Source organism: Nelumbo nucifera, chromosome 8 (assembly GCF_055504915.1).
Source record: "Nelumbo nucifera cultivar China Antique chromosome 8, China Antique-T2T, whole genome shotgun sequence".
Taxonomy (NCBI): Eukaryota; Viridiplantae; Streptophyta; class Magnoliopsida; order Proteales; family Nelumbonaceae; genus Nelumbo; species Nelumbo nucifera.
This window is the reverse complement of record NC_142656.1, coordinates 36033503-36099214: the sequence shown is the minus strand read 5'-3', so window position 1 is coordinate 36099214 and position 65712 is coordinate 36033503. Positions and strand designations below refer to the sequence as shown.

Below are 65712 nucleotides of genomic sequence, written 5' to 3'. Positions count from 1 at the left end.
AGCTGTAGGTAGAACGGAACCAGCAGAGTGCGTCATACACACTGGATCATTTGCAAGAATCCTTTGGAAATTCTGAGCACCAAATCTTTTCAGTCCTTTTTGCAAGACTGATGTCAAGAACTGATTTCTTGACTTCTTTCTTCTTCAAAGATCGAATCTTGTCAGAAAGAGAGGCGGCGACTGGAGGAGATCTCCTGAGACGAAGATGGCTGAATTGCTTCTCTTCTCTCTGGAGTGTGTATGAGATCCTATCTCCATTCGTAGGAAGCTTTTTTGCTTGCTCACAACCCTTGGATCGAAAATCTCTTTCCTTTTTTAGGGTTTCTCATTTCTTCTTCTTGATTAAGAAACCTCCTAAATTAGGAGTTATCCCAATCCAAATCAGTATTTGGATAGGGGATTATCTTAATCCTATCTGTAGATTAAGTTAGCTTACTCTTGATCTTATCAGGAGGTTACCAGATTCAAATCTGATTTGAATTTGGTCTCTCAGAGTGGATAAGATTAAAGGCCCAATCATTTTGCTAACATTAATCTCAGATCCGCCCCATAGATGGGTGATCATATCAGCCCAACTTGAAATGGGCTTTTGCCCCATTAAGTGTTCAGTGCTTAATTAGTTTCCAATCTGCTGCGTAGTTGGGCTTCTTTGTATGGCGTGGGACCCGAGCATTGATCTACACACCAACGACATGGATTCGGCCCATCACATGGACCCTATGGGCCCAACACTTACATTAAGTGGTCCCTGGGCCAAGTCATCTTATAAAAACCTAGGGACTGTGGGCAGGTGCAAGATTAACCCATTAGGTACTATCCTAAATGGTCTTACACTTAACCTCTCGGCCCTTAATGATCAAGCTCTGCCCGACAATAGAGGACCTCTCCCTCGGCTACAAGGAACAGTGCCGCACTCTCTGCTCACATGGATCCTGGGAATTAAAACTATTTGCAAACACTTTGAAACCGTATATAATTATATCATATATAAATTTTGCAAAACAAAATTCCAACGATTGAAATCAACTGTCGGTAGTTTGGTTTCCATCAGAGAGAGTGCATTCCCGATCATTACCTTTGTCCGACAAAGGGGCTGATCCTGTCACTATGATCACCCACTTAGATGAATTCTCAGACTGTCCCAATATACCCAGGTTTTGATCCCCGCTAAGGATCTCACTGATTGGCATATCAAAGACAGTTCGATCCGACACCTAGTGAAATGTCATAATCGAGTCTAGGGGTCAGGTGTAACTTTCCAGTTTTGCCCATTTGTTTCCAAGGTCCAGGGCAATACTGGAAATCTGATCCGATTTAAGGATTTGAGTAATCCCATACTACATGTGCCTTGGGTCTTACCTTGGTGGCCGAGACAGGCCATCCCAACCCTTGGTGGCACACCAGTATTAGCCTTGGCAGGATAAATCTCCCCAGACTTATCCAACGGCTGTGAACATTTAAAATTAACACGAGTCTTTATAAGTGTCTAGTTTCAGGGTCTTACACAGAATTATACCAAACAACATGAATCAAACATGCGCTTTATTTATTTACACTAAATATCAAAAGTATATCAAATCAGATTGAAGCTAAGGGCATACAAAACTGTCTAATACAAGCATCTATAAAATTCTAGATAAAGTGCTTTCATTGAGGATCAAAACAGTTCTAGCCTCTATCATTAGTGAAACCTAGGGGGCCTTCATTCAAGAGCGACAATTAACAGATCATATTCTAATTGTGAATGAGTGTGTGGAGGAAATGAAAAGGTCTAGGAAGAGAGGTTTCATTTGGAAATTGGATATTGGAAAAGCATATGACTTGGTGGACTGGGAGTTTTTATTAGAGTTGATGTGAAACTATGGATTTGGGGACAAGTGGTGTAGTTGGATACCTGGGTGTATCAGTACCTGTCACTACTCTATTCTAGTGAATGGTATGGTGAGGGACTTTTTTCCAGCTCGCAGGGGTGTTAGGCAAGGGGATCCACTCTCACCCTTCCTTTTTACATTAGTAGTTGATGTGATTAGTATGATCATTACTAATGCTGACAGTGAATATGCCATTAGGGGTTGGAGAATAGGGAGACGCCAAGTCCAAGTCATCCATCTTTAGTTTGCAGATGGCCTAATGATCTATTGTGAAAGAGGTTTTAGTGAAAAGGTAGCAAACCTAAATGAGCTAATCAAAGGATTTGAAAGTATTTATAATCTGAAAATAAATATGGAAAAGAGTTGCATAGTTGGTATAAATTTGGAGGTAAGAGAGGTCGAGGCTATTGCAGGGTGTTTTGAGTGCTCCATCTCTGCTTGGCTTATGTCATACTTAGGGCTTCCATTAGGAGCTAATCCTAAGGAGAGTAGATTTTGGACCCCAGTTATAGAAAAGTTTGAAAAGAGGTTAGCTTCGTGGAAGAGGAATTATATCTCTTTGGGAAGGAGAATTACCCTAATAAGAGCTACCTTGGCTAACTTACCTACCTAGTTTTTGTTTGTCTTTAAGATACCAGTTAGAGAAGCTAGAAAGTTGAAGAAGTTGATGAGAGATTTCCTATGGGAGCTGGGACAAGAAAAAAAAGGATCATTTGGTTAATTGGGAAATTGTGTGTAGAAGTAAAGAAGAGAGGGGGGGTTTGGGACTTGGGAGGGTGACTAAAAAAAATCAAGATCTATTAGGGAAATGGTTGTGGCGATGGCCATTGGAAAGTGAGAGGTTGTGGCATGAGGTGGTGGGAAGCATTCATGGGAGATCGGGGAATGGATGGGATGCGGGTGTATCAAGGCAGGCTAACCTAGTAGTACCTTGGAAGGCCGTTCACAACACCCTTCCTCAATTCCTCAAATTTATCAGGTATGAAGTTTGTTCTGGCAACACTGTTCACTTTTGGGAGGATATCTGGGTAGAAACACCCTTTTAAAGGACCTTTTTCCTTTGCTATTTTTTGTTTCTTTGTATAAAAAAGAGGTGGTCTCAAAATTTGTCTCATCACTAGGAACACCCTTTGCTCCTAATTGGGATTTTGGGTTTTGTAGAGGACTAAGGGATGATGAAATTGAATATCTCTCTATCTTGCTATGTTGTCTTAATCAGGTTTATTTGGATCCCTCCAAGCCAGATAAAAGGGTGTGAACTCCTAGACCCAATGAAACCTTTACTTGTGTTTTTTCCTTCAAATTCATCTCTTAACATTCTACTCAAAAACCCTTTTCGTCAAAGGAAATTTGGTATAGGCCAGTTCCCCCAAAGATTATGGCATTTTGTTGGGAAGTATTCCATGGGAAAGTAAACACTCTAGATAACCTACAAAAGAGAAGACCTTTCCTTTATATTTCTCGCAATTGATGTATCCTTTGTAGAGCTCACGGTAAGGATTGCTACCACCTACTAATATCTTGTCCCTTTTCTGCAAACCTTTGGACTTGGCTACTTTCGTTGTTGGGGAGTAGTTGGAGTCTACCAGTAGAAGTTCACATGCTCTTCAACCATTCTACTTTCTTTTGGCCTACAAAAAGAGGGAGACTTATGTGGAGATGTGCTCACGTTGCCTTGATTTGGACTCTTTGGGAAGAAAGGAATGCTAGAATTTTTCAAGAAAGGGAAAGGAACAATAAGGAATTGAAAGATTGTGTTAAATAGGGCAATACCTTGGCTGAAGACCTTGGAAATCTTTCATCAATTCTCTTTTAATGATCTTTGGAGAAATTGGTCAGCAGTAGCGAGGTATTCATCCCTAAAGGACAAAGCAATTACAAGCTGGTTTCCTCCATCTGAAGGCTCACTAAAGTTGAACTTTGATGGAAGTAGCATGGGTAGTCCAGGATTATCCGGAAGGGGGGGGGGGTGCTTTGAGAAATGAGAAGGGAGAGATTCCGTTGCTCTACTCAGGTCCCTTAGGAGTTGGGGACTTTATCAGGGCAGAGGTATTATCTGTTGTACAAAGGGTGCAATTTGCAAACCAGCTGGGGGTACAACACCTAATAACCGAAGGGGATTCCAAAGTGGTGGTGTGTTGGTTGAAAAATCCTGAAAAGGCTATATGGCACTACAAGAATGAAATGAAGAAATTCAGTTGGTTGACAAGGAATATGTTGGTCATTGTATAGTGGGTGGGGAGATTAGCAAATACTTTGTCAGATGTGTTAGCTAAGCAGGGGGTAAATAGGGAAGAATTGTTTTGGGCTCAGCTGTGATTCCTGTATTTCTTTCCTAGTTTACTTGTAAGATTCAAGGAGGGGCTGCAACTCGCGCCTCTTCCTCGGATGTCGTATGAATTCACAACTCTAAATTAGCTTTTGAATTACTAAATTTATTATTATTCATGATAAAAAGACGAAAGCATAGGAAGGAGGAAGAAGAAGAAAGGAGAAGAAGAAGATAAGAGAGAGAGGAAGATAGTGTTTGAGGAGGGGTGCCCCCGTTGGTGGTCGGAGAAATCGACTGCCGCTTTACCACTATATGTCAATGGGAGGAATAGAGTGATTGGTGGAATCCCCTAGATTGATAAGTTTAGGTTAAAATTTATATTAGGGCTAATGGGAAATTTTGTAAATTCAAAAAGCTTGAGGGGGATTTTTATAATTTTGGCAAAATTGGGTTAAACTGGGTCCAGGGGCTAAATTAGGGTTCTTTGAGGGATGGTTAGGACTTTTGGGCCAAAAAATTGAGGGTTAAGATGAGTCTAAGTGCAGAGAAGGGTTTTGTGTGTGTGGACTTACGAGATTTGCCAAAATGGAATCTTTTTAGATGGATGGATGAAAGATGATATTTTTGCCTGAAATTTTACAGTGTGGATTTGAGGGCTCTCGGGGTGAAATTCAGGTTTTTTGGGTATTTGGGTGTTTCAAGTAGGTTGGATGGGTTTGATCGTGTGCTTGGGGTAAATTGGGGGTTCAAGCAGCGAACCGAGCAAAAATCAGGTGCTGACAGCTGCCCCTCTTTGTTGTGGGGTAGGAAATTACGAAATAATAAAGACCAAAAGAAGCACACAGAGATTTTTGCGAAGGGTAGGCTTGGAAGAGGGGCGAGACAAGGAAAAATGATATAAGACGAAAAAGAGTTCCCATGTAACATTGTTTCATCATGTTTTGACCATTTTGTTCTTGGCAAAGTGACTTCTCCTAGGTATTGAGAACCTTTAGAATCAAGGTACATTTTTTATAAAAGAAAGACAATAAATAGAAAACAGTGATGAAAGCAACTTATCATGTTTATCATACGGAGCCAGTGAAAACTAGGTATTTTATGAAAAACGACCATTCCTAGGTGAAAACCTTGCAGAGTTGGGGTGGATTTGTGAAACTGGATATTTTTTTTTTATAAACGGCCCTTCCTAGGTGAAAACTTTGCTGATTCAAGGTAGATTTGTGAAAATTGGAAATTTTTGATAAGGCAGGGTAGATTTGTGAAAATTGAAAGTTTTTGATAAATGACCCCTCTTAGGTGAAAACCTTGCGGAGTTGGGGTAGATTTGTGAAAACTGGATACTTTTGAAAAGTGGCCCCTCCTAGGTGAAAACTTTGCGGAGTCGGGGTAGATTTGTGAAAATAGGGTATTTTTGAAAAATGGCCTCTCCTAGGTGAAAACCTTGTAGAGTTGGGGTAGATTTGTGAAAATAGGACATTTTTGAAAAATGACCCCTCCTAAGTCAACACTTTGTGGAGTTAGGGTAGATTTATGAAAATTGGCCCCTCTTAGGTGAACACCTTGTGGAGTCGGGGTAGATTTGTGGAAATTGGATATTTTTGAAAATCGCCTCTTCATAGGTGAACACCTTGGGGAGTCGGGGTAGATTTGTGAAAACTGGATATTTTTGAAAAATGACCCTCGGTCAACACCTTTTGGAGTTGGGGTAAATTTGCAAAAATTGGATACTTTTGAAAAAATGCCCCTTCTAGGTGAAAACCTTGCAGAGTCGGGGTAGATTTGTGAAAATGGGATATTTTTTAAAATGGCCCCTCCTAGGTTAAAACCTTGCAGAGTCGGGGTAGATTTGTGAAAATGGGATATTTTTGAAAAATGACCCCTCCTAGGTGAAAACCTTGCGGAGGTGGGGTATAATTGTGAAAACTGGATATTTTTGAAAAATGGCCCCTCTTATGTGAAAACTTTGCAGAGTCAGGGTAAATCTGTGAAAACTGGATATTTTGAATAATGACCCCTCCTAGGTGAAAACCTTGCGGAGTAGGGGTAAAATTGTGAAACAAGATATTTTTGAAAAGTGACCCTTCCTAAGTCAGCCTTGCAGAGTTGGGGTAAAACTGTAAAAACTGGATATTTTTGAAAAATGGCCCCTCCTAGGTGAAAATCTTGCGGGGTCGGGGTAAATATGTGAAAATTGGATATTTTTGAAGATGACCCCTCTTAAGTGAAAACCTTACGGAGTCCGGGTAAATTTGCGAAAATTGGGTATTTTTGAAAAAAAAAAATGGCCTTCCTAGGTGAAAACCTTGCGGAGTCAGGGTAGAATTGCGTAAAGAAATATTCTTTAGTTTCTTTTGGTTTGTTTGTTTGTGCTCTTTTTTTTTTGTTTTGTTTTAGTTTCTTACGGAGCATGTTGAAGATAAAAGATCAATCATTAAGACTAGACATGACAAAATGTTCAAAATTCTTGCAAAGCACAATCACAAAACACTAACAAATATTCTTTAGTTTCTTTTGGTTTGTTTGTTTGTGCTCTTTTTTTTTTGTATTTTTTTGAGAACATTTTGAAACATAACATATTTCAAGTTCTAATTGATGTCCTGAAGTTGATATACCATAACTACTCTTTGACATAGCACAATGTGTGGAATAATTGTTAAAGAGTTTTAGACATTATTTATCCTTCATTCATTCTCTCTCTCTCTCTCTCCCTCTCTTTTTGTTTATTTTGTTCTTTTTTTCTTTTTCTTTTTATTTCTCCTTTAATTTTTTATTAGCATTGGCTAACAAGACCAACAGAATACATAATTAAGCAAAATGATATGATCTGATGGTAAAAGCCAAGATAGAAGTTGTGCATGCACTAAAAAGGTCAAAACACCTCAAGCTATAGTACAAGGAAGTATTCAATCATCAAGCAATGCACAAGGAACATGAAATATGAGAATGATAAGAAAGAAAGACTTTAAGACTTCAGGGAAAAAGTGCCTTCAACCTTAACTCACGTGAGAGTAATTATGCTCAAATGGGCTATGTTTGATTCGCATTATACGAGAGTGTGTATCTTCTTTTCTGGATCATAACTCAAAACACATTAAATTCAAAAGTATGCACGATGGAATTGTAAGTTGTTGAATAAGGGATTCATTATAAGAAAAGCCCTTATCATAGGGGGTTTGCCCAAATTTTCTTTTTTAACAAAAATGGTGGGCTATGAAGTTGATACTTTAATGGAACAAGTGACAACTATGATCCTTCATCGCCGGCCAAATAGGCCTGTCTAGTGCTGATTTGTCGATTGTCAAAGATCGAGGATGTTCTTGTTCATTAGGATGAAATGTGGTATGGGATAGAGGTTACCAATGATGGGTTAAAGGCTTAAGTAACAATTGATGAGAGGCATTAGATGCACGCATCACCTCTAGGAAATTTGATTAAGGGTTTGCTCTCATCATCATGTTTACATCATCTTTTTCCTCTCTTTTTTTTGATTTTTTTATTAAGGCTCTATTCATAGCCATATGGATGGAGATTGTTCTTCATATTCTTCATCAACATGAATTGTGTCTTATTGATCAGGGATGATTTTATTTTGGGACGAAATGTAAATGGGTAGGGAAAATCAAAACTAGCATGTGGGTGTCATCATAAAAGATCCCGTTATGATAAAATCATCCTAATTGCCCCAGTTTTTTTTGACTGTTTCTTGATTCTTCGTTTGTCAATTCACTTTTGCATTGATCTTCTTTGATAACTGTCTCACTTTACTTGAGTATTTCATTCTCAACAAAGCTACCAAAAGTTTATTCTTTTTTTTTGCTCTTGCTCAAATGCTCTAATCGCACTCTCCTTGTTTTGACACCCACTCGCTGGAAAGTGTTTATTGTGAAGAAAATGCTGACAAGAAGACTCAAAGGGCTAACCAGGGGATTTTATAACATATTATCAGGATTGAATGCATAAGGTCAAACAAGCGACCAAAGATGACTTCCCTTTATTTCAGTATTGATTGCACGTTGCATATTGAAGAAGTATATGTTGAACAAAAGCCCCCTTGGGCATTCTCCTTCTTTATCTCTTTTTTTTTTGTTTTTTTTTTCTTCCCCCTCTTTTTTTTTTTCCTTTTTTCTCTTTTTTAGCTCTTTAATGATCCTTGAGGTGTATCTTGTGGGTTTGGCTAGTTTGCAAAAAAAATGTCTAGTGCATAAGCTCAACTGGTTAATTAGCGACTATCGCGAATTTAAGGGATCATTGAGGAAAGAGGAACGGCCGAGGATGGCATCTAATCCTTTTTTTGATTAATCGATAGAGCACTAGGTTAGGGTGGTGCCTTTATTATGTGCCAATTCAGGCATTATTCAAAGAGAATGTACTATTTTTTGGCAACTACAATTCTGCCCCAGTTTGGACAAAGATGATGGTTTTATTACGGGTTGGGAGATCAAAAGGAAATTCAACTATAGAGCTCCTGATCAACAACTGACTTTCCTCAGGCATGATTTTGGGACTCTGAGAGGGGACAAACACAACCTTCTTTTGTGGGTAGACAACCCTAGATGGACTAATTACTTTCTTATAAGTATCTCAAGCAAGGGAAAGAAGAATGAGAGAAAATAATATTTTATTTATGGAAGTGTCCAGACCCACGAGAAGGGTTGCTCTATGTACCCCTTTGAAAGGGATCAGGGCTGACGTAGTTCAAAAATGGAATTAAGACTGACACCCTTGGCCTTTATTAAGGAGGAAAGCAATCAGATTTATTAGCTAAGAAGTGACTGCAAGATTTTAGAAAGGATTTTGTGCCATGACTCGACAACTGATCTGGTTACTATATGATAAGGAATTGGTCGAGGACTCTCAATGGAGCTTTCTTGTCAACATAACCTAGTTAACAACTGCTTTCTTTATTTTTCTCTCACTCATTCTCAATCTTTGAATTTGTTTATTACTTTTCTGAAAATTTTGAATATTGAATATTAATTTTAATTTTTATTCCTTTATATTTTCCTTCTTTTTTTTTTTAAATTCTCTTTTCTTTCCTTTTATCCCCTTTTTAATTTCCTTTTTAATTTTTCTTCTTCTTGTTTCTCTTTCTTTTCCTTCCTTTATTTATTTTTAATTATTTAATTATTTGGGATTTTTTATTTACGATTTTTTCTCTATTTATTTATCTCTTTCTCTCTTTTTTTTTGGGTTTTTAATTCTTGATTGACTTGATCTAATTTTTTTGATATTGTTTAATTATTATTCTTTGGATTTATGATTTTTTTATTTTTGATCTTCAATGGATTTGATTGATTTATTTTTTTATTTTTTTATTTTTGTTATAATTAGCTTTTACTGACATTTAAATAATTAACCAAAAGAAATATAGTTAACCTTTCCTATTCAAATGATTTGGCTTCCTTTTCTTAAGTTTCCTTCTTTTTAATTTTTTAGATCTTTATTATTATATTTAATATATTTTTATTTGTTAAGAATTTGCATTTTAGTTTTTTCTGAATATTTGATTTTTTTACTTCTTTTATTATTTATTTATTTTTTAGTTTTTCATATATTTATGTTATGATTAATTTTTCTTAATTATTCAAAAGAAATAAGTAGAATTTTTCTTACTTAGGTGATTTTATTATTGTTGTTTTTTATTCATTTTTTCCTTCATTTTCTCATTTTGTGTTAATTTTTATTAATTCCTAATTTTATTAATTTTTAATTTTGTTTTTTCTTATATTATTATTTTCAATCAATTTTTTATTTTGTTTTTTACTTTAATTTATTAATTTTTTAACATTTTAATTTTGGAGTTTTTGAAAATTTCTTATTTTACTCCCTCTTAGCATTTTTTTTATATATTTTCTCATTTCTACTTTTTTCTTTTTTTTACCTTTTTTTTTTAAAAAAACTTGTCCATTACTTTTCCTTTTTTGATTTATTATTATATTTTTTTTGACTCTTTATTTGATTTTGATTTTTTAATGGGATATTGATTCTTTTTTACCTTTTTTTCTTTTTTTCCTCTAATTCAATATTTTGGATTAATTTTTTCTTGATTTTGTTTATTTATTTTTGGATTAAAAAAATATGTCTAATACCCTTAAACTGGACACTTATGAGACTCGTGCTAATTTAGAATCTTCATAATTGATAACTATAAATATATAACTCTAGCAAGTGCACTAGTTATCAAGTAGTATAATAATATCGTTTCCACGGGGATTTAACAAAATAAGTATTAGAATCACAATCTTCCTTAATTATTTGGACAGTCGAAATTTAGATTTAAGGAAACAAGAACTACTGAAAATAAAAACTGGAACAAAGGTGATCACTAACCGAATATGCAATGATGAAATCGCTAGGACTTTTGGTCCACTTAACCAATGTAATGAATATTGATGGGTCCAATTATCCAAGACTAATTGTTATTCCCATAAGTTGAGATTTTCACAAATTTATTGAATATTCTCTCTGGAGATATACTAAACCTACGCCCATCAAGTAACCCTTCAATCTCTCGAGTAGAGCTCTCAAGATGAAAGTTTATTAAGTCCAAAAAAATCATTAAATTCAGATGAATCATGTATATATATCTCTATATACCATTCAATTCACACTATGAATTATTCTGTCAATTATGTGAATTCCTCTCTCAATTCATTCACAGACTAAATAGAAATCACAAAACAAATCAGTTCATAATGGAAAAATTAAAACAAACAAAGGGGAAGAACTCTTGAATTCGCCCATGGTGCTGAGATCTCCTCTTCTTGAAGTTTCTTGAATTCTTGAACCTTTGTTGAATCCTACTTGACTGGTTTCTCCTTGCTCCTTGATTCAAATCAAAAGTTGAATGATTGAATGATTCAGTGATCAAGTGATACCTCAAGCTGGTCCGCCCCCTCTTTCTTATAGATTAAAGGGGAGAGGGTGGTCTTCTACTTTCTCTTGAAGTTGATCTTTACAAGAAATAGAAAGTCCTATCCTAATTCTAATCCTATCTCTTTATCTCTTGAACTCAATCCCTTTTTCACTCTAAGATTACATCAAGAATTTAGATCTAGAAGGATTCTTCTTAGTTTCTTGTTCTTGGATTCGTAATTGACCTCCTCTGCGAATTGGGCTTCAGCCAGGCTTTTCTGCGAGTTGGGCTTCAGTTGTGGATTGGTTCTTCCTACGAAATTGCCCCAACTTCGGGCCCGGATTTGACGTCGATGCAGGCCGAATCTGCAAAATCCAAAACATGAAAGTTGTGGCTTTTTCGCTTATCTTTTCAATGGATCTTGAATCAGCCCATTCGGAGTTCGGAGACGCTAGTTAGGCCCAGATCTCTGAACAATGTCGAAACTGTGAAAAAATCATCCGATTTGTCTTTCTTTGCTCTTGATGCTTTCTTTCATACCCTGGATCAAAATACAAGAGATATGAGTCCAATTAGATGCTAATTTAGTATAAAAGACAGTATAATTGGGGATAAAAATATGATAAATTCTACTCTCATCAATAACCGTTGGATAGATTTGGGGAGATTTATCCTGCCAAAGCTGACACTGATGGTGCCGCCAAGTTAGTTGGGGTGGCTTGTCTCAGCTGTCAGGGTGAGACCTGGGGTGACTTGTCTCAACTGGACCTAAGGACCATTTAATGTAAATGTTGGGCCCATTAAGAGCCCATGGTGGAATCAGGGGTCCACTATGTCCTACAGTGAATTTGGCCAACCCTTGTAACAGAGGCTGGACTGAATCCATGTGGTTGATGTGTAGGTTGATGTTAGGGTCCCACAACATACAAAGAGAGCCAAGTTAGCCAGCAGATTAAGGGTAAGTGAACTATGTGACTTAATGGGCCTAAAGCCCATTTCAAATTGGGCTTAAATTAGTTAATTAGAAAGGGGTGAAATCTAATTTATAACTTGATTAGGATTAGCTGAAGGATAAGATAAGTCTTATCCATTTAAGAGTCCAGATCCAAATATCAGATTTCGATTAAAAAACTCTCTTCTAATTGGATTAGAGGCTGATCCAAAGAAGGCTATAAATAGGGGGTGAATTCTTCAGTTGAAAGACACTCTCACACTTAGCAACCTGTAGAATTCTCCCCAGTTCTTGTCACTCCTACGCAGTTCGATTTCCACCTGTGGAACTGATCAAGAAAGGTTCTTGATATTGCTTCTTGTTAGAAGAAACAATCTGAAGTCGTGCTCACCAGCCCTTGTTCAATTCTTATTGAAGAATTCAGGTTTTTGCTGAAGAAACATCCTGCTGATCCTGTTTCACCACACATTGTGCCATTTTCAGTGAATGCGGGTTTTAGTCTTCTCTTTGGGCGTGAACACCTACATTGGGAGTTACTTTAAAAAATAGACTAAACTAGAGAATTACGGTTTGAGAAATTCTCAGCCAAACCAAATTGTTTTCAAGCTAGACCAGACAAAATTGCCAATTTCAATTTGGTTTGGTGTGGTTTGGTGGTTTGGACCATGTCATGGTTTTGTTTGGAGAAGATATTAGACCAAACTAGTAAAATACGATTTCAGAAATTCTCAGATCTAACAAATTCTTTTATTATAAAAATCAAACTAAAACAAAGCATTTTATTACAGTTTGATTCGGTTTCTAATACGGTTTGGGCCATTGAATTAGGGTGGAATTTAGACAGTTATTATATTATATATTAATGTAGAATATATTATATAATATATATTATGTCTATTAACGTATTAATATATTATTTGGTTTGGTTTATAAAATTCAGAAAACCAAATTGAAACTGTAAACCAAAATTTGAATTATCCCAGACTGAACCAAATTATTTCTAAGTCCAAACCAGATTGCATCATGAATTTCATTCTGGTTTGGTTTGGTTTGATGGCTTTTTGGTAACTAAAATTACTTACATATTAAACCATTAAGTACAACCCTCCCAAAAAAGTTCATCCACATTTATCGCCTCCCAAACCAACACATGGGCAGGCATAACCTTTACATGACTATCAGAAGAAAATTTAAAAGATTTGAGTAGCGAAAAGGATTGTCCACCAAATATTGACCGGATGAGAGATCTATCGTATGGATGCCCAGATCTTGCGGAATAAGGGGGGCGAATTTCAAAAATTTCTCTCCCTTCAGCTAGGAATCACATTCCCTATTTAGAAACATATTTTTCAAGGATCAATCTTGAACCATGAACCAAACCAGATCTGAACCAAAAAGAGTAGGAGGGAGGATGTACCTGATACGGAGAAATAGTATCTCCCAATGAAGGTGTTCACGCCCAAGGAAGGATCCAAAATCTCCTCTCACTGAATATGGCACAGTGCAGGATGGAGCAGAATCAACAATGTTCTTCCAAAAGAACTTGACCCTTCGCAAGAATCAACTAAATGGCTTGTGAGTACAACTCCAATCAATCTTTTCCCAAAAGATTGGTATCAAGATCAGATCTTGATTTCTTCCAAAAACTGGAGATCGAACTGAAGATAATGGAGGCGGCAGTAAGGAGGCGGTAAGAGAGTATTCGCAGGGTGCTGAATTCTCTCTTCTTGTGATTTCAGCACTCAAGAGGATCTCAATCCGTGTCTTATAAAAATTGCCGCCCCCTTTCTTTTGTTAACCTAAAAAGATCAGCTCCTAATCCAATTAGGAGCTGCTTATCCAAATCATATTTGGATCAGCCTTCTCTTTAGGTGATAAGGATAAACCTTTATCTTATCTGCAGATTAGATTAGCTTTCTTGTAAACTCATTATGAGGTTTCTAGATCTGAATCACATTCAGATCTGGACTCTATGAGTGGATAGGGTCAAGACCCTATCCTATCTGCTAATCCATCTCAGAATTCGCCCCATTATTAACTAATAAAATAGCCGAGTTCGAAATGCGCTTTAAGCCCATTAAGCTTATGTGCTCACTTAACCTTCATAACTGCTACCCGGTTGGGCTTCCTTGTATGGCGTGGGACCCAAACATTGATCTACACATCAGCCACATGGGTTCAGGTCAGCCTTTGTTACAAGCCTGGCCGAATACACTGTTATGGACAGTGCACCCCCTGAAACCCATCTTATGGGCTCAATGGGCCCAACACTTACACTAAGTGGTCCCTGGGCCAAGCCACCTTGTAACACCCAGTGACTGTGGGCAGATGCAAGATTAGCCCATCAGGTATTATCGTCAACGGTCTTACACTTAACCTCTCAGCCCAAAATGATCATACACTGCCCGACAAGAGAAGACCTCTCCCTCGGCTGCAAGGAACAGTGTTGCACTCTCTACTTATATGGATCCCGGGAATTAAATCCTTTTTGCAAACATTTTAGAAACCATAATATATATACTTTTATATCTCATATAAAATATATTTTGCAAAAACAAATCTCAACGGTTGAAATCGGCTGCCGGCAGTCTTGGTTTCCATCAGTGAGAGTGCATCCCCGATCATTACCTTTGTCCGACAAAGGGGCTGATTTTGTCACTATGATCACCCACTCAGATGAATTCTCAGACTGTCCCAACATACCCAGGTTTTGACCCCCGCTAAGGATCTTACTGATTGGTACATCAAAGACAGCCCAATCCGACACCTAGTGCAGTATCATAATCGAGTATAGGGGTCAGGTGTAACTTTCCAGTTTTGCCCATCAATCTCCAAGGTCCAGGGCAATACTGGAAATCTGGTCCAGTTCAAAGATTCAATTAATCCTACACTGTATGTGCTTAGGGTCTCACCCTAGCAGCTGAGACAGACCACCCCAACCGACTTGGTGGCACCACAGTGTCAGCCTTGTCAGGATAGGTCTCCACAGACCGACCCACTGGCCGTGAACATTCTAAACTAACACGAGTCTCATTAAGTGTCCAGTTGAAGGGTATTACACAGAAACATACCAAGGGAACATGAATCAAATATGCACTTTTAATCATTTACAATAAACTCATGAAGTACATCGTTCTGATTGAAGCTAAGGGCATACAAAACTATCTAACAAATATAAACAACCCCAAGGAAGATTTAAAGACCCAACGTTCAACGCTTCCACTAAAGCAGACTATCTGACAAAATAACCATCAGAGTAATTTGACGTTTCCTTGCAAACAACGCCCTCCAGGCTGCCATCAACTCCCCCTGCACAGGACCTTCATGAATCAAGCGTTGCCTTGGTGAACAAGCATAAAATTACCATTAGATTCATAACGAAACCATAAACCCTTTTAAACTGATCCAAAATTCCCCCATCACAGATAATTACAAACGAAGGATGCTTAGTATATGATGGTGCGCAATCTGGTCACTCCTAGCTAGAAGTGGCTGCGCTCCTATCTGGCGACGGACGAAAGATACCTATGATGAAGAAGATGAAGGAACCCGGGGGGCTCACCCGGTGGGAATACTCCGATGGTTAAGTTAGTAACCAAATTGAAAGATGGGAGAGAGAGGGAGAGTTTCAGATAAATTAAAGAGCTAGAGTGATGATCACCCAATACCTTCGCCTCGGGGGGTTGGGGTCCTTATATACTAGTATCCTGACATGTCAGGTATAACCGCTTTTGAATCTCTGCTGTGGCGATCTACTTTCAGATAACGGCTTGGAGTGGCTGATCGTTATTTGTTAGAGATGAGTTGGTGGGCGAAGGTGATTGCTGTAGAGTACGGTCCTGCTAGAAAAAATAGCCTCCAGGGTTGGTAGGCACGATGCCGCCAGGCGAGAGATGTGGGCACAGTCTCTAGGGTTGGCAGGTACGGTTGTCAGGCAGGGAACCCCCTACGATACGCCGAGTTGCTCTGTAGCGAGCTACCTTACACCGAGCTGCTGGTGATATGCCGAGGTGCTTCTATCCGAGGCAGGTTCCCGAGGTGGTCTACTTAGGTTCGGACAGGAGCGAGCTTATTCTAGCTAGGGAGCTGACGAGCTTAACCCGAAGTGTCTTCAGTTCGGGATGCTCCCTACTTGGGAGAATCTTAGCTCGGGGTGCTCCCTACTTGGGAGAGTCTTAGCTCGGGGCAATGGAGTATTATCTTGTAGCGAGCTGCCATTTATGGTGAACTGTCAGGCTGGGTTATAACGAGCTCGTTACGCTGAGTTGTGACTTATGTCGAGTCACATCGACGTGTCCCCTCATTATGAGGTCGGACCAAATCACCCTCCATCAATTGCCCCTAACTCCTCGGGCTAGGGGTCCTGACCTAGTGTGGGGAGTTCACAGCGTGACAGGTAGATTTGGCTCGAGGTTCAGGCCGTCCACTAAAACAGTTCGTCGGTCGGACCAGTTCAGCTGCTTGGTCCAACCAAGCATTACCCAAGTCGCATGTGAAGGAATGAGAGATCCATCCTATGGACGCCCAAAAGATTGCGGAATAAGGGGCGAATTTCAAAAATTTTTCTCTCCCTTCAACTGGGAATCGTATTCCCCATTTAGAAAATCATATTTTCAAGGATCAATTCTAAACCATAAACTCAACCAGATCTGAACCAAAAAGGAGTGGGAAGGATTATACCTGATACGGAGAAGTAATATCTCCCAACGAAGGTGTTCACGCCGAAGGAAGGATCCAAAGACTGCTCCCACTGATTATGGCGCAGTGCAGGTGGAGCAGAATCAGCAGTGTTCTTCTCCAAGAACTCTGTCCTTCGCAAGAATCAGCAAGATGGTACGTGAGCACAACTTCCTTTCAATCCTTTCTCAAATGACTGATGTCAAGATCCAATCTTGACTTCTCCCACAAGTGGAGATCGAACTGGCAAACAAGGCGGCAAGAACAGGGAGGCGGCAAGAGAGTATTTGCAGGGAGCAGAATTCTCTCTTCTTGATTTCAGCACTAAAGAAAACCTGATGATCTGTGTGTGTTTTAGGCTGCCGCCCCCTTCTTCTTTTATAATCTTAAAGGGATCAGCTCCTAATCAGATTAGGAGTTGCTAATCCAAATCACATTTGGGTTAGAAGTCCCTTTAAGTGATAAGGGATAATCCTTATCTTATCTGGAGATCAGATCAGCCATCTCCTAATCTGATTAGGAGGTTTCCAGATCTAAATCTTATTTAGATCTTGGACTCTCTAAGTGGATAGGGTCTAAGCCCAATCCTATTAGCTGATGCACTTCAGATTTTGCCCATTTATTAACTAAATAAACAGCCCAGTTCGAAATGGGCTTTAGGCCCATTAAGCTTATGTACTCACTTAACCTTCTTAACTGCTGCCCAGTTGGGCTTCCTTGTATGGCGTGGGACCCAAGCATTGATCTACACATCAGCCACATGGGTTCGGCCCAGCCTTTGTTACAAGGCCTGGCCGAATACACTGTTAAAGACAGTGCACCCCCTGAAACCCATCAAATGGGCTCTACGGGCCCAACACTTACCCTAAGAGGTCCTTGGGCCAAGCCACCTTGTAACACCCAGGGACTATGGGCAGATGCAAGATTAGCCCTTCAGGTATTATCCTCAATGGTCTTACACTTAACCTCTCAGCCCATAATGATCATATACTGCCCGACAAGAGATGACCTCTCCCTCGGCTGCAAGGAACAGTGTTGCACTCTCCACTCATATGGATCCCGGGAATTAAAACCTTCTTGCAAACATTTTAGAAACCATATATATACTTTTATATCTTATATAAAATATATTTTGCAAAACAAATCTCAACGGTTGAAATCGGCTGCCGGCAGTCTTGGTTTCCATCAGTGAGACTGCATCACCGATCATTACCTTTGTCCGACAAAGGGGCTGATCCTGTCACTATGATCACCCACTCAGATGAATTCTCGGACTGTCCCAACATACCCAGGTTTTGACCCCCGCTAAGGATCTCACTGATTGGTACATCAAAGATAGCCCAATCCGACACCTAGTGCGGTATCATAATCGAGTCTAGGGGTCGGGTGTAACTTTCCAGTTTTGCCCATCAATCTCCAAGGTCCAGGGCAATACTGGAAATCTGGTCCAGTTCAAAGATTCAATTAATTCTACACTGTATGTGCCTAGGGTCTCACCCTGGCAGCTGAGACAGGCCACCCCAACCGACTTGGTGGCACTATAGTGTCAGCCTTGTCAGGATAGGTCTCCCCAGACCGACCCACTGGCTGTGAACATTCTTAACTAACACGAGTCTCATTAAGTGTCCAGTTTAAGGGTATTACACAGAAACATACCAAGGGGACATGAATCAAATATGTATCTATATTCATTTACAATAAACTCATAAAGTACATCTTTCTGATTGAAGCTAAGGGCATACAAAACTGTCTAACAGCATGCGGTTTACGCGTGGATGTCACGCGATCTATAGACTCTGCAGACGCCAAAAAACGCGCTAAACTGATTTCGACCTTGAGGGTCGTGCAACCGGTTTTCTCAGGAACCGTTAGATCTCCTTGATCTCAACCGTTGATCCCCTGACCTTGCGGCTATAAATAGTGGGGGACCCGAGTCATTTTCTCCGCCATAAGTTCACTGGCATTTGCCTTGAGGTCGCGGTTAAAGTCCTTAGCTCGGGTTTTCTAGTTCGTTAGTCTTACAATTCGGTCTCTCTTCTTGGTGAGTCTCCCTATCTTCTCTTTTCAGTTTGTTTAAGTTCAACAGTTATGTCAAACCATAGTTTCGATAGCCTTCTAGATGAGCCCAAGGTGGGTACCTCGGGTGAAGCGAGCCTTTCCGAGGTGCAATCCTCTTATGAGGCGTGAGAGGCTTTAGATAACCCGGCATCCTCCTCTTCTCGAGGTCGGGTGCCGGACAAGTTCGGTCCCTCAACCATGATCGTAGATAGACTTAGGGCCCTAATACATAAGTACAACCTCCCGAGGGAGTATACCTATAACCTTCCCGCGGGCAACTTCCCTTGGGAACACGATCATGATGAGATTGTTATCTTTAGAGAACAACTCGTGGCTGGACTCCGTCTTCCTCTACACCCCCTAATCATAGAAGTCTTGAAGCACTTCGATGTTACCATAGACCAACTCCATCCGAACTCCATCCGGAATGTGGTCGGGACAATTTCTCTTTGCTTTGACTACGCCCTGCCCCTTGACCTCGACATTTTCTCATCTATCTTATCCACAAAGAAGAATGCTTCTTGCGTCCTTCCCGAGCATAGGCGGACCTATTACCTGTTCCCTCGCTCGGGCTACAAACTGTTACATGGCCCCCTAGTAAAATCTCGGCTTGGAAGCATGATTATTTTGTAGTCCGCAATCCCGTGGGGTGGCCATTTCCAACTTATTGGAGGGCGACCATTCAGGACTCCGGCATTAGGCTGGACCTGAAAACAAGGGAGACGCTCCAATCTTAGGTGGAGGTCGGCCTCAACTACAAGGATTACATCGTCGAGGACAAGCTCATACAGGCCGGCCTGAGTCCTGGTAGGTCGCCTTGGTTTAGAGTTAGTATTTTACCTCAGTAGTTGGTATTTCTTCTTGGTAGTATCGCTAATGTCAAGTTTTATTGCAGGCCCCATGCAGTAGCTCAACGCGGACAGGCTCTTCAGAAAGATGGAGGGAAGGAAGAAGCGGGCTGTTAAAAGAGCTCGCGTCGAATCTCCGCGGCCCCCTACTCCCAAGCCTGAACAACCTCTAACCGCTCCTCAAGTGATCGACCTGGTCAAGGAGTCGGAGAGGAGCCCTCATGAAGGGATGAGATATCCATCGTATGGACGCCCGAATCTTGCGGAATAGAATGGGCGAATTTCAAAAATTTCTCTCCATCCCACTAGGAATCGTATTCCCTATTTTAGAAAAATCATATTTTTCAAAGATCAATCTTATCCAACGGCTGTGAACATTCTAAACTAAAACGAGTCTCATAAGTGTCCAGTTTAAGGGTATTACACAAAAACACACCACAGGAACATGAATCAAATATGTACTTTATTCATTTACAATAAATTCATAATGTACATCATTCTGATTGGAGCTAAGGGCATACAAGTGTCTAACACCTCATGCACTCGAGGTGTCTTCGGAGTCCTTGGAGCCCGCTCCTTCTACAACTGTAGTTTCTTTGGGCAGCGAAGGGGCAGTTTGAAGTATTTTGACTCTGGAATACAGCCTCCAAAAAAGCAAGGGGGCAGTGTACGCCGATGAAGTTACGAGTGTTAGACAGTGTATGCCCTTAGCTCCAATCAGATTGATGTACATTATGACATTTATTGTAAATGAATAAAATACATATTTGATTCATGTTATAGTGGTTTGTTTTTGTGTAATACCCTTAAACTGGACACTTATGAGACTTGTGTTAGTTTAGAATGTTTACAGCCGTTGGATAAGTCTGGGGAGATTTATCCTGCTAAGGCTGACACTGATGTGCCGCCAAGTGTTGGGGTGGACTGTCTCAGCTGCCATGGTGAGACCCGAGGTACATGCAGTGTAGATTTTCATGAAACCCTGATCCGGACCAGATTTCCAGCATTGCCTTGGACCATGGTGATTAGTGGGCAAAACTGGAAAGTTACACCTGACCCATAGACTCGATTATGATATTGCACTAGGTGTCGGATTGAGTTGTCTTTGATATGTCAATTAGCGAGATCCTTAGTGGGGGTCAAAACCTGGGTATGTTGGGACAGTCCGAGAATTCATCTGAGTGGGTGATCATAGTGACAAGATCAACCCTTTTGTCGGACAAATGTAATGATCGGGGATGCACTATCTCTAATGGAAACCAAGACTGTTGGCAGCTGATTTTGACCGTTGAAATTTGTTTTGCAAAATATATTTTATATACGAATATAAATATATATATATATATATATTATGGTTTCAAAATGTTTGCAAAAGGTTTTAATTCCTGAGATCCATGTGAACAGAGAGTGCAACACTGTTCCTTGCATCCGAGGGAGAGGTCCTCTCTTGTCGGGCAGTGTATGATCATTATGGGCTGAGAGGTTAAGTGTAAGATAATTGAGGGTAATGAAAGGGATGGTAGAATCCATCGTATGGACGCCAAAACAATTGCAGAATGGGTGGGCGAATTTCAAAAATTTTGTACCTACCTTCCAATTTGGAATCGCATTCCCTATTTTAGAATCAAGATTCAAGGATCCTACTTGAACCATAACCGAACCAAATCTGAACCACAAGAGAAGGGAGTGATTATACCTGATCCAGAGAAATAATATCTCCCAAATTTGGTGTTCACGCCCAAAGAAGACATTAAGATTTGCTTCTGTTGAAGATGACACAACAACTGTGGAACAGAACCAACATAGTGCATCCTACACACTGAATCCTTCACAAGAATCCTTTGGATGACAATGAGCACCAAACTGAATTAGCCTTTCAGTAAAGATTGATATCAAGAACTCTTTCTTGATCTTTCTTTGACAGAGAAAATGAACTGTAGAAGATGGTGGCGGCTGCAATAGGAGGAAACTAGAGAAGAAGATGGCGAACTGCTTTTCTTCTCTAGGGTTTCTAAGATCCTATCTCAAAACTGTAGGGTGTGTTCTGTGTTCCCTAGGGTTCGAATTCTTGTAATTCGAATAGGGTTTCCTCCAGTTGCTTAATGATTAAGAAAGGATCTCCTGATCATATCAGGAGTTGCCCTTGTGCAAATCTGTATTTGGATTATGACTCTTCTTAATCCTATCTGCAGATTAGATAAGCTTTTGGGCTCATCCTAATCTCAGATCCGCCCCTTGTTAACGACTGATCAAATCAACACAGTTCGAAATGGGCTTTAGGCCAAATAAGAATCAAGTGGTCAAATGTCTTCCAAACTGCTGCCCAGTTGGGCTTCTTTGTATGGCGTGGAACCTAAGCATTGATCTACACACCAGCCACCAGGGTTCGGCCTAGCATCTGTTACAAGTCCTATCCAAATTCACTAGAGAGCCCAGTGAACCCCCTGAGCCCATCATATGGACCCTATGGGCCCAACACTTACACTAAGTGGTACCTAGGCCAAACCATCTTATAAAAACCCAGGGACTGTGGGCAGGGGCAAGATTAGCCCATCAGGTGTTTTCCCAAATGGCCTTACACTTAACCACTCCCTCGGCTGCAAGGAGCAATGCTGCACTCTCTACTTACATGGATCCTGTGAGTTAAAATCATTTGCAAATATTTTGAAACCATACTTAAATATATATCATATATATAAATTTTGCAAAACAAAATTCTAACGATTGAAATCAACTACCGGCAGTTTAGTTTCCATCAGAGAGAGTGCATCCCCGATTATTACCTTTGTCCGACAAAGGAGCTGATCCTGAAAGAATGGTAGGATCCATCTAATGGATTTCAAAATGATTGTGGAATGGGTGGGACGAATTTCAAAAAATTTTTCTACCTTCTTCCAACTGTGAATCGTATTCCCTAAATTAGAATACAATATTCAAGGATCTTACTTGAACCATAATCGAACCAGATCTGAACCAAAAGGAAATGGAAGAATTATACATAATCCGGAGAAGCAGTATCTCCCAAAGTTGGTGTTCACGCCCAAAGAGGACACCAAGATCCACTCCTGCTAAAGATGACACAGCTGTAGGTGGAACGGAACCAGCAGAGTGCGTCCTACACACAAGATCCTTCGCAAGAATCCTCTGAAAACTCTAAGCACCAAATCTTTTCAGTTCCTTTTGCAAGACTGATGTCAAGAACTAATTTCTTGACTTCTATCTTCTTCAAAGCTCGAATCTTATCAGAAAGAGAGGCGGCAGCTGGAGGAGATCTCCTGAGATGAAGATGGCTGAATTGCTTCTCTTCTTTCTGGAGTGTGTATGAGATCCTATCTCAATTCGTAGGAAGCTTTCTTGCTTGAACCCTTGGCTCGAAAATCTCTTTTCTCTCTTAGGGTTTCTCCTCTTTTCTTCTTGATTTAGAAACCTCCTAAATTAAGAGTTATCCCAATCCAAATTAGTATTTGTATAGGGAATTATCTTAATCCTATCTGCAGATTAAGTTATCTTACTCCTGATCTTATCAGGAGGTTACCAGATTCAAATCTGATTTGAATTTGGTCTCCCAGAGTAGATAAGGTGAAAGGCCCAATCCTTTTGCTAACAATAATCTCAGATCCGCCCCATAGATGGGTGATCTATCAGCCCAGCTTGAAATGGGCTTTTGGCCCATTAAATGTTCAGTGCTTAACTAGTTTCCAATCTGCTGCCCAGTTGGGCTTCTTTGTATGGCGTGGGACCCAAGCATTGATCTACACACTGGCGACATGGGTTCAGCCCAGCTTTTATTACAAGGCCCAACCGAATTCACTGAAAAGTTCAGTGAACCCCTGAGCCCATCACATGGACCCTATGAGCCCAACACTTACATTAAGTGGTCCTTGGGCCAAGCCATCTTATAAAAATGATAGCTAAAAATATATACCCCTAGCAAGTGCACTAGTTATCAAGTAGTATAATAATATCATTCTCATGGGGATTTAACAAAATAAGTATTAGAATCACAGTCTTCCCTAATTATTTGGACAGTTAAAATTTAGATTTGAGGAAACAAGAACTACTGAAAATAAAGACTGGAACAAAGAAAATAAAAACAAGGGTGATCACTAATCGAATATGCAAATGATGGAATCGTTAGGACTTTAGGTTCACCTAACCAATGTAATAAATATTGATGGGTCCAATTATCCAAGACTAATTGTTATTCCCATAAGCTGAGATTTTCACAAATTTATTTAATATTCTCTCTCCAGATATACTAAACCTACGCCCATTAGGTAACCCTTAGATCTCTCGAGTAGAGCTCTCAAGATGGAAGTGCATTAAGTCCAAGACAACCATTAAATTCAGATGAATCATGTATATAGGTATCTATATACCATTCAATTCACACTATGAATTATTTCTGTCAATTATGTGAATTCCTCTCTCAATTCATTCACATAACCCAAATCAATTAAGAGGTGGCCAAGCTCTTAATTGCATTAAGCACAATAATTCATAGACTATATGGAAATCACAATCTTGGATAAATCAAGAAGATAAAAATATATTCATTAACGTGGTTAGGCTTTCCATAGCCCTAGCAAGAAACAAATTAGTTCATGATGGAAGAATTAAAACAAACAAAGGGAAAGAAAGAACTCTTGAATTTGCCCATGGTGCTGAGATCTCCTCTTCTTGAAGTTTCTTGAATTCTTGAACCTTTCTTGAACCCTTCTTGACTGATTGCTCCTTGCTTCTTGATTCAGATCAGAAGTTGAATGATTGAATGATTCCTTGATCAAGTGATCTAAAGCTGGTCCGCCCCCTCCTTTATATAGATTAAAGGGGAGGGGGTGGTCTCCTTCTTTCTCTTGAAGTTGATTTTTACAAGAAATAGAATGTCCTATCCTAATTCTAATCCTATCTCTTTATCTGTTGAACTCAATCCTTTTATCACTCTAAGATTACATCAAGAATTTAAATCTAGAAGGATTCTTCTTGGTTTCTTGTTCTTGGATTCGTAATAGACCTCCTCTGCGATTTGGGCTTCAGCCAGGCTTTTCTACGAGTTGGGCTTCAACTGCGGATTGGGCCCGAATTGACTTCGATGTAGGCCGAATCTGCGAAAGCCCAAAACATGAAAGTTGTGGCTTTTTCTCTTATCTTTCCAGTGGATCTTGAATCAGCCTATTCGGAGTTCGGAGACGCGAGTTAGGCCCAAATCACTGAATGATGTCGAAACTGTAAAAAATCATCTGATTTATCTTTCTTTGCTCTTGATGCCTTTTTTCATACCCTAGACCAAAATACAAGAGATATGAGTCCAATTAGATGCTAATTTAGTATAAAAGACAATAATTAGGGATAAAAATATGATAAATTCTACTCTCATCAAATCCCCCACACTTAAACTCTTGCCCGTCCTCGGGCAAGACAAAGCTCAAAACAAAATTAAAACAATAACAAACTAACTAAAAGATTTGTTTTGGATTTTTCTCAATAGGGTATTTGTCCTCCCGCATGCCTTGATCCAGTATTAATGGTCCTCCCATTCGTCCACTTCTTTTCCTTTTTAACTTGTTAAGGAATAATCTTAAATCGCCAATCCTCATATCCCCAAGTGAGATCGACAATCAAGGGAAGCAGGCATCTCTTCGCATGAATAATTTAGGGCTAGAGTAAGCCCTCTTTGTTTTCATAATCACATGTGGCAAGATTCAAAAAATACCCTCTCATGATTCTTCAGAACGAAACAAGGAATGTTATTATCATAAGCTTGCTCATGTATCACATCTCCACCACTTATCATGAGTGCAATGCATCAAAAGGTGAATTAGGGTTTGGGATATAGGGATGAGTGCATTTTATGCTCCATCTCACCCTTTTATTCTTCCAGTGTGAGTGCATTTTATGCTCCATCTCACACTAGCTCTTTTTTTTTCTCTCGGTGTGAGTGCATTTTATTCTCCATCTCACACGAGTTTTTTTTTTTCAATTTTTTTTTTTGATAACACGTTCCAATACGTGAACTCATTATCGTGGTCTCAACATGCCTAACAAAACAAGTTCTAGAATAATCAACCCCTGTTTGTCTATTAGAAACCAAATGCTCACAAGGGTCAACTCTGTATTGCATCTTGCCAGTTGATCATTCAAACTACTGAGATACCTTCCATAGCAAAAAATTTCAGCTAGATTTGCTTGCATCTTTTCTTGTCTATCCTACCTAAGCACATGATTCAAGATGGATTGCAAACATTCAAAGACAAGTCTCTAAGGAGCAGAAATTTCAAAAGGAAAGGTTAAAAAGTGATGATCAAAGCATGTTAGTGTTCGAAAAATTTATCAACCCCTTACTCCTTCCCCACACTTAAGATCTACATTATCCTCAATGTATGGAATATGCATAGCAAGAACAAGGAGAGAGATTTAAGAGGACTTCCCTGCTATCTATGATTAAGGTCTTAAGAAAGGAAAAAAAACACAATCATAAGTAACAAAAGAAAAAATAATTTTTATTTTTTATATTTATATTTATATTTTATTTTTTTATATTTTATATTTTTATTTATTTTTTTTGTTGTTAGCACGACCTAAACATAACCTAAAAGCAAAAGGAAAAAGAAAAACAAAACTTCCCTATCATGAATCGGATCCTCTAACTCTCTTGGTTGCAACTTTTGGTGTGCTCCCCTTTCATCCATCATGGGCGGGTTCAGATCTGGAATAGGGGCTTGCAAAACAGAGGGTAACGGTTTCTCATTAGGAATATAATGAGCATTACCTTGTCTTGGCTTGAACCTTTCTTGGTCGTCCTCTAATAGTTCATCGCCTTCTTTACCTCTTCCTCCATGACCTGCATGTTTTTACATGAATTAATAACGTAGCTTTCAAAGGGGTCATCTAATTTAGATGTGTTAATTTCAGCTGCACCAACATCAATGCTATTGATTGCATAAATTTTATGTTCAATTGTGTCGGGATGTTCCATGGTTTTAAATACATTGAACACCACTTCTTCACCATTGATTCTAAGGGTAAGTAGACTTTTTCGCACATCAATTAAAGCATCACTAGTAGCAAGAAAGGGTCTCCCTAAAATTAATGGCATCGATCTATCCTCCTCCATATCCAACACAATGAAATCAACAGGGATGATAAAATTCCCTACTTTAACTAAGACATCTTCCACTATTCCCTTAGGGTATTTAATGCTTCGATCGGCCAACCGTAGGGTAATAGTGGTAGATGTTAGTTCATGCAATCCCAGCTTTTTAAAAATAGAGTAGGGCATTAAATTTATACTAGCACCAAGATCACATAAAGCTTTTTCAAATTCAGTTCTCCCTATGGTGCAAGGTATAGAAAAACTCCTTGGACATTTCTCCGTTCAAATTCTTCGTTCAAATTTACCATCTCACATTTCTCCCATTTCCTTTTATTTGACATCACCTCCTTCAAGAATTTGGCATATTTCGACATCTGTGACAATACATCAAGAAGGGGGAGATTAATGTGTATTTTTTTGAAAACTTCTAAAAATTTATCAAATTGTCTATCTAAGTTAGCTTTCAAAATTCTTCTAGGGTAGGGGATAGGGAGTTTAATTTCATGTAAATTCAGTTTAGGTGTACTTCCCTCATCCTCCTTTTGCAGATTGGCCACATCAGCTTTCTTGTCTTCTTTTTGGGTTTCACCGATTGTCTTCCCGCTTCTTAAGGCTATGGCGTTCACATGCTCTCGGAGATTTTTTTCTGTGTTACTGGGCAGCCTTCCTTCTTTCCTCTCTGATAACATGCTCACAACCTACCCCATTTGAACTTCTAAGTTCTTAATTGCTGTTTCATGGCTTTGGAATTTTGCTTCAACAGTGTTGATGAACTTAGAAATCATCTCCTCTAGATTGCTCTTTTTCTCTTGTGGGGGCGGTTGTGGTTGGAATCCCATGGGTGCCTTTTGATGATTGTTGCTCCAAGAAAAGTTGGGATGACTCCTCCACCCTGGGTTGTATGTATTTGAATATGGGTTGTAATTTCTCCTGCCAACATGAGAGATAAAATTAACATTGTCATAAGAAATAAAATGACTATTTAATTGACAATCAGAATTTGCATGTCCTATTTGACCACATAAATCGCATGAAATGCTATATGGTGTACTAATGGCTGCAAAAAAATTACCCGGTCTCTTATTTAGATTGGCTATTTGTGCAGATAGGGATGCAAAGGAATCTATGTGGTGTACTCCCCTTTGATTGGTTCGATCATTGCTCCACTGGTAGCTGTTTGATGCCATCTCCTCCACTAAGTCATATGCTTCCTCTGGAGTTTTCCTCATGATTGTACCACCTGCGGCTGCATCAATAATGGACCGATTAGAGGGGGTAATACCATTATAAAAAGTTTTTATTTGTCGCCAAATTGGTATCCCATGGTGGGGACACTTCCTAAGCATCTCCTTGAATCTTTCCCATGCTTCATACAAGGATTCCCTCTCAAATTGATCAAAGGTAATAATATCATAAATTAACTTTGCTGTTTTGGAGGGTGGGAAATATTTAGCCAAAAATTTATGGGTTAGATCATTCCAAGTGGTAATACTTCCTACAGGGAGTGAGTTAAGCCAATCTTTAGCTCTATCACGCAATGAAAAAGGAAATAATCTAAGCCTAATAGCATCATCACTAACTCCATTATGTTTAAATGTATCATATATTTCTAAGAATTTGACAATGTGTGCATTAGGGTCATCACTTGGTAACCCACTAAACTGAATACTAGTTTGGATCATTTAATTATTGCAGGCTTTATTTCAAAATTATTGGCATGGATGGTAGGCTTGCAAATGCTGGATGTCGCCCCATCAATGTTTGGACAAGCATAATCCAAGAGGGTGCGATTTCCTTCTACCATCTCTCCTTCTATCTCTATGACTGGTCCGCAACTAACAACCTCTTCTTTTGCATTTCCTTTGTGGACCCTTTGCAACAAGCGAAGGGTCCTTTCAATCTCAGGTTCAAATTTTGCTAAACCTTCCTGTCTAGTGCGTGTCATGCACTAGTAAATCTGAACCAGCAGAATTCGAACAAATAAATGAAAATAATAGCAGAAATAAAAACAAATAAAAAGAAAATAATAACAAAAACAAAAGGTCCAAATTAATCAAGGTTAACAAATTCTAATATTATTTTAGGATTAAATCCCTGGCAACAGCGCCAAAAACTTGATAGCTAAAAATATATAACCCTAGCAAGTGCACTAGTTATCAAGTAGTATAATAATATCGTTCCCACGGGGATTTAACAAAATAAATATTAGAATCACAGTCTTCCCTAATTATTTGGACAATCAAAATTTAGATTTGAGGAAACAAGAACTATTGAAAATAAAGACTGGAACAAAGAAAATAAAAACAAGGGTGATCACTAATCGAATATGCAAATGATGGAATCACTATGACCTTAGGTCCACCTAACCAATGTAATAAATATTGATGGGTCCAATTATCCAAGACTAATTGTTATTCCCATAAGCTGAGATTTTCACAAATTTATTTAATATTCTCTCTCGAGATATACTAAACCTACGCCCATTAGGTAACCCTTCGATCTCTCGAGTAGAGCTCTCAAGATGGAAGTGCATTAAGTCAAAGAAAACCATTAAATTTAGATGAATCATGTATATAGATATCTATATACCATTCAATCACACTATGAATTATTCTGTCAATTATGTGAATTCGTCTCTCAATTCATTCAAATAACCCAAATCAATTAAAAGGTGGCCAAGCTCTTAATTGCATTAAGCACAATAATTCATCGACTATATGAAAATCACAATCTTGGATAAATTAAGAAGATAAAAATATATTCATTAACGTGGTTAGGCTTTCCATAGCCCTAGCAAGAAACAAATCAGTTCATGATGGAAGAATTAAAACAAACAAAGGGGAAGAAAGAACTCTTGAATTCGCCCATGGTGCTGAGATCTCCTTTTCTTGAAGTTTCTTGAATTCTTGAACCTTTCTTGAACCCTTCTTGACTGATTGCTCATTGCTTCTTTATTCAGATCAGAAGTTGAATGATTGAATGATTCCGTGATCAAGTGATCTAAAGCTGGTCCGCCCCCTCCTTTATATACATTAAAGGGGAGGGGGTGGTCTCCTTCTTTCTCTTGAAGTTGATCTTTACAAGAAATAGAATGTCCTATCCTAATTCTAATCCTATCTTTTTATCTCTTGAACTCAATCCTTTTATCACTCTAAGATTACATCAAGAATTTAAATTTAAAAGGATTCTTCTTGGTTTCTTGTTCTTGGATTCGTAATAGACCTCCTCTGCGAATTGGGCTTCAACCAGGCTTTTTTGCGAGTTGGGCTTCAGCTGCGGATTGGGCCTTCCTATGAATTTTCTGCGAGTTTGGGCCCGGAATTGATTTCGATGTAGGCCGAATCTGTGAAAGCCCAAAACATGAAAGTTGTGGCTTTTTCTCTTATCTTTCTAGTGGATATTGGATCAGCCCATTCCGAGTTCGGAGACGCGAGTTAGGCCCAAAGCACTGAATGATGTCGAAATTGTGAAAAATCATCCAATTTGTCTTTCTTTGCTCTTGATGCCTTTTTTCATACCCTGGACCAAAATACAAGAGATATGAGTCCAATTAGATGCTAATTTAGTATAAAAAAAAGATAGAATAATTGGGGATAAAAATATGATGGGCGTAGGTTTAGTATATCTCGAGAGAGAATATTAAATAAATTTGGGAAAATCTCAGCTTATGGGAATGACAATTAGTCTTGGATAATCGGACCCATCAATATTCATTACATTGGTTAGGTGGACCAAAAGTCCTAGTGATTTCATCATTTGCATATTCGATTAGTGATCACCCTTGTTTTTATTTTCTTTGTTCCAGTTTTATTTTTAGTAGTTCTTGCTCAATCCTAAATTTCAATTGTCCAGATAATTAGGGAAAACTGTGATTCTAATACTTATTTTGTTAAATCCCCGTGGGAACGATATTATTATACTACTTGATAACTAGTGCACTTGCTAGGGTTATATATTTATAGTTATCAAGTTTTTGGCGCCGTTGCCGGGGATTTAATCCTAAAATAATATTAGAATTTGTTAACCTTGATTAATTTGGACCTTTTATTTTTGTTATTATTTTCTTTTTATTTGTTTTTATTTCTGTTATTATTTTCATTTATTTGTTCGAATTCTACTGGTTCAGATTTACTAGTGTAGGACACGCACTAGACAGGAAGGTTTAGCAGAATTTGATCTTGAGATTGAATGGACCCTTCGTTTGTTGCAAAGGTTCAACAAAGGAAAAGCAAGAGAAGAGGTTGTTAGTTGCGAACTAGCCATAGAGATAGAAGGAGAGATGGCAGAAGGGAATCACACCCTCTTGGATTATGCTTGTCCAAACATTGATGGGGCGACATCCAGCATTTGCAAGCCTACCATCCACGCCAATAATTTTGAAATAAAGCCTGCAATAATTCAAATGATCCAAACTAGTTTTCAGTTTAGTGGGTTACCAAGTGATGACCCTAATGCACACATCGTTAACTTCCTTGAAATATGTGATACCTTTAAACATAATGGAGTTAGTGATGATGCTATTAGGTTAAGATTATGTCATTTTTCATTGCGTGATAGTGTTAAAGATTGGCTCAACTCACTCCCTACAGGAAGTATCACCACTTGGAATGATCTAACCCAGAAGTTAATTACTGAAATTACTACCTTTGCTCAATTTGAGAGGAAATCATTGTATGAAGCATGGGAAAGATTCAAGGAGATGCTTAGGAAGTGTCCCCACCATGGGATACCAATTTGGCAACAAATACAAACTTTTTATAATGGTATTACCCCCTCTAATCGGTCAATTATTGATGCAGCCGCAAGTGGTACAATTATGAGGAAAACTCCAGAGGAAGCATATAACTTAGTGGAGGAGATGGCATCAAACAGCTACCAGTGGACCAATCAAAGGGGAGTACACCATATCGATTCCCTTGCAGCCATATCTGCGCAACTTGCTAGTCTGAATAAGAAGTTTGATGCTTTTAATATTGCAGCCATTAATACACCATCTAGCATCTCATGCGATTTATGTGGTCAAATAGGACATACTAATTCTAATTGTCAATTAAATAGTCATTTTATTTTCCATGAGAATGCTAATTTTATCTCTCATGCTGGTAGGTCAAATTTCAACCCATACTCCAATACATACAACCCAGGGTGGAGGAGTCATCCCAACTTCTCTTGGAGCAATAATCATCAAAAGGCACCCATGGGATTCCAACCACAACTGCCCCCAGAAGAAAAAAAGAGCAATTTGGAGGAGATGATTTCTATGTTCATCAACACTGCTGAAGCAAAATTGCAAAGCCATGAAACAACAATTAAGAACTTAGAAGCTCAAATGGGGCAGGTTGTAAGCATGTTATCAGAAAGGAAAGAGGGAAGGCTACCTAGCAACACAAAAATGAACCCTAGAGAGCAAGTAAATGCCATAACTTTAAGAAGTGGGAAAACAGTTGGCGAAATTCAAAGAAAGGACAAGGAAGCTGAAGTGGCCGATCTACAAAAGGAGAATGAGGGAAGTACCCCTAAACTGAATTTACATGAAATTAAACTTCCTATTCCTTACCCAAGAAGAGTCTTGAAGGCTAAATTAGATAAGCAATTTGAAAAATTTTTAGAAGTTTTCAAAAAGATTCATATTAACCTTCCTCTTCTTGATGTTTTGTCACAGATGCCGAAGTATGCCAAATTCCTGAAAGTGGTAATGTCCAACAAAAGAAAGTGGGAGGATGGTGAGATGGTAAAACTAAATGAAGAATGTTCAGCAATTCTTCAAAAGAAATTACCCCCAAAGCTTAAGGATCCAGGGCGTTTTTCTATACCTTGCACCATAGGGAATACTAAATTTGAAAAAGCTTTATGTGATTTAGGTGCTAGTATAAATTTAATGCCTTATTCTATTTTTGAAAAACTTGGACTGCATAAAATAACATCTACAACTATTATCCTGCAATTAGCTGATAGAAGCATTAAATATCCTAGGGGAATAGTAGAAGATGTTTTGGTCAAAGTGGCAATTTTATTATTCCTGCTGATTTCGTTGTGTTGGATATGGAGGAAGATAGGACAATGCCGTTGATTCTAGGGAGACATTTTCTTGCTACTGGTGATGCTTTAATTGAAGTGCGAAAATGTCTATTTACCCTTAGAATCAATGGTGAAGAAGTGGCGTTCAATGTATTTAAAACCATGGAACACCCCAACACAATTGAACATGTAATTTATGCAATCAATAGCATTGATGTTGGTGCAGCTGAATTAGATACATCTAAATCAGAAGACATGCTGAAAGTTGCACTTAACAATAGTCCTAATCAATTGCAACAAGCAGAGCAGAAGTTTGTACTGAAATCAGAATTGCGAAATTTGACTTCTGAGTCACATTCTTTTGAAATTACAATTCATAATGCATTTTTACCTCAATTTCACACAAAACCCCTCCCATCTATTGTGCAGGTCCCTATTCCAGGTTTAAACCCACCTATGAAGGATGAAGTGAGGAAACATCGGAAGTTAAAAACCAAGTGGGGTGGACCCTTTAAAGGGGCTAAAGTATTTCCTCATGGAGCGATCGAAATACATAATGATGATAGGAATACATTCAAGGTAAATGGACAGCGATTGAAGCATTACATCGAAGGAAAACAACCCACCCACCATGGGTCCGTTCTCTCCTTGAAACCACCATGAAGGAAATGTGAAAGTCAAGCTCACGACTTAAAACGAGTGCTTGTGGGAGGCAACCCATTAAGTTTGTTTAGTTTTTTTTGCTTATGAGTGTGTTTTTCTCTTTTAAGTATCTCACATCTACAGGATCTCAACGAGGGATTCAGGGAAGTCCTCTTAAATCTTTCTCCTTGTTCTTTTGATGCATTCCATACAGTGAGGACAATGTATATCTTAAGTGTGGGGGAGGAGTAAGGGGTTGATTAAATTTTTTTCGTACTCTAGCATGCTTTGATCATCATTTTTTACCTTTCCTTTTGAAATTTTTGCTCCTTAGAGACTTGTTTTTGAATGATTGCAAACCACCTTGAATCATGTGCTTAGGGAGGATAGACAAGGAAGGATGCAGGCAAATCTAGCTGAAATTTCTAGCTAGGGAAGGTATCTCAGTAGTTTGAATGATCAACGGGCAAGATGCAATACAGAGTTGACCCTTGTGAGCATTTGGTTTCTAATGGATAAACAGGGGTTGATTATTCTAGAACTTGTTTTGTTAGGCATGTTGAGACCACGATAATGAGTTCACGTATTGGAACGTGTTATCCATAAAAAAAAAAAAAAAACTCGTGTGAGATGGAGCATAAAATGCATTCACACCGAGAGAAAAAGAGCTAGTGTGAGATGGAGAATAAAATGCACTCACACTAAAAGAATAAAAGGGTGAGATGGAGCATAAAATTCACTCATCCCTAGATCCCAAACCCTAATTCACCTTTTGAGGCATTGCACTCATGATAAGTGATGGAGATGTGATACATGAGCAAGCTTATGGTAATAACATTCCTTGTTTCGTTCTGAAGAATCATGAGTGGGTATTTTTTGAATTTTGCCACATGTGATTATGAAAACAAAGAGGGCTTACTCTAGCCCTAAATTATTCATGCGAAGAGATGCTTGTTTCCCTTGATTGTCGATCTCACTTGGGAACATGAGGATTGGCGATTTAAGATTATTCATTGACAAGTTAAAAAGGAAAAGAAGTGGACGAATGGAAGGACCATTAATACTGAATCAAGGCATGCGGGAGAACAAATACCCTATTGAGAGAATTCCAAAACAAATCTTTTAGTTAGTTTATTCTTGTTTTAAGTTTGTTTTGAGTTTTGTGGGGGATTTGATCAGAGTAGAATTTATCATATATTTATCCCCAATTATTCTGTCTTTTATACTAAATTAGCATCTAATTGGACTCATATCTCTTGTATTTTGGTCTAGGGTATGAAGAAAGGCATCAAGAGCAAAACAGTCAAATCGAATGATTTTTCACAGTTTCGACATCGTTCAGTGATCTGGGCGTAACTCGCGTCTCCGAACTCCGAATGGGCTGACTCATGTTCCACTGGAAAGATAAGAGAAAAAGCCACAACGTTCATGTTTTGGGCTTTTGCAGATTCGGCCTGCATCAAAGTCAAATCCGGGCCCGAAGTCGGGGCAATTTCGTAGGAAGGCCCAATCCGCAGCTGAAGTCCAACTCGCAGAAAAGCTTGGCCGAAGCCCAATTCGCAGAGGAGGTCTATTACGAATCCAAGAACAAGAAACTAAGAAGAATCCTTTTAGATCTAAATTCTTGATGTAATCTTAGAGTGAAAAAGGGATTGAGTTCATGAGATAAAGAGATAGGATTAGAATTAGGATAGGACATTCTATTTCTTGTAAAGATCAACTTCAAGAGAATGTAGGAGACCACCCTCTCCCCTTTAATCTATAAGAAGGAGGGGGTGGACCAGCTTGGGGTATCACTTGATCACTTGATCACTGAATCACTGAATCACTTAACTAATCAAGGAGCAAGGAGCAATTAGTCAAGAAGGGTTCAAGAAAGGTTCAAGAATTCAAGAAACTTCAAGAAGAGGAGATCTCATCACCATGGGCGAATTCAAGAGTTCTTTTTTCCCCTCTGTTTGTTTTAATTCTTCCATTATGAACTGATTTATTTCTTGCTAGGGCTGTGGAAAGCCTAACCATGTTAATGAATATATTTTTATCTTCTTGATTTATCTAGGATTGTGATTTCCATATAGTCTATGAATTATTGTGCTTAATGCAATTAAGAGCGTGACCACCTTTTAATTGATTTGGGTTATGTGAATGAATTGAGAGAGGAATTCACATAATTGACAGAATAATTCATAGTGTGAATTGAATGGTATATAGAGATATATATACATGATTCATCTGAATTTAATGGTTTTCTTAGACTTAATGCACTTCCATCTTGAGAGCTCTACTCGAGAGATCGAAGGGTTACCTGTGAAGGGATGAGAGATCCATGCTATGGACGCCCAAAGATTGCGGAATAAGGGGGCGAATTTCAAAAATTTTTCTCTCCCTTCAACTGGGAATCGCATTCCCTATTTAGAAAATCATATTTTCAAGGATCATTCTTGAACCTTAAACTGAATCAGATCTAAACCAAAAGGAGTATGAGAGAATTATACCTAATACGGAGAAGTAGTATGTCCCAACGGAGGTGTTCACGCCCAAGGAAGGGTCCAAAAACTGCTCCCACTAAAGATGGCGCAATGTAGGATGGAGAAGAATCAGTAGTGTTCTTCTCCAAGAACTCTGTCCTTCGGAATAATCAACAGGATGGTACGTGAGCACAGCTTCCTTTCAATCCTTTCATAAAGAATTGATGTCAAGATCCAATCTTGACTTCTCCCACAACTGGAGATCGAATTGGCAAACAGGGCAGCAAGAACAGGAAGGCGGCAAGAGAGTATTCGTAGGGTGCAGAATTCTCTCTTCTTGTTATCAACCCTAAAGGAAATCTGATGTGTGTCTCATAGGCTGCCGCCCCCTTCTTTTGTTAACCTAAAAGATCAGCTCCTAATCCAATTAGGAGCAGCTTATCCAAATCATATTCGGATAAGACTTCTCTTTTGGTGATAGGGATAAACCCTTATCTTATCTGCAGATTAGATTAGCTTTCCCCTAATCTCATTAGGAGGTTTCTAAATCTGAATCACATTCAGATCTGGACTCTCTGAGTGGATAAGGTCAAGACCCCATCCTATCTGCTAATCCATCTCAGAATTCGCCCCTTTAATTAACTAAATGAATAGCCCAGTTCGAAATAGGCTTTAGGCCCATTAAGCTTATGTGCTCACTTAACCTTCCTAACTGCTGCCCAGTTGGGCTTCCTTGTATGGCGTGGGACCCAAGCATTGATCTACGCATCAACCACATGGGTTCGGCCCAACCTTTGTTACAATGCCTAGCCGAATACATTATTAAAGACAGTGCTGTTAGACAGTTTTGTATGCCCTTCGCTTCAATCAAGAATGATGTACTTTATGAATTTATTGTAAACGAATAAAAGTACATATTTGATTCATGTTCCCTTGGTATGTTTCTATGTAATACCCTTAAACTGGACACTTGATGAATCAAGAATGATGTACTTTATGAATTTATTGTAAACGAATAAAAGTACATATTTGATTCATGTTCCCTTGGTATGTTTCTATATAATACCCTTAAACTGGACACTTGATGAGACTCGTGTTAGTTTAGAATGTTCATAGCCAGTGGATCGGCTTGGGGAGACCTATCCTGACAAAGCTGACACTGTAGTGCCACCAAGTTGGTTGGGGTGGCCTGTCTCAGCTGCCAGGGTGAGACCCTAGGCACATACAGTGTAGCATTAATAGAACCTTTGAAGCGGACCAGATTTCCAGTATTGCCCTGGACCTTGGAGGATAGATGGGCAAAATTGGAAAGTTACACCTAACCCCTAGACTCGATTATGATGCTGCACTAGATGTCGGATTGGGCTGTCTTTTATGTACCAATCAGTGAGATCCTTAGCAAGGGTCAAAACTTGGGTATGTTGGGACAATCCGAGAATTCATCTCAGTGGGTGATCATAGTGAAAGGATCAGCCCCTTTGTCGGACAAAGGTAATGATCAGGGATGCACTCTCTCTGATGGAAACCAAGACTGCCGGCAGCCGATTTCAACCGTTGAAATTTGTTTTTGCAAAGTATATTTTATATGAGATATAAAAGTATATATTATGGTTTCTAAAATGTTTGCAAAATGTTTTAATTCCCGGGATCCAAATAAGTAGAGAGTGCAACACTGTCCCTTGCAGCCGAGGGAGAGGTCCTCCCTTGTCGGGTAGTGTATGATCATTAGGAGCAGAGAGGTTAAGTGTAAGACCATTGGGGATAATACCTGATGGGCTAATCTTGCATCTGCCCACAGTCCCTGGGTGTTACAAGGTGTCTTGACCCAGGGACCACTTAGGGTAAGTGTTAGGCCCATAGAGCCCATAAGATAGGATTCAGGGGGTACACTGTCCATAACAATGTATTCAGCCAGGCCTTGTAACAAAGGCTGGGCTGAAACCATGTGACTGATGTGTAGATCAATGTTTGGGTCCCACGCCATACAAGGAAGCCCAATTGGGCAGCAGTTTGAAAGGCTAATTGAGTACATAACCTTAAATGGGCCTTAAGCCCATTTCGAACTGGGCTGATTTGATCAGTCAATTATATGGGGCGAATTCTGAGATAGATTAGTAGATAGGATAGGGTCTTAACCCTATCCACTCACAGAGTCCAGATCTGAATGTGATTCAGATTTAGAAACCTCCTAATAAGATTAGGAGAAAGCTAATCTAATCTGCAGATAAGATAAGGGTTTATACCTATTACCTAAAGAGAGATCTTATCAAAATATGATTTGGATAACCAGCTCCTAATTGGATTAGGAGCTGATCTTTTAGGTTAACAAAAGAAGGGGGCGGCAGCCTAAAAAAAAAAAAAATACACAGATCTGATTCTCTTTAGGCTAAGAAAAATCACAGAATGAGAGATTTCTGCACCCTACGAATTCTCTCCTGCCGCCTCCTTCCTGCCGCCGTCATTGCCTTTAGTTCGATATCCAGTTCTTGGGAGAAATCAAGATCTGATCTTGATTCCAATCTTTTGGGGAAAAGATTGGTTGGAGCTGTACTCACAAGCTATCCAGTTGATTTTTGCAAAGTGTCAAGTTCTTTTGGAAGAACATTGTTGATTCTGCTCCATCCTGCACTACGCCATCTTCAGTGGGAGCAGATTTTGGATCCTTCCTTGGGCGTGAACACCTCTATTGGGAGATATTGATTCTCTGTATTAGGTATATCCTGCCTCCTACCTCTTTTGGTTCAGATCTGATTTGGTTCTTGATTCAAGATTGATCTTTGAAAACATATTTTCTAAAATAGGGAATTCGATTCCCTGCAAAGATGGGAGAAATTTTTTGAAATTCACCCTATGCATTCCGCAAGGTTTGGGCATCCATGAGATGGATATCCCATCCCTTCGGTGGTATCAGAGACAGGTTCAAATCTTGAATCAATTTAATTCAGATCTGAACCTGCGCAAATGGGCAGAAGGCGTTCTACCCGATTTGCGCTGATATGGGTTTTGGGAAATTTATTCCCAAAACTTATTGGGCGAATAATCTGAAATTAATTTTATAAAAATCTGATTATTGTTTAGAATAGTTCTTTATGATTTTCTTGATTTATGGGCTATTCGTACAAGAGGAGATCGAATTCTTGGTTTACGCAGGGAACCTACAAGATTTGCAGTTTCCTGATTTATTCATTACATTTGGTCTGTAAATTTTTTTTTTTTTTAATTTTAGACTCAATGTATTAGGTATTCGATCTGATGTAATTATAATAGAAATTAGGTTTTCTATTTAATTTAATTTTGGATCGAAGATTGGTTCAAATTGTTTGGACCGAATCTAGGGTTTATTCAAAGCTGAAAGTCAGCCCTAATTTTCCACAAATGGGCCTAAGGATTGATGTTTAATTAAATGGTTAGATCGGCCCAACCTGTAAGGCCCAGTCTTAAACTGTTAAAACTACCAAAAGCTCACTTCAAAGGAACAAGCTATATGGGCCGAATTGGGTAACCCTGATTCAGCCCATATACCTAGATGATATTAATTGTTAATATTATGAATTAAAATGGGCTTCAAATGGGCTATTACAGATAATTAATTGATTGGATCGATTCCTCCCTGCATGTGATGTATGGATGTGTGTGATGTGCTACGTCCATGGGCCATAAGTGCTTGGACCATGCAGATTCGATAGTGGCTCTTGCGCACATCATGGCTGAAGGCACATCATTGCCATGGTGTCCCTACTGGTCATTTGATGACCTCCCTCATTGGTGGGCCCCACACCTCTTGAAGAGGTTAGGTGCGGAACCCTAGCCGATTTAGGCCCACCGAAATCTGGCTTTATGAAAGTCAGTGGGAACCACTCTGGTTTGACCTAAAATAAACTAGGGCGTAATTCATGTTCCCTCCAGTAAATATGAGTGCATGTGATTGGGAGATTCATATGATGAACTCTCTAAAGGCCTTCCATCATTAGCCTAAGGATAGGTCCTTCAGTAATGAGGAAATGCACCAAAAAATGGGCTATCCATTTGCTATTGGGCTTGTCTAAGTGTTTCATAAGATGATAGGGGCGTCATAGACCGATGTGGGAGGGGCTTCACCAGAAAATGGGAACTCTCTCATGGTACCTTGGCGTTCACGAATATGATGGGTAAGCACTCACTGGACAGAAAGGTTTACCTGAAAATGGCTCTGAACCTTGTCTGGTAGAGGCCAAAGGGAAAACTCATATGATGAGTGGATGTGATCATTCACAGAAAGGTGGTGGGGTTTCGCAGCTGAAACAGTTGGCTCCATGCACCCTATGTGGTTTCCCACATTTCCAGAGACATGTCGCTGTCTCCGTCCCTGAGCAGGAGGGAAAACACAGAGATGAAAAATGGGAATGGAACATAGATTAAAATCCATATCTATGACTTGAACATAATTCAAATAAGGTTGTGGACTGATATTTGCTGTTTTATCAGAAAATGGCAAACGGACAATTTGCAAAGCTTCTTAACGACAACAAGCTTAAGGGCCCAAACTATGCCGACTGGTACCGTAACCTAATGCTGGTTTGAACATCTGAAAAACTGGACAAGGTAGTCAAGTCTCCTGCCCCGGAACATCCGGGTGATAGGGCTTCTGAAGCCCGTAGGAGAGAATTCCAAGAATGGGAGGATAAAAACTCCCTAGCCCGCCGCTATGTCGTTGCTTCTTTGGACAACTCAATACAGAGGCTATTCGATCAGATTGAACTCGCTAAGGATATATTGGATAGTCTGAAAACAATGTATGAAGAGCAGAACCGTTTTACTCGGCAGAAGGTCTTGAAAATGTTCATGACCGCTCAGATGTCCTAGGGGTAGAAAGTTCACGACCATTGTCTTCGGATGATGGGTTACATTAACGAGCTGAAAGCCCTTGGATCCGGGCTAGATTTTGGAACTCAAGTAGATGCCATTCTGAACTCCTTGCCCTCTTCCTTCAATGGGTTCATATTAAACTACAATATGAACAAGCTGAATGTCAGCGTCCAAGAGCTGAGCAGTATGTTGCAAAGCGCCGAGGACTTACTTAAGAAGGATGAGCCTGTGGTGATGTTTGTTGAAGCTAACAAAACGGGCAAGAAAAAGAGGAAGGCAAAGAAGCCTCAGAAGAAGACTACCAAGCCCAAGAAGCAGAAGAAGGACAGGACATCAGATGCATGTCACTTCTGCAAACAAACCGGCCACTGGAAGAGGAACTGTTCTCAGTACCTGGAATCCAAGAAAGGTAATTTCGAATCTTGTGTCATAGAAACCAACTTATTGGTTGCTTCTGCGTCCTGGTGTATTGACTCTGGGGCTTCAACTCATGCGTGTAACTCACTGTAGGGGTTCAAGGTAAGCAGAAGGCTGAATGATGGAGAAGTGATGCTCTACTTGGGGACTTTTGCAAGTGTTGCAGCTACGGCAATAGGTACCGTAGAATTAAAATTTAGAGAAGGAAATACTGTACTTAAAGATTGTCTTTTTGTGCAAAATCTAAGAAGAAATTTGATTTCTGTCTCAAAACTATGTGCAGATGGATATTCTGTCTTTTTCAGTAATACGATTAGTATTAAAAGAAACAATAAGTTCATCGCATATGGGGAACTGGAGAACAGTCTATATGTTCTACATCCTTCTCTAGAAACAATCATAGCCGAAACTATGTCGGCTGAAATCCCCAAGAAAAGAGCACGTGATACAGTTAATCCCACGTGCCTGTGGCATTACCGACTTGGCCATATTGGTATTGACCAAATCACAAGACTGGTAAAGGACGGTCCTTTGGATTTTCTAACTATAGAAAATCTTCCCACTTGTGAGCCTTGCCTTCAGGGTAAGATGACAAAGAGGCCATTTAACGGTAAGCCAGAAAGATGTACAGGCACGCTTGACCTTATACATACTGATGTATGTGGTCCCTTGAATGTTAGGACCCGTAACCAACACGTGTATTTCATTACATTCACCGATGATTTTTCACGATATGGTTACGTATACCTAATGAGACACAAGTCTGAAACTTTTGAAAAGTTCAAAGAGTTCAGGCAAGAGGTCGAGAAACAGTTAGGGAGAGAAATTAAGGCCCTTCAATCAGATCGAGGTGGCGAGTATCTCTCTGACGAATTCAGGGACTACTTAAAGGACAATGGGATAGTATCACAGTTGGCTCCTCCTGCTACACCACAACTTAATGGTGTTTCAGAAAGGAGGAATAGAACCTTATTGGATATGGTCCGGTCACTTCTCACCCATTTAGAGTTACCCACATCCTTTTGGGGATACGCATTAGAGACTGCGTTATACGTGCTGAACCGGGTTCCAACCAAATCGGTCCTAAGACTCCTTATGAGCTTTGGACCGGAAAGAAACCAAGTGTATGACACTTGAAGATTGGGGGTTGTCCGGCTCACGTTAAAAGAATGAATCCGGACAAATTGGAATGCATGACCAGTCGTTGCCTATTCGTAGGCTACCCAAAGGGCTCAGTGGGCTACCTATTCTATGATCCTAGTGAGCAGAAGGTGTTCCGCAGTCGGAATGCAATATTCTTGGAAAATGACTACATCCTGGACAATCTGCGTCAGGAAATTGTTCTTGATGAGGAGAGCTCAGATGCAGTGAGAGGTGTCCCACAAGTTCCAGGTAGTGACCAACCTAGAAGATCTACCCGGGTGTCCAGGCCCCCGGTCCGTTTTGGTTACGATCAGGATAGTTACCTGGTCGAAACCTTGACTAGTGAAGAGGATCCCGTAACATATATGGAAACTATGTTGGACATAGACTCCCTTAATTGGGTAGATGCAATGAGAGCTGAGATGGACTCAATGGAGACCAATGGAGTCTGGACTCTAGTAGATCCGCCCTCCGGGGTATAAGCAATTGGTTGCAAATGGATCTACAAGAGAAAGAAGGGCCCTGATGGCAGGGTTGAGATATAGCATGGAAAACTCTGATGGCAGGGTTGAGATATGGCAGGGTTGATAAAATAGTCAAGAGATATAGCATGGAAAACTCCAAGAAAGGAAATGTTCCTTTCAGGCATGGAGTCAATCTCTCCAAGAAGATGTCTCCAAAGACCTCTGAGGAGATCGAGAGCATGAAAGACGTTCCCTATGCCTTAGCCGTAGGGAGCATCATGTATGCCATGCTATGCACTCGTCCTGACATCGCCCAGGTAGTGAGTGTAGTAAGCAGATTCCAGGCCAACCCAGGGCAGGAGCATTGGACTACTGTGAAATGCATACTTAAGTACCTTTGAAGGACAAAAGAGTTTTGTCTTGTATTCGATGGTAGTTCACTATAGATCCAAGAGTTTTGTCTTGTATTAGATGGACAAAACTGGAAATAGGGAATTCGATTCCCTGCAAAGATGGGAGAAATTTTTTGAAATTCGCCCTATCCATTCCGCAAGATTTGGGCGTCCATGAGGTGGATATCCCAACCCTTCAAGTGCACCCCTTGAAACCCATCGAAAGGGCTCTATGGGCCCAACACTTACCCTAAGTGGTCCCTGGGCCAAGCCACCTTGTAACACCCAGGGACAGTGGGCAGATGCAAGATTAGCCCATCAGGTATTATCCTCAATGGTCTTACACTTAACTTCTCAGCCCATAATGATCATACACTACCCGACAAGAGAGGACCTCTCCCTTGGATCTGTAGTGAGCTACCGTCGAATACTAGACAAAACTCTTTTGTCCTTCGATGGTACTTAAGTATGTTTTTCACAGCAGTCCAATGCTCCTGCCCTGGGTTGGCATGAAATCTACTTACTACACTCACTGCCTGAGCTATGTTAGGACGAGTGCACAGCATGGCATACATGATGCTCCCTACGGCTGAGGCATAAGGAACGTCTTTCATGCCATCAATCTCCTCAGAAGTCTTGGAAAACATTTTCTTGGAGAGAGTGACACCATGCCTGAAAGGAACATTTGCTTTCTTGGAGTTTTCCATGCTGTGTATCTCTTGACTATTTTGTCAATGTAAGCAGATTGGGATAATCCTATTATCCGCTTCGATCTATCTCTATAGAGTCGAAGACCCAATATATAGAAGGCTTTTCCAAGATCTTTCATGGAGAATTGCTGTGATAACCATACTTTCACCGTAGTTAACATACCTACATCATTCCCAATGAGTAGAATGTCATCTACATATAGAACCAACAAGGTAACCTTATCTCCACTGTACTTTCTGTAGACATAGGTTTCATCCGGATTCTGCTCGAAGTCAAACGATTTGACAGCAGAGATAAAACGGATATTCCAACTTCTAGAAGCTTGCTTAAGTCCATAAATGGATCTGTTAAGTTTACATACCATGTCTTCCTGTCCTGCAGCAATGAAGCTTTGCGGCTGCTGCATATAGATATCTTCAGTAAGATCTCCACTCAGGAATGCAGTTTTGACATCCTTTCGCCACCAGACGAGCCTTGAAGGTCTCAACCTTACCATCGGGGCCCTTCTTTCTCTTGTAAATCCATTTGCAACCGATTGCTTTTACCCCGGAGGGCGGATCTACTAGAGTCCAGACTCCATTGGTCTCCACTGAGTCCATCTCTGCTCTCATGGTCTCCACCCACTTCTGGGAATCTATGTCCAACATAGCTTCCGCGTAAGTCAAGGGATCCTCCTCACTAGTCAAGGTTCCACCAGGTAACTATCCTGGTCATAACCATAACGGACTGGTGGCCTGGATACCCAAGTGGATCTTCTATGTTTGTCACTACCTGGAACTTGTGGGACATCTTCCACTACTCTGGTGCTCTCCTCATCAAGAACAATTTTTGACGATGGGTGTCCCGGATGTAATCGGTTTCCAAGAATTGCGCATTTCGACTATAGAACACTTTCTGCTCACTTGGGTCATAGAATAGGTAACCTACAGAGCCTTTTGGGTTGCCTACAAATAGGCAACGACTGGTCATGGATTCCAACTTGTGTGCACTCATTTTTTTAACGTTTGTTGGACAACCCCAAATCTTCAAGTGTCTGACACTTGGTTTCTTTCCGGTCCAAAGTTCATATGGAGTATTCGGAACCGATTTAGTTGGAACCCGATTTAGCACGTAAATCGTAGTCTCTAATGCGTGACCCCAAAAGGATGTGGGTAACTCTAAGTGTATGAGAAGTGACCGGACCATATCCAATAAGGTCCTAATCCACTCTGAAACACCGTTAAGTTGTGGTGTAGCAGGAGGAGCTAATTGTGATACTATCCCATTGTTCTTTAAGTAGTCCCTGAATTCGTCAGAGAGATTCTCGCCACCTCAATCTGATCGAAGGGCTTTAATTTCTCTTCCTAATTGTTTCTCGACCTCTTGTCTAAACTCTTTGAACTTTTCAAAGGAATCAGATTTGTGTCTCATTAGGTACACGTAACCATATCGTGAAAAATCATCAGTGAAGGTGATGAAATACACGTTTTGATTTCGTGTCCTAACACTGAGGGGACCACATACATTAGTATGTATTAGGTCAAGTGTGCTTGTACATTTTTTAGGTTTACCGTTAAATGGTCATTTCATCATCTTGCCTTGTAGGCAAGGCTCACAAGTGGGAAGATCTTCTATAGTTAGAAAATCCAAAGGACAATCCTTTACCAGTCTTGTGATTTGGTCAACACTGATGTGACCAAGTCGGTAATGCCACAGACACGTGGTATTAACTGTATCACGGGCTCTCTTCTTGGGGATTTCAGCCGACATAGTTTCGGTTATGTTAGTTTATAGAGAAGGATGTAGAACATAGAGACCGTTCTCTAGTTCCCCGTATGCAATGTATCTGCTGTTTCTTTTAATATTAATCGTATTACTAAAGAAGACAGAATAACCATCTGCACACAGTTTTGAAACATAAATCAAATTTCTCCTTAAATTTTGTACATAAAGACAATCTTTCAGTACAATTGTTCCTTCTCTAAAAAATTACTCCACGGTCCCAAGTAGAGTGTCACTTCTCCTTCACTTAGCCTTCTGCTTACCTTGAACCCCTGCAGTGAGTTACACGCATGAGTTGAAGCCCCGGAGTCAATACACCAGGACGCAGAAGCTACCAATAAATTGGTTTCTATAACACAAGTATCGAAGTTACCTTTCTTGGATTCCAAGTAGGCAGGACAATTCCTTTTCCTGTGGCCGGTCTTTTTGCAGAAGTGACAGGCATCCGATGCTTTGTCTTTCTTCTGCTTCTTGCTCTTAGTGGTTTTCTTCTGATGCTTCTTTGCCTTCCTCTTTCTCTTGCCTGTCTTGCCAGTTTCAACAAGCATGGCTACAGGCTCATCCTTTCTAATCAGTTCTTCAGCTCTTTGCAACATATTGCTGAGCTCTTGCAAGCTGACATTCAGTTTGTTCATGTTATAGTTCATGATGAACGGATTAAAGGAAGAAGGCAAAGAATTAAGGATAGCATCTATCTGGGTTGCAAGGTCTAGCCCAAATCCAAGAGCCTCCAGTTCGTTGATGTATCCCATCATCCGAAGACAATGGTCGTGAACTTGTTAACCCTTGGACATTTGTGTGGTCATGAACTATTTCAAGACCTTTTGTTGAGTAGAACGATTCTGCTCTTCATACATTGTCCTGAGGCTGTCCAATATGTCTTTGGCAAGTTCGGTCTGATCGAACTGCCTCTGTATCGGGTTGTCCAAGGAGGCAATGATGTAACACTGGGCAAGGGAGTTTTTCTCCTCCCATTCTTGATAGTCTCTCCTTCGGGCCTCAGAAGCCCTATCACCTGGACGCTCCAGGGCAGAATTCTTTGCCACTTTGTCCAGCTTTTCAGAAGTTAGGACCAGCATAAGGTTCCTGTACCAGTCAGCATAGTTTGGGCCCTTCAACTTGTTGTCATCAAGCAGTTTTGCAAATGATCCGTTTGCCATTTTCTAATAAAAGAGCAAAATTCAGTCCACAACCTAATTTGATTCATGTTCATTTCATAGACATGGATTTTAATCTACGTTCCATTTCCATTTATTCGTCTCTGAGATTTCCCTCCTTTCTCAATGACGAAGACCACGGGTTGTCTCTGGAAATGTGGGAAATCACATAGGGTGCATGGAGCCAACTGTCTCAGCTGCATAACCCCACCACCTTTTTGTGAAGGATCATATCCACTCATCATATGAGTTTTTCCTTTGGCCTCTGTCAGACATGGTTCAAAGCCATTTTCAGGTAAACCTTTATGTCCAGTGAGTGCTTACCAATCATATTCGTGAACGCCAAGGTACCGTGAGAAAGTTCCCATTTTCTGGTGAAGCCTCTCCCACATCGGTCTATGACACCCCTATCATCTTATGAAACACTCAAACAAGCCCAACAGCAAATGGATAGCCCATTTTCTGGTGCGTTTCCTCATTACTGAAGGACCCATCCTCATGCTAATGATGGAGGGAACAGTTAATTATGCCCTAGTTCTCATTTTAGGTCAAACCAAAGTGGCTCCCACTAACTTTCATAAAGCCAGATTTCGGTGGGCCTGAATCGGCTTGGGTTCCGCACGTAACCTCTTGATGAGGTGTGGGGCCCACCACTGAGGGAGGTCATCAAATGACGAGAAAGGACACCATGGCAATGATGTGCATTCAGCCATGGTGTGCGCAAGAACCACTGTCGATGGAGCATGGGCCAAGTACTTATGGCCCATGTACGTAGCACATCACACATCCATACATCACATGCAGGGATAAATTGATCCAATCAATTAATCATATGTAAGGCCCATTTGTAGCCCATTTTAAATCCATAATATTAACTATTAATATTATCTAGGTATATGGGCCGAATGGTTCAACCCATATAGCTTTAAATGTCAAGTGGGCTTTTAGTAGTTTTAACTTTTTAAAACTGGGCCTTTACAGGTTGGGCCGAATTAACCATTTAATTAAACACCAATCCTTAGGCCCATTAGTGGGAAAATTAGGGCTGACTTGCAGCCTTGATTAAACCATAGATTCGGTTCAAACTATTTGAACCAATCTTGGTTCGAATGGGTCTAGGGTTTGATCTTTAATCAAATCTTTAATTCAAGAAAATAATCTGAAATTAAATACTGATAAAAGAAAAACAAGAATCAGTCAATCAGGGCTATTCACACAATCCATCCTACAAAATAGTGGTTAGATCACAGAATGCAGTTTCACAAACTGCAAATCACAGATAGCGATTCTCCCATCTGCGAAATCTCCTTCTCTGCGAGATCTCCTTTTCTGCGCCACCATCTTCGATCCAAAATAAAATAAATAGAAATCCTATTTCTATTAATAATTACATCAGATCGAATACCTATACATTGAGTCTAGAAAATAAAAAAAAATTATTTACAGACCAAAAATAATTCAAGAACTGGAAAATCGCAGGTTCCCTATGCAAACCAAGAATTCGATCTCCTCTTGTACGAACAGCCTATAAATCAAGAAAATCATAAGGAACAATTCTAAATAATAATCATATTTATGTAAAAATAAATTCAGATTATTCGCCCATTAATTTTGGGAACAGAATTTCCCAAAACCCATATCTGCGCAAATCGGGTAGAACACCTTCTGCCCATTTGCGTAGGTTCAGATCTGAAACAAGATGGTTCAAGATTTGAACCTGGCTCTGATACCACTGAAGGGGTGAGAGATCCATCCTATGGATGCCCAAAGATTGCGGAATAAGGGGGCAAATTTCAAAAAGTTTTCCCTCCCTTCAACTGGGAATCGCATTCCCTATTTAGAAAATCATATTTTCAAGGATCATTTTTGAACCTTAAACTGAATCAGATCTGAACCAAAAGGAGTTGGAGAGAATTATACCTGATACGGAGAAGTAGTATCTCCCAACGGAGGTGTTCACGCCCAAGGAAGAATCCAAAAATTGCTCCCACTGAAGATGGCGCAGTGCAGGATGGAGCAGAATGAGCAGTGTTCTTCTCAAAGAACTCTGTCCTTCGCAAGAATCAGCAAGATGGTACGTGAGCACAGCTTCCTTTCAATCCTTTCTTAATGAACTGATGTCAAGATTAATTAAGGAACAGAATTTCCCGAAACCCATATCTGCGCAAATTGGGTAGAACACCTTCTGCCCATTTTCGCAGGTTCAGATCAGAAACAAGATGGTTCAAGATTTGAACCTGGCTCTGATACCACTGAAGGGATGAGAGCCCATTTGATGGCTTGGCCCAGGGACCACTTAGGGTAAGTGTTGGGCCCACAGATCCCATTTGATGGATTTTCAGGGGGTGCACTGTCTTTAACAGTGTATTCGGCCAGGCCTGGAAACAAAGGTTGGGCTGAACCCATGTGGCTGATGTGTAGATCAATGTTTGGGTCCCACGCCATACAAGGAAGCCCAACTAGGCAGCAGTTTGGAAGGCTTTTTGAGTACATAACCTTAAATGGGCCTTGAGCCCATTTCGAACTGGGCTGATTTGATCAGTCAATTAAAAAGGAGGCGAATTCTGGTGTGGATCAGCTAATAGGATTGGGCTTAGACCCTATCCACTTAGAGAGTCCAAGATCTAAATGAGATTTAGATTTGGAAACCTCCTAATTAGATTAGGAGATTGCTGATCTGGTCTGCAGATAAGATAAGGATTATCCCTTATCACTTAAAAGGACTTCTAACCCAAATTTTTTTGGATTAACAACTCCTAATCTGATTAGGAGCTGATCCCTTTAAGGTTGTAAAAGAAGAAGGGGGTGGCAACCTTAAGATATATGATTCACAACATATTTTCTCTCCAGGAAAAAGAAAGAGAGAAAGGGAGATTTCCTGCATACTGTGAATTTTCTTCTGCCGCCTCCTTCCTGTCATTGCCATTCCTTTCAGTTCGATCTCCAGTTACAGGGAGAAATCAAGATTTGATCTTGATCTCAATCTTTTGGGGAAACGATTGCTTGGAGCTGTACCCACAAGCCATCCAGTTGATTCTTGCGAAGGGTCAAGTTCTTTTGGAAGAACGTTGCTGATTCTACTCCATCCTACACTGCGCCATCTTCAGTGGGAGCAGATTTTGGATCCTTCCTTGGGTGTGAACACCTCCATTGGGAGATATTGATTCTCTGTATCAGGTATATCCTCCCTTCTACTATTTTATGTTCAGATTTGATTTGGTTCTTGATTCAAGATTGATCCTTGAAAACACGTTTTCTGAAATAGGGAATTCGATTCCCTACAAAGATGGGAGAAATTTTTGAAATTCGCCCCATCCCTTCCGCAAGATTCGAGCGTCCATGTGATGGATATCCCATCCCGTCAGTGGTATCAGAGCCATGGTTCAAATCTTGAATCAATTTAATTCAGATCTGAACCTGCGCAAATGGGCAGAAGGTGTTCTACCCGATTTGTGCAGATATGGGTTTTGGGAAATTTATTCCCAAAATTAATGGGCAAATAATCTGAAATTAATTTTATATAAATCTAATTATTGTTTAGAATAATTCTTTATGATTTTCTTGATTTATGGGTTGTTCGTACAAGAGGAGATCGAATTCTTGGTTTGCGCAAGGAACCTGCAAGATTTGCAATTTCTTGATTTATTTATTACATTTGGTCTATAAATAATTTTTTTTTTTTATTTTTAGACTCAATGTATTAGGTATTCGATCTGATGTAATTATAATAGAAATTAGGTTTTCTATTTAATTTATTTTGATCGAAGATGGAAGCGCAAGGAAGGAGATTTCGCAGATGGGACATTCGCTACCTGCGATTTGTAGTTTATGAAACAGCATTTTGTGATCTAACCTCTGTTTTGTAGGATGGATTGTATGGACAACCCTGGATTGACTGATTCTTGTTTTCTTTTATCAGTTCTTTAGTTTCAGATTATTTTCTTGAATTAAAAGATTTAATTAAAGATCAAACCGTAGACCCATTCGAACCAAGATTGGTTCAAAATTGTTTGGACCGAATCTAGGGTTTATTTAAGGCTGAAAGTCAGCCGTAATTTTCCCACAAATGGGCCTAAGGATTGATGTTTAATTAAATGGTTAATTCGGCCCAACCTGTAAGGCCAGTTTTAAACGGTTAAAACTGCCAAAAGCCCACTACAATAGGAACAAGCTATATGGGCCGAACTGGGTAACCCTGATTCAGCCCATATACCTAGATAATGTTAACTGTTAATATTATGAATTAAAATGGGCTTCAAATGGGCTATTACAGTTAATTAATTGATTGGATCAATTCCTCTCTGCATGTGATGTATGGATGCATGTGATGTGCTACGTTCAGGGGCCATAAGTGCTTGGCCCATGCAGATTCGATAGTGGCTCTTGCACACACCATGGCTGAATGCACATCATTGCCATGGTGTCCCTTTTGGTCATTGGATGACCTCCCTTAGTGGTGGGCCCCACACCTCATCAATAGGTTACGTGTGGAACCCTAGCCGATTTAGGCCCACCAAAATCTGGCTTTATGAAAGTCAGTGGGAGCCACTCTGGTTTGACCTAAAATTAACTAGGGCGTAATTCTTGTTCCCTCCAGTAAATATGAGTGCATGTGATTGGGAGATTCATATGATGAACTCTCTAAAGGCCTTCCATCATTAGCATGAGGATGGATCCTTCAGTAATGAGGAAATGCACCGGAAAATAGGCTATCCATTTGCTGTTGGGCTTGTCTAAGTGTTTCATAAGATGATAGGGGCATCATAGACCGATGTGGGAGGGGCTTCATTAGAAAATGGGAACTCTCTCACGGTACCTTGGCGTTCACGAATATGATGGGTAAGCACCCACTGGCCAGAAAGGTTTACCTGAAAACGGCTCTGAACCTTGTCTGGCAGAGGCCAAAGGGAAAACTCATATGATGAGTGGATGTGATCCTTTACAGAAAGGTGGTGGGGTTTTGTAGCTGAAACAGTTGGCTTCATGCACCCTATGTGGTTTCCCACATTTCCAAAGACAAACCGCTGTTTCTGTCACTGAGCAGGAGGGAAAACTCAGAGATGAAAAAATGGGAATGGAACATAGATTAAAAATCCATATCTATGACTTGAACATGAATCAAATAAGGTTGTGGACTGATATTTGCTGTTTTATCAGAAAATGGCGAACGAACAATTTGCAAAGCTTCTTGACGACAACAAGCTTAAGGGCCCAAACTATGCCGATTGGTACCGTAAGCTAATGCTGGTTTTAACATCTGAAAAATTGGACAAGGTAGTCAAGTCTCCTGCCCCAGAACGTCTGGGTGATAGGGCTTCTAAAGCCCGTAGGAGAGAATTCCAAGAATGGGAGGATAAAAACTCCCTAGCCCGCTGCTATGTCGTTGCTTCTTTGGACAACTCAACACAGAGGCAGTTCGATCAGATCGAACTCGCTAAGGACATATTGGACAGTCTGAAAACAATGTATGAAGAGTAGAACCGTTTTACTCGGCAGAAGGTCTTGAAAATGTTCATGACCGCTCAGATGTCCAAGGGGCAGAAAGTTCACGACCATTGTCTTCGGATGATGGGTTACATTAACGAGTTGGAAGCCCTTGGATCCGGGCTAGATTTTGGAACTCAAGTAGATGCCATTTTGAACTCCTTACCCTCTTCCTTCAATGGGTTCATATTGAACTGCAATATGAACAAGCTGAATGTCAGCGTCCAAGAGCTAAGCAATATGTTGCAAAGAGCCGAGGACTTACTTAAGAAGGATGAGCCTGTGGTAATGCTTGTTGAAGCTAACAAAACAGGCAAGAAAAAGAGGAAGGCAAAGAAGCCTCAGAAGAAGACTACCAAGCCCAAGAAGTAGAAGAAGGACAGGATAGCAGATGCATGTCACTTCTGCAAACAAATCGGCCACTGGAAGAGGAACTGTCCTCAATACCTGGAATCCAAGAAAGGTAATTTCGAATCTTGTGTCATAGAAACCAACTTATTGGTAGGTTCTGCGTCCTGGTGTATTGACTCCGGGGCTTTAACTCATGCGTGTAACTCACTGCAAGGGTGCAAGGTAAGCAAAAGGGTGAATGATGGAGAAGTGATGCTCTACTTGGGGACTTCTACAAGCGTTGCACCTACGACAATAGGCACCGTAGAATTAAAATTTAGAGAAGTATATATTGTACATAAAGATTGCCTTTTTGTGCAAAAATTTAAAGAATAAATTTGATTTCTGTCTCAAAACTATGTGCGGATGGATATTCTGTCTTTTTCAGTAATACGATTACTATTAAAAGAAACAATAAGTTCATCGCATATGGGGAACTAGAGAACAGTCTATATGTTCTACATCCTTCTCTAGAAACAAACATCGCCGAAACTATGTTAGCCGAAATCCCGAAGAAAAGAGCACGTGATACAGTTAATCCCACGTGCCTGTGGCATTACCGACTTGGCCATATTGGTATTGACCAAATCACAAGACTGGTAAAGGACGGTCCTTTGGATTTTCTAACTGTAGAAAATCTTCCCACTTGTGAGCCTTGCCTTCAGGGTAAGATGACAAAGAGGCCATTTAACGGTAAGCCTGAAAGATGTACAGGCACGCTTGACCTTATACATACTGATGTATGTGGTCCCTTGAATGTTAGGACCCGTAACCAACACGTGTATTTCATTACATTCAATCGTTGAGATTTGTTTTTGCAAAGTATATTTTATATGAGATATAAAAGTATATATTATGGTTTCTAAAATGTTTGCAAAAGGTTTTAATTCCCGGGATCCATATAGGTAGAGAGTGCAACACTATTCCTTGTAGCCGAGGGAGAGGTCTTCTCTTGTCGGGTAGTGTATGATCATTATGAACTGAGAGGTTAAGTGTAAGACCATTGAGGATAATACCTGATGGGTTAATCTTGCATCTGCCCACAGTCCCTGGGTGTTACAAGGTGGCTTGGCCCAGGGACCACTTAGGGTAAGTGTTGGTCCCATAGAGCCCATTTGATGGGTTTTCAAGGGGTGCACTGTGTTTAACAGTGTATTCGGCCAGGCCTTGCAACAAAGGCTGGGCTGAACCCATGTGGCTGACGTGTAGGTCAATGTTTGGGTCCCACGCCATACAAGGAAGCCCAATTGGGCAGCAGTTTGGAAGGCTTTTTGAGTACATAACCTTAAATGAGCCTTAAGCCCATTTCGAACTGGGCTGATTTGATCAGTCAATTAAAAAGGGGGCGAATTCTAGAGTGGATCAGTTAATAGGATTGGGCTTAGACCCTATCCGCTTAGAGAGTCCAAGATCTAAATGAGATTTAGATCTGGAAACCTCCTAATTAGATTAGGAGATGGCTGATCTGATCTGCAGATAAGATAAGGATTATCCCTTATCTCTTAAAGGGACTTTTAACCCAAATTTTTTTGGATTAACAACTCCTAATCTGATTAGGAGCTGATCCCTTTAAGATTGTAAAAGAATAAGGGGGCGGCAGCCCTAAGATATATGATTCACAACATATTTTCTCTTTAGGAAAAAGAAAGAGAGAAAGAGAGATTTCCTGCATTCTGCGAATTCTCTTCTGCCACCTCCTTCCTGTCATTGCCATTCCTTTCAGTTCGATCTCCAGTTACTGGGAGAAATCAAGATTTGATCTTGATCTCAATCTTTTGGGGAAAAGATTGCTTGGAGCTGTACCTACAAGCCATCCAGTTGATTCTTGCGAAGGGTCAAGTTCTTTTGGAAGAACGTTGCTAATTTTGCTCCATCCTACAATGCGCCATCTTCAGTGGGAGTAGATTTTGGATCCTTCCTTGGGCGTGAACACCTCCATTGGGAGATATTGATTCTCTGTATCATGTATATCCTCCCTTCTACTACTTTTGGTTCAGATTTGATTTGGTTCTTGATTCAAAATTGATCATTGAAAATATGTTTTCTGAAATAGGGAATTCGATTCCCTGCAAAGATTGGAGAAATTTTTGAAATTCGCCCCATCCCTTCCGCGAGATTCGGGCGTCCATGTGATGGATATCCCATCCCTTTAGTAGTATCTCCCAACGGTGGTGTTCACGCCCAAGGAAGGATCCAAAAACTGCTCCCACTGAAGATGGCGCAGTGTAGGATGGAGCAGAATCAACAGTGTTCTTCTCCACTGTCCTCCACAAGAATCTGCAGGTTGGTACGTAAGCACAGCTTCCTTTCAATCATTTCTTAAAGAACTGATGTCAAGATCCAATCTTGACTTCTCCCACAACTGGAGATCGAACTGGCAAACAGGGCGGCAAGAACGGGAAGGCGGCATGAGAGTATTCGCAGGGTGCAGAATTCTCTCTTCTTGTTTTCAGCACTAAAGGAAATCTGATGTGTGTCTCTTAGGCTGCCGCCCCCTTCTTTTGTTAACCTAAAAGATCAGCTCCTAATCCAATTAGCAGCAGCTTATCCAAATCAGATTTGGATAAGACTTCTCTTTAGGTGATAGGGATAAACCCTTATCTTATCTGTACATTAGATTAACTTTCCCCTAATCTCATTAGGAGGTTTCTAGATCTGAATCATATTCAGATCTGGACTCTTTGGGTGGATAAGATTAAGACCCTATCCTATCTGCTAATCCATCTCAGAATTCGCCCCTTTAATTAACTAAATGAATAGCCCAGTTCGAAATGGGCTTTAGGCCCATTAAGCTTATGTGCTCACTTATCCTTCCTAACTGCTGCCCAGTTGGGCTTCCTTGTATGGCGTGGGACCCAAGCATTGATCTACACATTAGCCACATGGGTTCGGCCCAGCATTTGTTACAATGCCTGGCCGAATACACTGTTAAAGACAGTGCACCCCCTGAAACCCATCGAATGGGCTCTATGGGCCCAACACTTACCCTAAGTTGTCCCTGGGCCAAGCCACCTTGTAACACCCAGGGACTGTGGGCAGATGCAAGATTAGCCCATCAGGTATTATCCTCAATGGTCTTATACTTAACCTCTCAGCCCATAATGATCATACACTGCCCGACAAGAGATGAAATTTGGTTCGGTTCAAGGGTTCAAGTAATCCTACACTGCATGTGCCTTGGGTCTCACCCTGGCGGCTGAGACATGCCACCTCAACAGTTGGCAGCTCACCTATGTCAGCCTTGGCAGGATTAGTCTCCCCATACTTATCCAACGACTGTGAACATTTATAACCAACACAAGTCTCATTATGTGTCCAATTTTAGGGTCTTACACACAGAAGTATACAACACAACATGAATCAAACATGTACTTCATTTATTTACATTAAATATCAAAAGTATATCAAAACTGATTGAAGCTAAGGGCATACAAAAACTGTCCAACAGGTAATACCTAATGCGCTAATCTTGTATATGCCCACAGTCCTTGGGTTTTATAAGGTGACTTGGACTAGGGACCACTTAGTGTAAGTGTTTGGCCCATTAGGAGTCCATGTGATGGGGTTCGAGGGGTTCATTGTCTTTTTAGTGAATTCGGCCAGGCCTTGTAACAGAGGCTGGGCCGAAACCATGTGGCTGATGTGTAGATCAATGTTTGGATCCAACATCATACAAAGAAGCCCAACTGGGCAACAGTTTGGAAGCAGTTTGAGCACTTAGACTTATTGGGCCTAAAACCCATTTCGAACTGGCTTAATTTGATTAGTTAAATAAGGGGGCGGATCTGGGATTAAATCAACAAATAGGATAGGGTCTTACCCTATCCACTCAGAGAGTCCAGATCTGAATTCAGATATGGAAACCTCCTAATGAGATTAGGAGAGAGTTGAACTAATCTGCAGATAAGATAAGTGCTTATCCTTATCTCTTAAAGAGAACTCTTTATCCAAATACAGATTTGGATTAGGAAACTCCTTATGAGATTAGGAGCTCTCTTTAAGGCTATAAAAGGAGAAGGGGGCGAATCATTCAGCCCATCCCAGAAATCTCAGAGAATAGATCTCAAAGCACCCAGAGAGAAGATAGCAACAGTGTGACTGCGCCATGTTCTCTCTGCGATTTCCTCCAGCTGCCGCCATAGCCAATTCGATCTCCATCCTTTATAGGAGCGAACAAAAAGTGTCTTGATATTAGTCTTTGGAGAAAGGCTGATCAAAAGTCGTGCTCACTGCCTCCATCGAATTCTTGCTGAAGAATTCGTTGGACGGACCCTGCTGATTCTACTCCACCATTCACTGTGTCGTCTTCACTAGGAGTAGTCTTTGGAGTCTTTCTTTGGGCGTGAACACCTTCATTTGGAGATATTGCATCTTCGTATTAGGTATATCCCTCTCCTACTGAATTTGTTCAGATCTGGTTCGGTTCTTGGTTCGAGATTGATCATTGAAAAGTAGTTTTCTAAAATAGGGAATGTGATTCCCAAATGGGAGATGTTAGACAGTTTTGTATGCCCTTAGCTTCAATCCGATTTGATGTACTTTTGACATTTAGTGTAAATAAATAAAGTGCATGTTTGATTAATGTTGTTTGGTATAATTCTGTGTAAGACCCTAAAACTGGACACTTATAGAGACTCGTGTTAGTTTAAATGTTCACAGCCATTGGATAAGTCTGGGGAGATTTATCCTGCCAAGGCTGATACTGGTGTGCCACCAAGTGTTGGGATGGCCTGTCTCAGCCACCAGGGTAAGACCCTAGGCACATGCAGTATGGGATTACTTGAATCCCTGAACCAGACTAGATTTCCAGTATTGCCCTGGACCTTGGACACAGATAGGCAAAACTGGAAAGTTACACTTGACCCAAGACTCGATTATGACACTTCACTAGGTGTCGGATCGGGCTGTCTTTGATATGTCAATCAGTGAGATCCTTAGCGGGGGTCAAAACCTGGGCATGTTGGGGCAATCTGAGAATTCATCTGAGTGAGTGATCATAGTGACAGGATCAGCCCCTTTGTCGGACAATGGTAATGATCGGGAATGCACTCTCTCTGATGGAAACCAAACTGCCGGCAGTTGATTTCAATCGTTGGAATTTTGTTTTGCAAAATTAATATATATATATGTATATGTACGGTTCCAAAATGTTTGCAAATGGTTTTAATTCCCGGGATCCATGTGAGTAGAAAGTGCGGCACTATTCCTTATAGCCGAAGGAGAGGTCCTCTCTTGTCGGGCAGTGCTTGATCATTAAGGGCTGAGAGGTTAAGTGTAAGACCATTTAGGATAATACCTGATGGGCTAATCTTGCACCTGCCCACAGTCCTTGGGTTTTTATAAGATGGCTTGGCCCAGGGACCACTTAATGTAAGTGTTGGGCCCATAGGGTCCATGTGATGGGCTCAGGGGTTCACTGAGCTTTTCAGTGAATTCGGCTGAGCTTTATAATAAAAGCTGGGCCGAACCCATGTGGCTGGTGTGTAGATCAATGCTTGAGTCCCACGCCATACAAAGAAGCCCAACTAGGCAGCAGATTGGAAACTAGTTAAACACTGAACACTTAATGGGCAAAAAGCCCATTTCAAGCTGGGCTGATATGTTCACCCATTTATGGGGCGAATCTGAGATTAATGTTAGTAAAAGGATTGGGCCTTTAACCTTATCCACTTTGGGAGACCAAATTCAAATCAGATTTGAATCTGGTAACATCCTGATAAGATCAGGAGTAGGCTATCCAAATACTGATTTGGATTGGGATAACTCCTAATTAGGAGGTTTCTTAATCAAGAAGAAAGGAAGAGAAACCCTAAGAGAAATATATCAGATTTCAAACCATGTTTTTTGGGGTGCAAGATATTATCCTGCGAACTGAGATTAGATCTCATACAGACTCCAGAGAGAAGAGAAGCAGTTCAGCCATTTTCGTCCCAAGAGTTCTCCTCCAGCCGCCGCCATTCCCTCTTGCAAGATTTGATCTTTGTAGCAATAGGAAGTCAAGAAATCAGTTCTTGACATCAGTCTTGCAAGAAAGACTGAAAAAGATTCGTTGATTAGAGTTTCCAGAGGGTTCTTGCGAAGGATCCAGTGTGTAGGACGCACCCTGCTGGTTCCGTTCCACCCACAGCTGTGTCATCTTCAGCAAGAGCGGATCTTGGTGTCTTCTTTGGGTGTGAACACCAACTTTGGGAGATACTGTTTCTCCGGATCAGGAATAATCCTCCCTTTTTCTTTTTGGTTCAGATCTGGTTCGATTATGGTTCAAATAGAATCCTTGAATATTGTATTCTAAATATAGGGAATGCGATTCCCAGTTGGGAAAAGGTAGGAAAATTTTTTAAATTCGCCCATCCATTCTACAACCTTTATGGCATCCATTAGATGGATCCTACCATTCTTTCAGTGGTATCAGAGCCACAGGTTTGAATCTTGAACCAAAAGAAAATCAGATCTGAACTTGCGCAGATGGATAGAATATGTTCTGCCAAGATTTGCGCATATTGTTTTCTTTATTTCAAGAAACTGTTTCTTGTTAAGGGCGAATGATCTGAAAATAATTTTTGTTAAATCCAAAATTTATTTAGAACTGTTCTTTATTTATTTTGATTTAATGGACTGTTCGAACCTGGAGATCGCAGTGCAGATTGGGCGCAGATGGTCTGCGCACCCTTATCCACTTTACTAACATTAATCTCAGATTCGCCCCAATCTGAACCGAAACTGATTTTCAATTCAAGAATTAATTCATGAAAGATCTGAAATTAATAATTTTGATTTTAAGCAATCGCAGTGCAGATTGGGCGCAGATCTGGTTCGATTTTTAGACTGAATGTATAGGATTTGGTCAAGAATGTAATAAATTAATAGAAATAGGATTTCTGTTTTTTATTTTTTTTCTTGATTGAAGAAGAAGGAAGAAGAAGGAGGCGTTGGAGATTTGCAGATGGAGAAATCGCTTTTTGCGATTTGCAGTTTGTGAAACTGCAACCCTAGTGATTAACCTCTGTTTTGCAGGTGGTGCGAACAGTCCATAGTTGATTTGTGGTTGCTTAAAATCAAAATTATTAATTTCAGATCTTTCATGAATTAATTCTTGAATTGAAAATCAGTTTCGGACCATTTCGGACCAGATTGGACCAAAAGTGTTTGGACCAAATCTAGGGTTCGAAAGGGACTATTTTTTAGTCCATTCTTCTCACTCTTGCTGTTCCAAATCCGATGTTCAATTACAGGGGTTAATTCGGCCCACCTGTAAAGCCCAGTTTTAAAAAGTTAAATTTGCAAAAGCCCACTCTTGTGAGAAAAGCTATATGGGCCGAACTGCTAACTACGATTCAGCCCATACACCTAGTAGACATTAATTGTTAATGTTATGGATTTCAAATGGGCTGTTTAATTGGCTTTACAACAATTAATTGATTGGATCAATTACTCCTTTACATGTGATGATTGGATGTTTGATGTGGACCATGGGCCATAAGCACTTGGCCCATGATGACTCGTTAGGGGCTCTTGCGCACAACATGGCTGAATGCACATCATTTCCATGATGTCCCTTAAGGTCATTGGATGACCCTTCCTTTCATGGTGGGTCCCACAACCCTGAAAAGGGATGCGTACGGAACCCCTAGCCGATGAAGGCCCACTAGAAATCTGACTTTATGAAAGTTAGTGGAAGCCACTTTGGTTTGACCTAAAATTAGAACTAGGGCGTAATTTTGTTCCCTCCAGCAAATATGAATGCATGTAATAGGGAGATCCATATGATGGACTCTCTAAAGGCCTTCTATCATTAACACAATGATGGGCCCTTCAGTAATGAGGAAACGCACCATAAAATTGGGCTATCCATTTGCTATTGGATTTGTTAGTGTTTCATAAGATGATAGGGGTGTCGTAGACCGATGTGGGAGGGCTTCACCAGAAAATGGGAACTCTCTCACGGTACCTTGGCGTAACCCGAATATGATGGGTGTGCACTCACTGGACAGAAAGGTTTACCTGAAAACGACTCTGAACCTTGTCTAACAGAGGCCAAAGGGAAACTCATTTGTTGAGAGAATATGATCCGTCACAGAAAGGTGGTGGGGTTATGCAGCTGAAACAGTTGGCTTCATGCACCCCATGTGATTTCCCACATTTCCAAAGACATCTTCGTCGTCTCCGTCACTGAGAAAGGAGGGAAATCTCAGAGATGAACAAATGGGAATGGAACATAGATTAAAAGCCATATCTATGTAGGAAACATGAATCAAACTAAGTTTGTGGACTAACGATTTTGCAGTTTTATCAGAAAATGGCAAACAGTCAATTCGCAAAGCTACTAGACGATAACAAACTTAAGGGCCCAACTATGCCGACTGGTATAGAAATCTTATGCTGGTCCTAACTTCCAAAAAGTTGGATAAGGTGGTGAAAAATCCTACCCCAGAGCGTCTGGGTGATCGGGCTTCTGAGGCCCATAGGAGGGATTACCAAGATTGGGAGGATAAGTACTCCCTAGTCCGCTGCTTTGTCATTGCCTCACTCGACAACTCAATATAGAGGCAGTTCGATCAGATCGAACTAGCCAAGGACATATTGGACAGTCTAAAGATAATGTATGAAGAGCAGAACCGTTCTACTCGACAGTAGGTCCTGAAACTGTTCATGATCGCGCAGATGTCCAAGGGGCAGAAAGTTCATGACCATTGTCTTCGGATGATGGGCTACATTAACGAACTTGAAGCCCTTGGTTCCGGCTAGATCTTGGCACACAAGTTGATGCCATCCTAAATTCTTTGCCCTCTTCCTTCAATGCGTTCACAATGAACTACAATATGAATAAGCTAAATGTTAGCGTCCAGGAACTCAGCAATATGTTGCAGAGGGCCAAGGATCTACTCAAGAAGGATGAGCCTGTGGTTATGCTTGCTGAAGCTAACAAATCGGGCAAGAAAAAGAGAAAGGCAAAGAAGCCCCAAAAGAAAGCTGCCAAACCCAAGGAGCAGAAGAAGAACAAGGCATTTGATGTCTGCTACTTCTGCAAGCAGACCGGCCACTGGAAGTGAAACTGTCCAGCCTACCTGGAATCTAAGAAAGGTAACGTCAAAACTTGTGCCATAGAAACTAATATGTAAGTTACTTCTGTGTCCTAGTGTGTTGACTCCGGGGCTTCGACTCATGCGTGTAAATCACTGTAGGGGTTCAAAGTTAGCAGAAGATTGAGTGAAGGCGAAGTGACACTACTATTGGGAACGACTACAAGTGTTGCAGCTGTGGCAATAGGAACCGTAGAATTAGTATTTAGAGGAGTGCTTGTACTTAAAAATTGTCTTTATGTACAGAACTTGAGAAGAAATTTAATTTCTGTTTCTAAGCTGTGTACTGATGGATATTCTATTTATTTTAGTAATATGATTACTGTTAAATGGAATAACAAATTCATCAGATGCGGGGAACTGGAGAATGGTCTCTATGTTCTACATCCTTCTCTGGAAACTAACTTAACCGAAACTACGTCGGTCAAAAATCCCAAGAAAAGGAATTGTGATACAGTTAAATCCCACGTGCCTCTAGCATTACCGACTTGGCTATATCGGTGTTGACCGAATCACAAGGCTGGTAAAGGATGGTCGTTTGGATTTTCTAACCGTAGAAAATCTTCCCACTTGTGTGCCTTGCCTTCAAGGTCAGATGACTAAGCGGCCATTCGACGGTAAGCCTGAAAGATCTGCAAGCACACTTGACCTAATACATACTGATGTATGTGGTTCCCTGAGTGTTAGGACACGAAATCAACACGTGTATTTCATCAACTTTACAGATGATTTTTTACGATATGATTACGTGTACCTAATGAGACACAAGTCTGAATCCTTTGAAAAGTTCAAAGAGTTCACACAGGAAATCGAGAAACAGTTAGGGAGAGAAATTAAGGCCCTTCGATCAGATCGAGGTGGCGAGTATCTCTCAGATGAATTCAGGGACTACTTAAAGGTCAACGGGATAGTGGCACAATTAGCTCCTCCTGCCACACCTCAACTCAACGGTGTTTCAGAGAGGAGGAATAGGACCTTGTTGGACATGGTCCGGTCACTTCTCGTACACCCAGAATTACCCACATCCTTTTGGGGAAATGCATTAGAGACTGCTATCTACGTACTGAATCGGGTCCAACCAAATCGGTTCCGAAAGATTCCATTTGAACTATGGACCGGAAGGAAGCCAAGTGTAAGACACTTAAAGATTTGGGGTTGCCTACACACGTTAAAAGAACAAGTGCGGACAAGTTGGAATCCAAACCAGTCATTGCCTATTTATAGGCTACCCAAAAGATTCAGTGGGTTATCTATTCTATGACCCAAGTGAGCAGAAAGTGTTCTGCAGTCGAAACGCCCAATTCTTTAAAACCGAAAACATCCTGAACACCCATCGTCAGGAAATAATTCTTGATGAGGAAAGCTCAGGAGCAGTGAGAGATGTCCCACAGGTTCCTGGTAGTGACCAACCTAGAAGATCCACTCGGGTATCCAGGTCACTAGTACGATATGGTTATGACCAGTCCGATATCCTGGTAGTGACCAACCTCCGTAACTTACACGGAGGCTATCTTAGACATAGATTCCCAGAAGTGGGTGGAGGCCACGAAATCTGAGATGGACTTGATGGAGACCAATGGGGTCTGGACTCTAGTAGTTCCGCCCTCCGGATTAAAAGCAATTGGTTGCAATTGGATCTTCAAGAGGAAGAAGGGCCCCGATGGCAGGATTGAGACCTATAAGGCTCGTTTGGTGGTGAAAGGGTATATTCAGAAAGAAGGCATCGACTATGAGGAAACCTTTTCGCCCGTGGCCATGCTTAAATCCATTAGGATCCTGTTAGCTGTAGTAGCGTACCATGACTATGAGATTTGGTAGATGGATGTCAAAACAGCGTTCTTGAATGGAGATTTTAGTGAAGATATCTACATGCAGCAACTGCAAGGCTTCATTGCTGCTGGTCAGGAACACAGGGTATGTAAACTCAATAGATCCATATATGGACTTAAGCAAATTTCTAGGAGTTGGAACATCCGTTTTGATTCTGCCGTTAAAACGTTTGACTTTGAGCAAAATCCGGATGAGCCCTGTGTTTACAATAAGTCCATGAAGGGATGGGATATCCATCTCATGGACGCACAAATCTTGCGGAAAGGATAGGGCAAATTTCAAAAATTTCTCCCATCTTTGTAGGGAATCGAATTCCCTATTTCAGAAAACATATTTTCAAGGATCAATCTTGAATCAAGAACCAAATCAGATCTGAACCAAAAGAAGTAGGAGGGAGGATATACCTGATACAGAGAATCAGTATCTCCCAATGGATGTGTTCACGCCCAAGGAAGGATCCAAAATCTGCTCCCACTGAAGATGGCGCAATGCATGATGGAGCAGAATCAGCAATATTCTTCCAAAAGAACTTGACCCTTCGCAAGAATCAACTGGATGGCTTGTGAGTATAGCTCCAACCAATCTTTTCCCCAAAAGATTGGAATCAAGATCAGATCTTGATTTCTCCCAAGAACTGGAGATCAAACTAAAGGCAATGGCGGCGGCAGGAAGGAGGCGACAAGAGGGAATTCGCAGGGTGCAGAAATCTCTCTTTCTGTGATTTTTCTTAGCTTTGAAGAGAATCAGATCTGTGTCTTTTTTAGGCTGCTGCCCCCTTCTTTTGTTAACCTAAAAGATCAGCTCCTAATCCAATTAGGAGCTGCTTATCCAAATCATATTTGGATAAGATCTCTCTTTAGGTGATAGGGATAACCCTTATCTTATCTGTAGATTAGATTAGCTTTCTCCTAATCTCATTAGGAGGTTTCTAAATCTGAATCACATTCAGATCTGGACTCTCTGAGTGGATAGGATTAAGACCCTATCCTATCTGCTAATCTATCTCAGAATTTGCCCCATATAATTGACTGATCAAATCAGCCCAGTTCGAAATGGGCTTAAGGCCCATTTAAGGTTATGTACTCAATTAGCCTTCCAAACTGCTGCTCAGTTGGGCTTCCTTGTATGGTGTGGGACCCAAACATTGATCTACACATCAGCCACATGGGTTCGGCCCAGCCTTTGTTACAAGGCCTGGCCGAATACACTGTTATGGACAGTGCACCCCCTGAATCCCATCTTATGGGCTCTATGGGCCCAACACTTACCCTAAGTGGTCCCTAGGCCAAGCCACCCTGTAACACCCAGGGACTATGGGCAGATGCAAGATTAGCCCATCAGGTATTATCCTCAATGGTCTTACACTTAACCTCTCAGTCCATAATGATCATACACTGCCCGACAAGAGAGGACCTCTCCCTTGGCTGCAAGGAACAATGTTGCACTCTCTACTTATATGGATCCCGGGAATTAAAACCTTTTGCAAACATTTTAGAAACCATAATATAAACTTTTATATCTCATATAAAATATACTTTGCAAAAACAAATCTCAACGGTTGAAATTGGCTGCCGGCAATCTTGGTTTCCATTAGAGAGAGTGCACCCCCGATCATTACCTTTGTCCGACAAAGGGGCTGATCCTTTCACTATGATCACCCACTCAGATGAATTCTCAGATTGCCCCAACATACCCAGGTTTTGACCCTTGCTAAGGATCTCACTGATTGGTACATCAAAGACAGCCCAATCCAACATCTAGTGTAGTATTATAATCGAGTCTAGGGGTTAGGTGTAACTTTTCAGTTTTGCCCATCTATCTCCATGGTCCAGGGCAATACTGGAAATCTGGTCCGGTTCAAAAGTTCTATTAATCCAACACTATATGTGCCTAGATTCTCACCCTGGCAGCTGAGACAGGCCACCCCAACCGACTTGGTGGCACTACAGTGTAAGCCTTATCAGGATAGGTCTCCCTAGACCGATCCACTGGCTGTGAACATTCTTAACTAACACGAGTCTCATTAAGTTTCCAGTTTAAGGGTATTACACAGAAACATACCAACGGAACATGAATCAAATCTGTACTTTTATTCATTTACAATAAATTCATAAAGTACATCATTCTTGATTGAAGCTAAGGGCATACAAAACTGTCTAACAGCTCCCACTTGCACTTAGGTCCAATCAGGTACTAGCCGGAGTCCCATGCTTTCCACGTGTTTCTCAAACACTTTCTATGATAGTGGCTTCGTCAATGGGTCTGCTACATTTTCTGCTGATG

At 40.4% G+C, this 65712-nt stretch overlaps 1 non-coding gene and 1 pseudogene across 1 annotated transcript; one reads left to right on the top strand and one right to left on the bottom strand.

The window, feature by feature from the left end:
* The first annotated feature begins 27944 nt into the window (after positions 1-27944).
* On the top strand, positions 27945-28051 carry LOC148789862 (small nucleolar RNA R71). The gene has a single exon (XR_016079949.1). It is a non-coding gene; the product is annotated as a small nucleolar RNA R71 (small nucleolar RNA).
* A 3190-nt stretch (positions 28052-31241) lies between these two features.
* Positions 31242-31355, bottom strand: LOC148789861 (small nucleolar RNA R71; annotated as a pseudogene).
* Positions 31356-65712: the final 34357 nt, after the last annotated feature.